This window comes from Cajanus cajan, chromosome 1 (genome assembly GCF_000230855.2).
Source record: "Cajanus cajan strain Asha chromosome 1, NIPB_CcT2T_4, whole genome shotgun sequence".
NCBI lineage: Eukaryota > Viridiplantae > Streptophyta > Magnoliopsida > Fabales > Fabaceae > Cajanus > Cajanus cajan.
Window position 1 is genome coordinate 6,520,436 of NC_138517.1, and position 58,519 is coordinate 6,578,954.

General features: G+C 31.9%; 3 protein-coding genes and 1 long non-coding RNA gene across 5 annotated transcripts; 3 read left to right on the top strand and 1 right to left on the bottom strand.

The window, feature by feature from the left end:
- The first annotated feature begins 12,258 nt into the window (after nucleotides 1–12,258).
- APO1 (APO RNA-binding protein (DUF794)) lies at nucleotides 12,259–15,513 on the top strand. Its single transcript, XM_020371370.3, has 5 exons — nucleotides 12,259–12,385; nucleotides 13,135–13,212; nucleotides 13,322–13,392; nucleotides 13,939–14,306; nucleotides 14,410–15,513. Exons 2-5 carry the CDS (start codon nucleotides 13,164–13,166, stop codon nucleotides 15,242–15,244), a joined length of 1,323 nt encoding a protein of 440 aa, XP_020226959.1. The 5' UTR covers nucleotides 12,259–12,385; nucleotides 13,135–13,163; the 3' UTR covers nucleotides 15,245–15,513.
- Nucleotides 15,514–16,982: 1,469 nt separating this feature from the next.
- LOC109808385 (uncharacterized) lies at nucleotides 16,983–19,638 on the top strand. Its single transcript, XM_020371373.3, has 2 exons — nucleotides 16,983–17,322; nucleotides 19,257–19,638. The coding sequence occupies exons 1-2, from the start codon at nucleotides 17,135–17,137 to the stop codon at nucleotides 19,462–19,464; spliced, it is 396 nt and encodes a 131-aa protein (XP_020226962.1). The 5' UTR covers nucleotides 16,983–17,134; the 3' UTR covers nucleotides 19,465–19,638.
- A 3,133-nt stretch (nucleotides 19,639–22,771) lies between these two features.
- LOC109808380 (CLP protease regulatory subunit CLPX3, mitochondrial) lies at nucleotides 22,772–36,013 on the bottom strand. 2 transcript variants are annotated; one of them, XM_083073716.1, is made up of 15 exons: nucleotides 34,683–36,013; nucleotides 34,322–34,383; nucleotides 34,028–34,134; nucleotides 33,826–33,905; nucleotides 33,461–33,511; nucleotides 32,497–32,571; nucleotides 32,335–32,412; nucleotides 31,839–31,895; nucleotides 31,415–31,485; nucleotides 31,202–31,301; nucleotides 30,853–30,957; nucleotides 24,630–24,692; nucleotides 23,859–23,981; nucleotides 23,593–23,745; nucleotides 22,772–23,137 (listed from the first exon to the last, which is right to left on the bottom strand). In XM_083073716.1, the coding sequence occupies exons 1-15, from the start codon at nucleotides 35,628–35,630 to the stop codon at nucleotides 23,066–23,068; spliced, it is 2,145 nt and encodes a 714-aa protein (XP_082929842.1). In that variant the 5' UTR covers nucleotides 35,631–36,013; the 3' UTR covers nucleotides 22,772–23,065. The 2 variants fall into 2 exon arrangements, with proteins under 2 accessions (XP_082929842.1, XP_082929844.1); XM_083073718.1 differs by lacking the exon at nucleotides 34,683–36,013 and adding an exon at nucleotides 34,559–34,603.
- A 1,949-nt stretch (nucleotides 36,014–37,962) lies between these two features.
- LOC145953866 (uncharacterized) lies at nucleotides 37,963–39,741 on the top strand. The gene is made up of 2 exons (XR_014431098.1): nucleotides 37,963–38,015; nucleotides 39,476–39,741. It is a non-coding gene; the product is annotated as an uncharacterized LOC145953866 (long non-coding RNA).
- The last annotated feature ends 18,778 nt before the right edge of the window (nucleotides 39,742–58,519 follow it).

Consider the following 58,519-nt stretch of genomic DNA (forward strand, 5'->3'; position numbering starts at 1 on the left):
ATTGAAGATTTTTATTACATTAAACAAGTAAATAGTGTGAAATTTTTACTACATTATAACATGAGAATGTTTGTTTCTTCTCTCTACATTAGAACAATTATGTGGAAAATGCAACACATTCAATTTTGTGATGTTTGATTTAACTATATAAATAATTGTATAAATTACATTGTTGTTAGTTGTCATTAAGAACCGTAGAGTTAAAAGATTTTAAGAGTTAAGTCATCTCTAATATAATTATTATAAAATTGGTATATATAATATACATATTGGTTTGTCATTTGATGATATATAAAAATTTTATATAATTTTTTTATTCATAGATATAGTTCACATAGTGTCTTAAAGTTCACAACTAATCACTTTAATATATAGAATAGACATATATTATCATTGATGACATATCAAACTTTTTTATATAGTTAATGCACATCTTACTTTTTTTTATTTTAAAAATGGAATAGATATACTAATTTCGATCTTTAATACAATAAACAATTTAGTACTTGATTTTTTTACTTAAAAAAGAAAATATTTTGAGAAAGGGAAAAATGAATTTCAAAATATTTCCTAATTATAAAAAAAAAATATAAGAGAAATATGAAATATATTAATGGCTAATTTAGTATCCTTTAATAATGTATTTATTGTCTATTAATAATGCAAGTCATACTCATTGGTGATACTTTTGAATTATGTGTAACGTCATTTAATTTTTTGATTAATAAAAAAAAATTGCAATAACGATAACAAATTCAAACCTAGAGTATTGTCTATATAACTTCAACCCCTTATTATTTGTCTATCGTATTAGTTCGATATTTTTCAATACTACCTTCGTTCCTTTCTAATAGTACATTTAAAGTTTTTATACACAAATTAAAAAATAATTTTTTTTGTTTTTTAAAAAATAATTTTGATTTTTTCTATTATACCTTATTCTATGTTTATTTGTAATAAATTGACATTAGTTGTCAATGTATAAATTAATTAAAATTTATGTTTTAATTGACAAAATTAATATAATTAATATTGTTTTAAACTTTAAAGAAAACAAAAAAAAAACAAAATTTACTAAAATTTAACAATTAAGAAGACACAGAGAATTACATGTTGTTAGCTTTAATAGTTTGATACTTTGTATTTCTTAAAGGAATCAGATTCAATCTTCAATTTGAGCATATCATTGTAAAGGAAGGTATCATTTTATTACATAAGAGTATATCTATTGGAAAACAATTATACCTCTTAAAAAAAACGGAAGGAATATGTAATAACATTTTTTGTGTCAAATTTAATTGGTTATACTTCCATACTATTATTTTTTTCAAAATTTTTTAAATTGTTCCTTTCTAATTTTCTCCTAATATAAACTACTTATGTTTTTATTTGAATTAAATATATTGAAATTTCAATATTTTTTTCTTGTTATTTATATTTTAAATTAAAAATGCATGTACAATCCGATTTTTTTTAATAACGTAAAATTATCATAAATATAAGTTATCAAGTTTTTTTTTGTCAAAAAGTTATAATAAGTTATGAAGTAAGTGATGTGCCAGATTGGCATATGAATTGTTTACAAACTATAGGAAATTATTAATGGTAGATTGAATAGACCCAATGTCAAAAAAAATTATTGAATCAACTAGTCAAACTGGTTAACCTAAGAATTGGCCATGCGACAGGCTCAAATGACTTCACTGAAAAAATATAATCAACTTAATCGAAATTTGTTCACATGGGCTGTATTTTATTAATAAGATGGAAGACCATGTTCGTTATTTATTTAGCTGAGTGCAACTTTTCTACATTTTTTAAACATGCTTTTGATGGAAACAAACTGGTCCTTTGAATTGAGAGAAAAATTAATGCTTACTTCGAGAATTCTATCAACAAAAAAGATTAATCAACGAAAAATAATAATGTGTGTTCAATTTAATAAGATACCGATGAAATGACTAACATGAATTTTTTTCAATACTATTACTCCTTTATTTATTTTTTTTACCAAAAATACCATTAGTCCTTTTTTTATAAAAAAATATTACTATATTCAATACTTATTATAAAATATTTTTAATCGAACACAAGTGAATATAATCTATGAATTAAATAAAGAGTCTTAAATTTTTTGTCCTCGCATCAATATCTTAAGACTCACTTTAGATTAATTACATTTAAGATAAAGGTTAAGGATGTGTCCCGTTGTGGTGAATTAATGATGGAAAAGTAAGGAGTACCATTAAATACTTGTGGTTTATTTGCTCAATGGGAGGTTAAATTGTGATCCTTTATTTAAGGGAAGGATTGTTGAAAAGTGAAATTGAGGTCCATATCATTTGGAAAGGAGGGAGAACCATGGGTTTATAAAATACACACATGCTTCATTAGTATGAAGCCTTTTGAGAGAATATCAAAGCAAAATTATGAGGGTTTAAACCTAAAGTTAATAATATCATATCAATGTGGACATGTGTGTAGGGTACCACCTTGGTGCACCCTAATAAGTGGCGTAATCTGTGGGGATGTAAGAATCCTAGTGCACAGTAAAAAAGTGGTATTAGAGGTCGACTAGGTGACTAGTTTGGTGAGTATGATGGTTGGTAAGTGAATTCGGATATAAGATCCTTTGTATTGAAAGTCTTCTGGTTTGGTGAGTATGATGATTTATAAGTGAATTCAGATATAGGATCCCTTGTATCTAGGAATGGCAACAGAGCGGGTCGGGTACGAGTTTCATAATACCCGTCCCTGTCCCCGCAACTCAAACCTACCCATCGGATATATAATTGTCTTCCCCATCCCCATCGGGTATCAGGTATACCCATACCCGTACCCATCAAAAATTATTTTTTTTGCAAAAAAATACACAATATTTTTAAATTATTTTTCCATTATATTACAATTATAATTAGGTTGTTTCTCTATCTCATATTTTAATCAAAAGACTTCTTAATAATTAAACAACTATAAATGTTTCACATTATAATAAATAATTACACATAATAAAATATTAAAATTCTTTAACACAATTAAATCGGGGTTGGGTATTAAATTGAGGATGGGGACGAGGACTAGGACGGGTACGGGACGGGTAAGTATATACTTGTACTCGGTTTAATATATCAAGTTTTACCCGTACCCGTACTCAATCAAATCAAGTGTTTCCCGTCAAAATCGAGACGGGTTCGGGTATTACTTACGGGTCGGAAACTTGTATCGAAAGTTTTCCTAATGGTGAATCCATATAGGAAAGAGAGTCTTCTTGGTAACAAAGAGAGTTAGGAGGCATGTTCTACTATGGTGACTTAACGATGCAAGTATCTAGAACATGACTAAATTCTATGGGTCACCATTGGTAAGAGATCTTTTGAGAGATGATCAAAAATAAAACTTTGAGGACTTAAGTCTAAAGTGGACAAATATCTTACTAATGTAAAAATATGTGTGTGTGGAAACCTCTATGCACAAAAATACTAAATAAACAAAGATTAATAATGTAACGACTCGGCTGGTCACTACACACTACACAGTACACCTGAAAACCGGACAGAAAGGAACAAGCGTATACATATAGTGTCTAGAATATACATATATACATGTCCAAGTCTGACTAGATTCAAAATGTACAAAAATACATCTAAAGCTACTACACCAAGTAGCTGAAACAACAAAACATCAACAAGGATCAGCTCCGCCTGCCAGCTGCAGACTCACCACTAGCCACCAACCTATCCCTGCTCTGCTCCCATACATAGTATGATCATCGCAGTCCAAACCACATGGAAACAACAAAGGGTAAGCTAGTGAAAGGAAACAACATACATATATAAATATGTGAATAGAAAACAACTACAGTTATCAGCACATCAACCAGCTTAACAACATCAACTTAAAATACCACAACATTTAGCAATAACAGCACACATCTCACATCATCAGCATACAATTCATCAGCCATACATCATAACAGCAATAAAACATACAATGCGTCGTCATGCATATAAGTTAGTATTGGTCGCTTATAATCGGTATAGCTCGACCTGGCCCTTATACCGTGGTCGCTTTGTACACGTGTGCCTCGACCTTGCCCACACACGGGACCACTAAGACTTAGAGGAGAACAGCAAGTTACCACTCCAAGGGTCAGCTTTCCAGGGAAGGTTTTCAACAAATTGGGCTCCAAGAGCACCACAGCCACTCAATCCACACAATGGGATGAGGAAGTTTCGAAAAACATTTCCTCTAGCCTTAGTGATCAACAGCTCAGTCTTACGGCCTACAACAACTCAGCCTTACGGCCTACAACAACTCAGCCTTTCGGCCTACGACAATTTAGCCTTTCGGCCTACAACAACTCAGCCTTTCGGCCTACAACAACTCAGCCTTTCGGCCAACAACAACTCATATCAACATACAACACAACACAACTTACAACAATATAAAACTGATACAACTCAACATATCAACTTACAACAGTATACAACTGATACAACTCAACATATCAACTTATAACAGTATACAACTGATACAGCTCAACATATCAACTTACAACAATATACAACTGATACAGCTCAACATATCAACTTACAACAGTATACAACTGATACAGCTCAACATATCAACTTACAACAGCATACAACTGATACAGCTCAACATATCAACTTACAACAGTATACAACTGATACAGCTCAACATATCAACTTACAATAGTATACAACTGATACAGCTCAACATATCAACTTACAACAGTATACAACTGATACACTCAACATATCAACTTACAAAAGTATACAACTGATACAGCTCAACATCAACAAGCAGCGTTAACCACAAGTCATCACATTATATTCATCAACTCAGCTCAACAACATTCATCATTAACAGCTTATACAACATATAACATATTCAACACATAATACGGCTCATCCACCTTATTTATAACTCATCTATCTTATCAAATTACCCACCCAAACAACACCAATCAACCTAAGCACCTAAAACAACTTTCAACTTAACCAAATCACTAAATGTGAAATGGCAACCTTCACAGAAAATAGCACATCAGGAGTTATACTACTCCTACCATACTCATCCTTATCTCATATGAAATATAAGAAGATTTCCTACAATTCTCATGAAGACACCAAGACCTAATTCCTTCATCTACTTTGTTAAAAATGATAAAAACCGCAACAGCTATAAACAAAACTAGCAACTCGACCCCTCTTCACTAAAATAGCCATATCTAGAGTTCTAAAACTCCTTTTTGGGTGATTCCAGTGCCATTGGAAAGCTAACATCCAAGGATACAACTTTCATGAATACTATAAAGTCAAATTCTGAAAATCAAATGCACGCCCGGCGCATTAAAATCTCGCCCGGCGCAATTCTCACCCAGAGACCTACAGAGGTCTATTGCGCCCGGCGCAATCATCCTGCGCCCAGCGCATAGTGCGCCCCGCGTGGTCCTTCCCATGCCCGGCGTGATTCACCCAAGGATTCCCATTTCAACTCACGCCCGCCGCGAAGAACTGCGCCCGGCGCAATTTCAAACAGGAATCCTCACCTACTTCAAAAATTTCACCAAAATCTACGAAAACCACCATAAAACCAACATGTAACCATCCACAAGTTTACATTTCCATCAAACATCAATAAAAGCATCTCATTTCCAACATGTAACCTCAGATCAATGAAAATCCCAAAATTTTCACCCAAACCTCGAAACCCCGGAAAAATCCATTTTTCGTCAATCTCATCCAAAATCATCCATCATCAAACAACAATGAGCTTCTAGAACTCATCTTCAGCCAACAATCTACAAAAACTAGCTTCCCTTACCTCGGTGGAGAAGATTCCGAGCTCCGGGAAGAGAAGAATGGAAAAAAAGAGCAAAAGAAAGCTCCGCGCCCAAAGCTAGCTTCGAACGTCCGTGAGTTGGGAGAGATGGATCCCTTTGGTGCTCAACACCTCAGCCTAAGAGAAAGAATCTGAGCCTTAGGGAACCAAGAGCAAATGCAAGTGAAGAAAAAGGAAAATGAGAAGAATAGGGAAAGATGTGTTACGAGTCTTACAAATAACTATCGATTATTTTGATAATTTGATGGTACTTCTATAATATATTGAACTTGACTAAATATTAAAAGAATATATTAAAATCTCAACCAAGATAAGGCATGAGGTGTTTCACTAATGCTTTATTTTTGTTGTAGAAAATATTCCTAAACCTCCACTTAATCACTCTTAACCAATTAGCTAGGTATCAAGAAAAGTAAAGTAACTAATTACCATTATATTTTTCTTGATTTTTTTATTATCCTAGATTTGAATTGATGTTTTGTAGGCTATTGAAGTGAACAATAACAAATGACATTCTTGAGTTGGTGCCATAATTTGTGCACCTATTGACATGGTTTGTTGGTCTCTGGACAATAATACAATTTTTGGAGGTATTATAAGGAGAAAAAGGCTTTTTTTGCATGCAGTATTACTTTATGCAATGTGGATGCACTGATCCAATATGTTTGAAGACAGATAGCTTTGAAGTTTACATTAGGTAGGGGCACCAAGTACCAACTACTATGCATGCATTTTCCCCAAAACAACATGCCCATTGCAGGCTTGCTTTTGCTGACATGATCTTTTATTGCTTCATTTAGTTGAAGTTGGACCATATTTCCCCATCTTGTAAGACCTTTTTTCATTTTGGGCCTCACATCTTTCTCTTTGAGTAAGCTAATGATACCTACGAGTTATTCTCATAAATTCTATCAGAAACCTAAACAAATATTTTAAATAATAGTACCTAAGTAAAAAATATATAACTTCAAACAATGTTTATTTTATAAGATAAATATAAATATTAATTCTACTTATAGTAATTTCCTGAATTTAATTATATATTAAATTATTTAGTTCATTGTAAAATATGCGACAATAGTGGAATGACTCATACGATTGTACATGTTTTGAATTAATTGTTTGTTAAACGAAACTTTTCTTCATTCATACATTTTTTTAATATAAAGACAAAATTTAAATTTTATAAAATTATAAGAAAAAAAATAATTCAATCATATTTTCTTAGATCATATCATTATGAGGGTGTTTGATAGGAAATTTTTTTATATATTTAAAAATCATGATTAATGAAAATTACAAAATTTGAGAATCATGATTTTTTTAGAATGGTTAAAATTCTTTTGATTATTTATAAAAATTCATGAAAATATCAATATATTTATTCTCACATTTGATTACAATATTACTTTCTAGTTATATAAATGTTTTTTTTATAAAAAAAAATAAATTTCTTTTTCATTGTATCAGGTCATAATTTAACATAAAAATATCATATCAATAATTTAAATATGATTAAATAATATGAAAAATAACAGTAAATTAAAGTATAAAATATAACTTTTATGATAAAAAAAAGTTAAATTAACAATCAAAATAATAATTAAAATTAAAATATAGGTCAAATAAAAGTAATATTATTTTTCTTAAATAATTTGTTAAACTTAGAAGTTAAAAGTTATAATAAGAAATTAGAAAAATAGTTTTATAATTTATAAATTTTAAATAATTATAAAATATCATATCTTATGAATATTATATAATCATTTAATTTTTATTATTAGATTAACAAGAAAAATGATAAAAAAAAAATAAATAGTAATTTTTATCTAATAAAAATTATAATAAGAAATACAATAAACTAATTTATTAAAAATTTATACATGAAATATTGTACTAATTTTCTTTAAAATAATATAATTAAACGTGATAAAAAAAATATAATAAATTATTTAATTTAATTTATATTTTAATTAATCAATAAAATTAATTTATTTTTGTATTTGTTGTTGAAATGATAATCGATAAAAAAATATTTATTAACTTTTTTTAAAAAATGATTTTTTTTATATATATATAAAACTTTCACCTTAATTTAAGAAAGTTGGATTTCTAACTTTATAAGAATGTTTTTATGAAAAATAAGATAAAAATAATTTTTCAAAAAATTATATTTCTTAAAAATTTTAATTTTTTTTAAATAGTTACTAACCATTATAAAATTAAAGTTTTTGATTTAAGATTTACAAAAACGGTGTATGTCGAAAATGACAAAGGCACATAGCATTAAACCACTCTCTGATTATCTAGGAAACCAAAAACTGCCTTTCATGTCCTGGAAAGTGAAAACCATACCCTAAACCAAAAAATCGTCTTTTGCAGTGATCCAACGATAACCTAAGAAGAGAGAATATGAGTATGTCAGCGAGAAATTGGGCATTAAAATCGAGAGGAACCCTCCCGAAGACAAGCTCACTCAACTTGGTGTTAGGCAATGGCCCAAGTATACTTCATTTCTTTACCCTCTTCCTTTTTCTCTTAATTTTACCCTAAACTTTTACATACACATTTATTGCTTGGTCTTCTTGATCATTGGGTACCAAGGGATTGTGGTTAGTTTTATTTCTGATACTTTCTATGTAATACTATTTATGTTTCCGACAACTTAGGCAATCATGGAAAATTCTGTGTTTTCGAAAGGTAAGGAAGACTAACATCGTTAAAGTCTGGAAATATATATATTTTAAAATAATTTGTTTAAGGCATTTCGTTGAAAACGAGACTTTTATTTTAACATGTATTTGAAATTGTGTAACAAATGGTTAATGGTATAATTTGAATGCAAGTATGAATAGAATAGGGATTTATTATTCAAATGCAACAGAATTTAGTAGTTGCTCATCATAGCAAAAAAGAATTATATATGATGGAGAAAGAAAGAAACTACTAAAGTGTAGCGATAATATTTGACTTGACTGCATTGTGATGTGTCCTATAGTTTTTATTTTTGGATTGCACGGACTCCAAGTGATAGTCGACTAAGTGTGTTTGAGGAAACTTTTCTTGAAATACTTATAGGAGAGACAATTAAGGAGGTAAAATGAAATAACTATAATTTTTCATGAGTTAAAATTAGCTTATGTATAAGCTAATTTATAAAAAAATTTCCTATTAGCTTATCCAAAATCTTATTTTCAGTTCATGCATAAGTTTTTGTTTATGAAGGACCTTATTTTGATTTTCCTTCCTAGTTTTTCCTCCTAGAAGTGTTTCGGGATAAGTTTATTCAAACAGACTCTAATACCTTTAGATGCATAGAGATAACCAAAGTGGGTTTTGTTTCTCTCAATAAAGTCTTCTTCATACGTACTGTTAGGGAATCAAACCCCCTGCTAATATGCTTAAGGAACTAAGGTATCTATTTAACTATGTTGGACTTTGTTGTAGATGTGTCCTATAGTGATAATAAGTATTAGGAGACCCAACAAATTATCATATTGCTTCCTCATCAGTTTGACAAAGCTAGGTGATTGTCCCTGAATTTTGCAATGCAATTGATGGTGACAGATTAAATAATGTTGCACCTTTTAACTATATTTCTGATTACCATCCAATTTTCCAGAACGATTTTTCTATGTGCAGGCAAAAGATAAGTCGTTGCTATTTGCTACTTAGTATGATTTCTATTGAACTATTGGCTGTGTTTCATAGGAGGATTTTACTGTTAATAGTGAATTAGTGATATAATGATGGCTGTTGGCAAGTTCTAATTTGAAATAAGTATCAAACATGTTTTAATCATTTTATACTCAAAATGTTCTCTTGGGATATTCAACTGAATCAGGGACCGTTATCTGCTAAACAATGTCAAATACTATTTTCAGATATACGATACCCTTAAGTTAGTCATGTGCTTTGCATTTGTGGTTTGGTAGATCAAAATCCGTTGGTGAATTTCAGTATAAAAATCGACTGCAGAGATGAGGTTCAATAAAAGAGGCCTAATGCGTAGCTGGAATTAATTCATCACCTTGGCATTATCATGGATGGCTTTGTAAAATTGAGATCACTAATCAAGATTGGTGGATAAACTTTTGAACAATGTACATGTTTTGGTTTTAATTTTATAAATTTTATCTTTCTGGTTTGCATGTTGCTCACTTCAGTTGAGGTTGCTTGCACTAAAATGTTATCACTTATTGGACTGTGGCTATTTCATTTTTAATAGGGTCATTTGTTTTAAAGTTGGGCAGATTTGATTTTTATTGATTTTTTTTTTTGAATTATTGAATGTGATTAGGATGTTTGTCCAAATTAATTTCAACTGTAAACTTGCATTGAAACATGTATTTTTCTGTAGACAGTGCATGAATTGATTTTCCAATGCCAGAACAAACTGGGGCTTAAACTTTCAATACAAAAGCTTTTACTCTTAACTAGATTTTCTTCAACTACATGTTTGTTCTTTCTTTTATGAAGTTGTTTCTCTCTGCACGACTCACATTCTGATGTAAAACAGATGGGGTTGCCCTCCAAGCAAATTCCCATGGACATATGAGTCTAAAGAGACATGCTATCTCTTGGAAGGAAAAGTGAAGGTTACCCCAAGTGGGGCAAACGAATCAGTAGAAATTGCTGCTGGTGATTTTGTCGAGTTTCCGAAAGGGATGAGTTGCACTTGGGATGTTTCGGTTGCAGTTGACAAGCACTATAACTTTGAATAAATCCTACAAAGGGATATTCCTAATGAATGAAATATGAGGACTTTCATGAACAATTTGCTGTAATGTTTAATGAAATAAGAACTTTGAAGTAGATTTCAGTGTTTATTGGTAAAGGTGTTACTCTCGTATTATTTTTGCTATCTCTATACTTTTGTTTCATTTTCTTCATTTGCCCATAAAAAAGCTGATACTGGTAAAATGATAGTTGCCATTTGGCCTGATTACTGTTACTCATCAAGTAATTCATTGGGTTATTTTTAATAAAAAAATATATTTTATTATTGAATTAACATTTAATAAATTGATAACAATACCTTTCCCTCATACCCATGTTACAAGTAATTAGAATCATATTACTAAAATTCAATATATATGTGCGTGGTGCTCGAACAATCAAGTACTTGCCACATTGATCAATTTACCACATTTTTAAATCATTCATACAAACACTCTAAAACTTTGCGAACTGAAAGGAATTTCTTTTAGGAGTTATTTCACTGAGCACTGTTCCATCGGATACACAACAAACAGATAAGGAGTCAGATGTGCCACTTCCTATTTCTTGATCAACAAAATACAGTATGGCTAGAAATGGAGAACAGATTCGTCAATTTCTTCCCAATGATTAGTGACACTTTTATGGAATGGTAAATGAAGGGCTAGACAGTGTGATTCTTAGAGCTTTGGCCTTTAAGAAAAGTGAATTGATGGCATGAAATTGGCGAGAAAGAGAGGAAGAATACACTACCAGCAGATCTAGTGCCGATAATCTACAGCCAGTGCTTGTTCCCAGAAGAAAGTAAGTTTGATTAAGGTTCATAGTGCATACTCTTTTTCTTTTGCTGAGGTATGTTTTCGCCTAATTAATTAATTTATTGAAAAGTTAAAAGTTAAAGCTAAACAAAAATCCATGAAAAGTTAAAAGTTAAATTATTAAAGTATCCGATGAAATTAATTATTGTATCAACTGATAAATATAAAATATATTTTCATTTTTTATTTTATATATAAAAATATTTTCAAGTAATTATAACTTTAGATTTTAAATTATTTTAAACTCTTATCATTTTTTTTTTCATTATAAAACTCTAATAATTTTTAAGTTGAACCAGTTATCTGGTCCTTATAATTGTTTTCATTTTAAATTTTAGTCATTATACAATAAGATTATACGCTTTAGTCCTTACATGGTGTTTTGTGGTGATTTATAATTGTGAGTAATTCTTTTTGTGTCTATAAAAATTAAAATTTACAGTTTTTTATATGGATGGCAAAATGGGTTTAATCGAATGTTGTTTTATGTATTTTATTTTGGAAGACTGAGTCAGATTTATATTTTGATCAATCTAAAAGAAACTCCATCATAGGTTGGGCTCTAACTAACTTGTAGTACAAAAATATTTTTTGACTTTTTTTTTTATGAGAGAGGTTTTATATTTAAATTTATTTTTATTTATCCTAATTATTTATGAATTAAATTTAAATATTTTTAAAATAATTATAAATAAATAAAAATAATCTTAGATTACAATATAAATTATTTATTGTAAATCTAAAATATAATTTAATATTTAAGTATAATATTTATTTATATATATAATTTCTTTTAAATTTTAATTATATAAAATAAATATTTAACCCATTTAAATCCATTTGACAAAAATTCTACCAAAAAAAAACAAAATACACAAATAAAATCTATCAGAAAAAAATCATAAATATCACTTGCTACATGTGTTCTCTTTCGCGCTCGGTAGAGATAATGGGAGGAAGAATAACGAGCGACGGGTTCTGAGGTAGGGTTTTAGAACCACCAAGCTTTTCAATTTTGATGATTGCTTCTTAGTTCTTACATTTTCTCTGCTATGTTATGATTTTCGTTTTGTCGTAATCCATAATTGGAACTATCAAACGGTACCGTTTTCAAGTGCACTGTTTGGGGTGAGTAATAGGATTAGAATCGACTATTCCAGAAGCACGAGAATAAATATGCCTATGAGGTGTTTGTAAAATTGCTTCAGTGAGTTAAGTAGTTGGATTTAGGGTTTCCAGCTCCTAGAAGTTATAATCAAAGTTTGTGTTTAACACTGGACAGCCACAATGTTATGGTCAACCACAACTAGTAGCCTACTAAAGTTGGGAAGGATTCCTGCTCTGGACTTTGTACCAGAGTTTGAAAAACCATAAAACTAGGGTGGGCATATAACTAACTTTCTTGCAAATATGACTTATATGTTGTTATTTGATAAATGGATTGTATTTTAGACAAACATAGGCTACACGGACCTAGGAGACTTGTAATACGAAGGGATCAAACACTTGTGTAAATCAATTGTTCAATGTTTAGAAAGGAACAAAGAATTAGCATAGCACTAATTAGTTTCTGTGCTCAGACAAAATTTCGAAACCCTAGCTCTCATCTTCTCTGTTGCCACGAATTGCTGCACTAAATTTATATTCTTTGTTTCTTTTTCCCTATGTTCGTCATGTGTTGATTCAATGTTGTTAAAACAGCTTTGTTTGATTCTGTTGTTCTTGTTTGCAGTGAGCTACAGTAACAGAGAAAAAACATACATGGGGCTGCCACTGCTTTCTTCTGCATTATGGGATGCTTCTCATAACTGTGAGTTACCCTTTTCATTTTTCTCAACAATTTTCTGGAATGCCATTCAATAAGGGGAACAACATCAACAACAACTCTATCTTGTTTTAATATGATTTTTGATTTGCAGGTGCTTCCCCCAGCCTTGAGCTAATCTGGCCGCACCTGTCAGCTTCTAAGTCATATTCTCTTTGTTTGAAGGTTTTATTTGCTTTTCTCCTATTTGTCTTTATTTAATATTGTACATATTTCTAACATCATCTTGGTTCATTCCTCTGATGAAATTTAATATACAAGCATGGGGGAAGCAACTGCTAAAGGAAATAAAAGTATCACTATCGCATTAACTTAATCTCTTGATATTAAGCAACCAACGATTTTATATTGGAGTGCTTTTCTAATGTGTGTTGCTTAGAATGAATCTTGTTCTCAATGTCTTTTGGAGTTCTCTAATCTCAAGACCACATCCTTAAATATAATATGGTTCTCAGAGGTTGGCCAAGTGATTCTCAAATTTTAATGAATTTATTTCTTATCCATTTTTTGCTCTTCCCAATACTCAATAGTTTATTGGGGCTTTCTCCCTTACTGCTACTGATTAATTATAGAAATTGCCGAGGAAGTTTGTTATCCTTTGTCTGTTACTGAAGAAAGTAAACTGCAAGTCTTTTAAATATAATATGGTTCTTTTGTTTATCTTTCAAACGACCTAGTTGGAATTACACTTTAGTTTTGTTTGTTTTGCAGTTTAAGTACCAACAATTTCACAAGAGTGGAGCAACATTGCCTGGAGTTGTAGTTTGTGCCAGTAGAAGGCCCAAAAGCAATGGAACTGTGTGGAGACGGAAAGAATTACCACAAAATGTAGATTTCCCACCAGTTTTACCTAAGAATAAGAAAAAACCATTCTCTATTCCCTTTAAGGAAATCAAACAGGCTGCAAGGGAGGACAGGAAACTTGCACACATGGGAATAGAGAAACCTCTTGAGCCTCCAAAGAATGGATTGCTTGTTCCAGACCTAGTTCCTGTTGCCTATGAAGTATTTGATGCTTGGAAGCTTCTGATAAAAGGTCTTGCCCAGCTCTTGCATGTCATTCCTGTTCATGGCTGTAGGTAGATTATATTATATATTTTCAGTCAATGTCCTAGTTGCTTTGCATTTGTTTCATTTATTTTTAAGGCTGATATTATACTCTTATCAATTGAATTCATGTAGTGAATGCTCAGAAGTTCATGTAGCTAAAACTGGGCACCACATTCGGGATTGTTCTGGTGCTTATAATCGGAGGCGACATAGTTCTCATTCATGGGTGAAGGGTTCCGTCAATGATATACTTGTCCCAATTGAGTCTTATCATCTTTTTGACCCGTTTGGTAGGCGTATTAAACATGATACACGATTTGAATATGACCGGATTCCAGCTGTTGTTGAGCTATGCATTCAAGCTGGTGTGGATATCCCTGAATATCCTTCACGCCGAAGGACCAATCCTGTCCGGATGTTAGGGAGGAGAGTAATCGACAGAGGTGGAAATTTAGAGGAACCTAAACCATGGCGCTTTGCAGACCCCTCTTCACTCAATGATTTTGATACTTACAGAGCTTCTGAGCGATTTCCACGACCATCATTGTCAGATTTACCTAAAATTGCCCAAGAAACGATGGGCGCATATGAAACTGTGAAAAAGGGTGTCAGGAAGTTGATGAGGAAATACAGTGTGAAAGCGTGTGGTTATTGCACCGAGGTTCATGTAGGACCATGGGGTCACAATGCTAAGCTCTGCGGTGCATTTAAGCACCAGTGGAGGGATGGGAAGCATGGTTGGCAGGATGCAACTGTGGATGAAGTTTTTCCTCCAAATTATGTGTGGCATGTTAGAGATCCTAGTGGGCCTCCCTTGGACTCTTCACTGAGGAGATATTATGGAAAGGCTCCGGCTGTGGTTGAAGTGTGCATGCAAGCTGGTGCACAGATTCCAGATGAGTACAAGCCCATGATGAGGCTTGACATTATAATTCCTGACAGCGAGGAGGCAAGAATGATTGTGTGATGAAATCTGACAAAATGCAGGCCATGTTCAAGTGTTATCATGCATGCTTAATTCCTAGCTTGAGAAACGGATTCAATGATACTAGAAAGTGAAAGAAATCGTGAACAGGACATGCCTGATTCATTGATTAGGTGCTAGCTTCTAATGTATCCAACGTTTCTGTACATGTATATAAAGGCCAATAGCATAGCATGTAGTTTATATCACAGAACTTTGGCTCGTCAGTTTGTCTGCATAATGTGTCCAACCAGTAAAAAGTTATGTCGAAAGATCAACACCCCGGAAATTTATTTTGTCACAAATACGATGAAATGAAATGGACTATAAAAGATTAGAAAATAGCCAAATTGAGATAAATAGACCACAAATTGTAACCAAAAGTGACTTTAATAAATTAAATTAACCATTAATTAAACGGAGAACCACGAATAACCCATCCAAACCATTTAAAAGTACTTATGACACTTAACTAAGGTAAGTTTTCAAAATTTACTATAAATAGGACACAAACTTACCTTATGACTTCTCTATTCTTATGCAATATCAAGCTTTCTCAAAACGCTCCTCTCATCTAATTATGAGCGTGTTTGAATTAGAGTCAGATGTAGAAAATCATGTCATGTTTAAGTAGAAGTAAAAAATAACAGTTTTTATGTAAATTAATATATGGACGTGGAAAGAGAAGATAAAATTACGTTTAAAAATGAAAATCAAACACGCATTATAACTTTTTGCATTCTTGACTTTTTGGCCATTGTTCATGTATATAATTCTATTTTTTCTATTGTTTGGCTACGTATAGCTAGGACGACCACGTTATATCTTAGGAGATTCGATATATCTGATATTTGTGCAATCTTGTACATCTTCGGCCCAGTGTGTTCATGACTAGCTGACTATAATTCATGTGAACACAACTTTAACACAAATCTTTAATTGCACTTTAGGGACTTGGACTTCAAAGCCGTCTAAAGATAATGTAAAGGTTATTTTGAATGAGAATGTCATATATTGCCTACTGAAAACACGTTGAAAGTCTTTCAATTTATGAGTAAAGTAAAACTTAGATGAAAACAAAAATTCTATTTTGTGATAAAAAGTTGCAAAGTCCAAATTCATAGATTGGAGTTATGTTGCAAGTATCTTATAGTAAAAAAGTAAGATACATATGAATGAAAATAATTTACTTTATACTTTTAATTAAATATATTTTACGCTCATTAATTATTACGAGGTTAAGTAGGCTAAGTTATAAACGATTAGACTAGGCTTAGTAGTTGGAAGATTCGTTAACATTTTTGTAATATATTTTACTAATAAAAAAAAGAGAGTCTAGTTTCATTCATATTTTTATACTTAAACATCATTTTAATTTTTTTTTAATCTTTTAAAATAAAAGGATGATTAGTTTTTTTTTCCTCTTAAACATGTTAATTTATAACTTTTTTAGGTCTGTAATTTTTATGTGTATATCAGACTAGGTGTAGGTCTAAAGTGAACTTTAAGATGAAATTTTTTAAAATAAAAATTACTAATTAACTTATCATATTTAACATTTTTTTCAATCAATAATAAATCAATTTATTTTAGTTTTTAAGGATATCATTAATCTGGGTACTTTATACTATTTATTTTTAGTTTTCAAATATTATAAATTAAAATTATTAATAAATAAAATACCCTTTAGAGCGAGGACTTAATTCACTTTTCTTTTTGTCTTTAGAAAAAAAAAGGCCCCAAAGTGGCAACAGTATCCAAATATTGCAATGAAAAGGGAAATCTTTTTAGAATTGATTCTGTAATCTAATGTGATTATTACGAACTTAAAGTGGAAGTGTTTCGTTCCCCATTACAGAATTAATTGTTGAAACTTGAAATACAGAAACTTCAATGAAGCCCTCTGTGTCTGTGCTGCGTTTGTCACTGCTTGTTTTTGTTCCTCTGCTTCTCTCTCTCTCCTTTCTAGTGCTTATGCCAAAGGAAACCGCTATGAAAACCTTTGAGGTGTTCGGAGTGAAGATAGAGAAGAACCCACCTCAATCCAAACTCAACCAGCTTGGAGTTGCAACTTGGTCCAAGTAACTTTCTCTTTCTCTTTCTTTTCACTTTTTTTTTTTGTTTTTTTGTTTTTTGTTTTCAAGTATCACCCTATGTTACTCAGTTTTCACTGTTGTCCATGATGTGTCTCATTCAAAGTTTCAAGCTTTTCGCATTACAAATTTTGGGTTTTGGTCATTTTTGTGCTTTCCACTCCTATCTCAAAAGTTATTGTATGGTGGATTTGAAGGTTATAAAGTGAATAAGATTGGAGTAAATGATTCCAGTATGAGAAAATCGGTTGTTAATTTGATTTTCATATCAATGTATGATATTACTTTCCTTCTAGAGTGTGCTACTCGCTTTAGAAGAGCAGGATCCTTGTAAGATTAGGTAATCGGATCCATCTCCTTTCAACAGTAAATAAATCATGGATGTGTTAGAAATTCCAACAGTTGATTTTTTTCATGGAGTGAAATTATGTATTTTACTCTTACTCAGTTTAGAGAGTCAAATCTTTTTCTGGGGTGTTTGTGTGGCTGATCAACAATAATCTACCTATAGCCTATTTGGATAAATTTCTCGATAAGTACTTCGGAAAAAAAATATATGAAGGAAAGATGAAATAACCTTCTCTATAAGCTAAAACTAGCTCATACATAAATTAATTTGTAATTTTTTTTAAGAAGTTACATGAGAAAGCTTCTATAAACTAGTATATGCATAAGCCAAGTCTAGCTTATGAAGAAGCTTATTTTATCTTTCCTTCTCAATTTTTCCCCACTAAAAGTGTTTTTAGAGAAGTTTATCCAAACAGACTCTTGTTGTCATTTGTATGATTGTACCATTTGTTTGTGCTATGTTGCTTGCTCTTAAATCCATCAACCTGCACCATCATTGGCATCTTTCTAGGTTCTTGAGAGGTTTATCTTGTAATTTGACTGGTTAGGCAATTTCTGTCCAACCTTTCACTGGTTTCTCTGTGTATGGTTTCCTGAAAGATAATGCTTCTTTTACCCTCATCATCCTTGTGTTGTGCCTGTGGTTTAGCTCCTAATTTTTGGCTCTGTTGATTTCATGTTCTGATTCCTTATGTTTCTTAGAGAAAGGAAAAAGAGAAACACCTATATAGTTTAAAGATTACATATCTTGACCCATTGTGAAAGTGGTACCTTTTGTAATATTGGCATACTTGTTTAATAAAAGAGTTGAAAAAAGTATAACCATGTCATATTTATAAAGTTTAAGTCTTCAACTGTATGTGTTTAAATCATGTAGAGAGTAACATTGTCTAAGTTATGACAACTTTTTAAAGTCTTCTGTACTATAACATCATATAGACTGTAACATTAATCTAAATTATGACAATTTTTTTAAGTCTTCAGTGCTTTAAAAGGTCTGGATGATTGTTTCTTCTCAAGGGATCTAAAACAAATACATGTGACACAGTAGCAAAAAGAAAGCCATAAATAAAGGGATCTTAGACTTATATCAGAACGATTTTCTATTGTTTCAAATTTTATCTTCTTGGTTATTTATAGGAATTTATGTACAACAGGATCCATATTGATTTCTGTCCTTGAAAACTTTGTACTTAGTTGATGGTGAATGATAATATGGAACTAAATTGCAGCTTTATGCACCAAGCTTAGATGTTAAACAATATTTATAAGTTTCCTTTTTAGTTTTCCTCCTTTAGTCACAAGCAAAGCCATGACATTAGGCTACAGAGATAATGCCCCTTTATTTTGACTTTTGATGCATGCATGTAATTACTCTATGCTACACTAAAATGCATTGTTTAATCAGTTTAAGGGGGCAGCACAAAGAAATGGCTTGCACATTTCAATCATGTAAAACCTGCATTTGTCTGCGCAAGTTTATATCTTTTCTTGGTTTTGCATTTTGCAGTGCTTTGGTTCTTTCCTATCTTTTCATTTTTCATACTATCTTAAGTTTCTTTGAACATCAACAGGTGGGAAGGAGGTCCAACCAAAATTCCATGGTCCTTTAAAGAAGAAGAGACTATGTATCTGCTTGAGGGAAAAGTGAAGGTTACTGTTGAAGGGTCTGTTGGATCTTTTGAAATTGGGGCTGGTGATTTAGTTGTCTTCCCAAAAGGAATGAACATTACTTGGGAAGTGATTGAAGCTGTGAAGAAGCACTACAGCTTGAAAAAATAATGTGTAACTATAAATAAAACTTTCTTCTACAGTTGTGGCCTAATGATATGTCATGTATGAACTTGATCAAGTAATTACTACTCACTATGGCTATAGTTGCTAGATTCTACTGGATTGTACTAAACAAACCCTATTCAAACATGTATCAAGAGATAAACTGCAACTTGTTTAGAAGTTTCTTTACAAGATTGCCAGCGAGAGCAACAAAATATTAGGGTATAGTTTTGGAAGAGGGTAGGGTAACATAAATATATTTTAATGGAGACTCCTCATGCCATTGTTCATCCATAGTTGATATGGAAATCCTAAACCAGAATACGGGCAATGAATTACGACTACCATTCTATTTTTTTTAATGTTATTTTTTTTATTTAGGTTGTAATTATGCTATTGGTTTGAAATATTTATCAATTTACTAATAAATAGTTTATGTCAATAAATCTGCTTAACTATTTAAAGTTTTTTTTAATCATTATTATTAACAAAACTTGAAATTAATTTTTTTTTAAGGGAAGCGGGCTGAATTGCACTCGTAGGGCTTGTTAGTAATATCAGATTTTACATCAACCATACAAAATATGAGAAAGTTGGGTACATGAGGAAATATCTACTTTAGAAACAATGTACATAATTTTTCAGTCGGAGCTGTATTAAATATATTCTATGATGTCGCTTGTTTAAATTCCCAAGTGAAGTTATTAATGAAAGTAAAAACACTTGATTAGGATCTTGCTATGTTGATTATGGGTCAAATGAAAACACCTAACCAAAAAGAACACTAACCTCTGCGATTTCAAGGTTAGAATCCAAGATTTCAAATTTCCTTTTAAGGGTTAAATATATTTTTAATTTATTATATTTAGGGTAAATTTATTTTTGTCCTTTAAATTCAAATTTGTTATTTTTAGTTTCTTTAGTTTTTAAAAATTATTTTAGTCTTTCAAATCACTAATAACATATCTAAAAGTGACAAATTAAAATAATTATGTAGTATCAATTAAATTTAATATGATATTTTACACTTGTATAAAAAGTTATACGACAATATTTGACGAATTTCTTAACAAAATTTGAGTATAAAGACTAGTTTTAAAGTTAAAGGACTAAAAATAAATTTATCTTAAATTTAAGGGACTAAAAACATATTTGACCCAAAAATTAAAAGCGCTAAGCTTTGAAGACCGGTGATTTGGTACTTCTAAACTATGAATATATGTTGTTGTGAATATATGTTGTTGTTATGAGTAGTTTATTAAAAATATCACTAGTTAGGTAATTAATTTGTTAGAAAGCTATTAGACATAATAACTTCTACAAATTACACACTTTATTGGTTTTTTTTATATTAATTAATTAAACAATGAATTTCTATGATATTCCTTATTATTATTTTGAATTTTCTTGTATATGACCATACAAAGTAACTTTATATTTCTAATCCAAGGTTTTAAAAAAAGTCTTCAACTGCAATTTCAATTGCACCATCAAGATTTTTGGAATTTCAATTGTAACATCAAGATTTTTGGAATCACCTTGACTAAAATAATAATTGCATTGATTATATGCAACTACAATTTTGACCGCAACATCAAGATTTTTGAAGTCATTATGATGCAATTGTGGTTGCAACATTCATATTTGTTCACAATTTTTTACATCAATGATTGTGATAAAACTAATTGATTTTTTCTTAGAATATACCATTTAATATATCTTACTTTAAATCCTAAATCCTGAACTGTATCAATTAAATATGATCATAATTTCAATTACAACATCATTATTTTTGAATTAAGTATGATTGTTATTTACAATTACAACTGCATCAACTATGTCTATTCACAATTTCTCACATTAATGATTGTGATAAAGCTAGTTTTTGTTTGGAAGATATCATCTAATACATCTTAAAATAAAGAAAACCACTTATTACATCGAAACATGATAGGAGAAACAACAATACTATAATCAAAAGTACCAAAGTACGTAGCGAAAATAATTCCCCAACTTGCAAAAACCAACTAGAAGCAACAAAACAAATAAATGGTAGAAAATAATCACAAAGAAACACATATATTTAACATAAGAAAACCCTCTCAATCTGTGAAGTAAAAACTCACTGGTACAAACCACTCAATCAAGCTCCATTATGATCAAATAAGGGTACAAGAGAGACTAATTAAATGCATAAACAAATGCTTACAACTAACCAATATATTAAGGTAACAAGGTCTTCTAACTGAAGAATAAAAAAGAAGAAACCTCAAATCAAAGCAATTGTGCGAAATTGATTTCTCCAACCACAAACCTCTAATCCATGATCCCAACAATCAAAACGAAAGATCACCGTGTTAAGAACCTGTCGTCAAATTTCCAGCCTGATCAAACGGTAAATGAAGTGATGATCACAATTTTACTAAAATTGCTTTGTGTATGCAAACCAATTTTTTTGCTCTCTTTCTTTCTTTTTTCTCTCGCTGACTGTTGTGTAATTCATTCTGTCTCTTTCCCTAAGAAATCCCTCTCCACTTGATTTTTAAGTGAGACAAAATTTAGACTTCTCAATCTTGGATTTTTTTCCACATAGGGAAGGAGTCCAATACTCAACAAAACATTACCAAATTAATAAATTATTAATCATTTTTTCTCATATACTTTAGTGTTATGATTGCATTTATCGGTGTCTAACAGCATGCTCCATGAAATCTAGATTTACACATTCCATAAATAAACATTTACTATGTGTTTGAAACAACCAAAATTGGGAGGATGGAAGAAAGGGTGAAGAAAATATGGTAGAATTTGCTCCTCCCACCATTTGATTTGGTTTCAAGAGAGAAAGAACGGTGTAACAGCATATGGGACCACAGATTTTTTAATTAATCCAAAATGGACAAAAAGAAAGAGGGAAAATTGCTTCCGTAGAACAAAATGACTTGCATGAGTTTATCCTTACTTTTCTTTTATTATATATATATATATATATATATATATTTTTTTTTTTTACTCATTATTTTTATTTTCTCTTCTCTTCCTTTTTTCACTTTCATTCCTAATAAAAAAAAATATCATTAGAAAAAGCACTACATTCATGATTGGTCGATAATGGTCGATAGCAAAGTGATGCATATTCACCACTTTCTTTCTTCCGCTTTTTTTCTTGTTGAACCCTTTTGATCGGATTAATTCAACAAGGCACCTTTGCATAGAAAATGAGGTGACCCATTTCATTTATCATTATTATTCCATGGTCAGTTTCATTTACATAAGCATAATCTTCATTTGAAGGGGACCCTTGGCACAATAGTTAAATATAACTAAATCATTAGTTCAAGTGGTGAAATCAGTAGTCCAGTACAAAAGAAAAAATGTCTTCAGTGAGACTTGCTCAACAATGATTGAAATTTTGTATAACGTGCTGCCTAAATTAGCAATGCTACACTACACCTTTCTTTTCTCTTCTATTATTTCTTTCCTATCCAGTGAACTTAGACCAGTAGCTATGCTGTTATACAAAGGATAATTACAGCAATTCCTTTTAATGTGATTTTTACAAATGACAGTGACAAATTATACACTGAATATGGTGAATATAATAATATTACATGCTCATGGCTCTTGATGAAAGCTCTGAATCCCCCTCTTGTAAATCTGATTCAGCTACGTCAACACTCTGCAAAAGTTTAAATTTAGTCGAAACTTGATACAACATCCTCATAGCTCATAATGATGCACATGAAGGAAACCATAGCAGAGAGACTACAACAAGGTAACTTAAAAAAAATTGATAGTTTTTATATAAGAATAAATTACAATGACACTTGGATTTCGTGAAATTGCAAATAACTCTTTTGCTTTTTAAATGTTTAAAACAACCTCCATTATTGGGGAATATATGGTATAATATTTTTTAAAGAATTAAGGAAAGTTTGTGTAATGTCAAAAGGGTGTTAGTGTAATTTTTTCAAACAAATAAGAAGTTAGTGTAGGGTTAGAAGAGGTAGGAGTGTGCATGCAATTTGACGAAATCTAAACAGGTATCAGTGTAATTTACTATTTATAAAATGTTCAATACCCAAACATAAATCTAACACATTAGCCGGCTCATGTTCAAATGTAAGATCATACCGCCGAATCCTTGATCTTAGCTAGGAACTGCTCCAATGCACCATCTCCGCGAAGGATTTTCCCTCCACATCCGGGGGAAGTTAGCGACCCTACTGACTCTTCATCAACAACAACTGCATCTACTCGGTCGCTTCCTGTCTTAATATCAGGAATCTGGTGCACATAAGCATCGCATATATTAGTATAAAAACGTAGAGAATGATGATAGTTTGTGATACTTGAAGATAGTTTATACATATTTTAAGAATAAACAAACCCTTCAATACCTCATACATGGCTTCGGTTAAAATGTTTTCCAGTAAGGCTCTCAATCCTCTGGCACCAGTATTTTTGGCCATTGCTTTCTTTGCTATCAGTCTTAGAGCATTCTCTGTGTAGTGCAACTTAACCTGAAGAGTAGGGGTGATGTTTTAGATAAATAGACTTCCCTTTGTCCACTTTACAAGCTACTCACTTGCACTCTTAATTGCAAAAATAAGATTAAACAAATAGACACGCCGCCCACATGCAGGACAATTTGAATGATTTGCTCAAAAGGCAAAAACATGTTGATCAGGTTGGCGTAGCAAAGACCAACACCAAATGACCCAGAAATCATGGCAAACTAAATCAACCAAGGTTGATTCTGATCAGGCTTCTATGTCATGTTCCAAAATGGTTTTGAGACAGGCTACAGGCAACATCAAATAATAAAAAAAATAAGGAGATTCAGGGATACTTAGATGTCTTTGGAAAAAAAGGGAGGGAGACTACGTGATGAATTATACACGGTATTTGAAACAAAAGATATATCAATTTAGTGAGTAATTATTAGAATAGTCTGCCATGGACAATCATTGAATCAATCACTTTAACAGATTATTAGTTTGAGTGGTTAGCATCTCGGTATACCTAAATTATGTTGGTTTGGAATGAAAAGGATCAAGTGGCCACATCAGTTCAGGTTTTCACACTACATACATACAGGAACACTCACAAGTCTCTCTCACACACACACGCATGCATGGAAGCAGGCAGAGCAAGAGAGAGATGCTTACATTATTCATGCTAAATAATTTCTTGTACTGCTTACCAAGAGCATTTTTTGGTTCTGTGAGAACCTGTAAACCAAACAACAGTTATATGACTATAAGAAATAACTATAAGATGCTGGAAGCCAAAATAAGTAATAACTATTGTTGAAAAATCTCACATTGTCTACCTCAATTATTGAGATGAAACTTATATAATTATTGGGAAACTTCACTGTTAGAATCATAGTTTTAAAAACTGGACCGGTTATCGAACCGGTTAAGGTACTGGGTCAGTGGGTCAAAGGTTGAACTGGTGGGTCATTAGTTGAACCGCATGACTTGGTTTTTATTTATTTTTATTAAAAAAATATTCATATTAAACATATTTTATACTTATAAATTTTAATAAATTCATATCTTATTTTAAATTTCAATTTTTCTATCTTATTTAAAATTATTTTTATTTTTATTTTGTAAAAAAATACATAAAAAATTACATGTTAAACGGTATATTAATACAAATTAAAAATATAAATAATATGTACATATATAATATGCTTGCAATTAATACCACAAGATAATATATGTAATATTTACATAAATATTATATTATTAAATATATAATTTAAAATTAATAATATACTATAAAAGTTATTTAAGTTGTATATATTGCAAACAAATATATTAGAACAAGTAGTCATTGTTATATTTAATAAGACTCCTTGCTTTTCTATTAAGAGATTCAATTTTCATTATTATTTTGTGGTTTATGGTCCCTTAAAAAATTTATAAAAAGAAAAAAAGAAAAAATGGTTGAACCGGTTTGACCCACCGGTTCACCGGTTGAACCGGAAAATTGACCGGTTCAATCCGGTTTGAAACGGGTCGACTGCATAACCGATCCAACTTAAGATTCGGACCGGCTGGACCACCGGTTCCCGGTCCAACCGGTCCGACCGGCCAGTTCGGTCCGGTTTTTAAATCACTGGTTAGAATAGCTTATTAGAGAAGCCTTTGTATTTATTTAATATTTCTTTTATATGTCTGATGTGTGTCTTAGACTCCTAGGGTTCAGTATTTCTATGTACTCAATATGTTATATATAATAAAAATGAAAGAAGTGTGGGCAACGCACACTATTTTTCTCAAATCTTAATATTCAAGTTGGTATCAGAGCGGGTCCGATCCCGCTCTGTCGTCCGCCGCTGTCCGCCGCCGTCCGCCGCCGCCGGCGACCAAATTCTCCAGCGAACTTAGGGTTTGGTGCGCCTCTTTGAGCGCAACCCAACCCTGGTGGTTTTGAGCGCATCGAAGTCTCCACGCGCTCCCACGCGCCGCTCCAACTGTCTGGTCCGTCACGCGCGTGTGTCTCACGCGCCGCCTTCTGGCCGCCGGAAGTCCACCGCGCCGCCATCGTTGTGCTCGCCCAAGCTGTCTGGGTCTGTTTCAGACCTCAGTGTGTTGTTCAAGTTGTTCGTTTGAGTTGCAGTCACTGTTCATCTTCTCTTTGAGTTGCGGTCACTGTTCATCTTCTCCGGTTGTTCCAGTTGTTCCCTCTTCTTCGTATGGCATCTCCAGGTCAGGTTGAAGCTTCTGCAATGGTTTCTAGTCAAGGGAGAAGTGTTTGTCCTCAATGCTCATACTGCAAGAGGATAGGTCATATCCAAGAGAATTGTTATTCTCTTCATGGTTTTGCAAATCTGTCCAAGAAATTAAAAAAAACTGATAGAATGGTCCCTAAAGATGACTATCAGAAATATCTTCAATGGAAATCCATGAATCAAGCTCAATCTTTCTCTACCACTACTGTTTCTACTGCTTGTATTTCTCATTCAACTGCAAATCAAAGTCCATGGATCCTTGATTCAGGAGCCTCTGATCACATAACTGGTAATAAGTCTATGTTTTCTACCATGTCTCCACTTAAATCCCCTCACCTTATTACCTTAGCAGATGGATCCAGAATTGCTCCCAAAGGAATTGGTCAAGTCTCTCTGTCTCCCTCACTACATTTAAACTCTGTGTTGTTTATTCCTAATTGTCCTTTCAACTTAATCTCTTTAAGTCAGTTAACCAAATCTTTAAATTGTTCAGTAACCTTTAATGCTGAATCTTTTGTTATTCAGGAACGTGGTACGGGTCGGAAGATTGGTGCAGGACATAAATCTAGTGGTCTCTACTATTTTGAAACACAACCACTTGTGTCTTGTGTTGCTGTTTTATCACCCAAACTCTTGCATGATCGTTTGGGTCACCCAAGTCTATCCAAGCTGAAACTTTTGGTTCCTAATCTTAAAAATTTAGAAGAGTTAGGTTGTGAATCATGTCAATTAGGCAAACATGTTAGGTCGTCTTTTCCCAAGCGAACCGATAAAAGATGTAACTCAATTTTCACCACCATTCATTCTGATATTTGGGGTCCAAGTCGTGTAACATCTTTTTGGTTTCAGATATTTTATAACATTTATTGATGAATTTTCTCGATGTACTTGGGTATATCTAATGAAAGATCGTTCTGAACTGTTGTCTATTTTCATGTCTTTCTTCAATGAAATCAAAAAACCAATTTGGGAGAATAATTAAAATTTTTAGAAGTGACAATGCAAAAGAGTATTTCTCTTCTGAATTATCCTCTTTCCTATCCTCACAGGGTGTCTTACATCAGTCTACATGTCCACATACACCCCAACAAAATGGAATAGCAGAAAGGAAAAATAGGCACCTTGTGGAGACTGCACGCACCCTAATGCTCAATGCAAATGTTCTGGTACATCATTGGGGTGATGCAATCCTCACTTCTTGTTTTTTAATAAACAGAATGCCCTCTTCTTCCCTTGAAAATAAAATCCCTTACTCCATTATTTATCCTAAGGAACCCTTGTTTCATGTCTCACCTCGTGTCTTTGGGTGTACATGTTTTGTCCATAATGTCTCTCCTGGTTTGGATAAACTATCTGCTAGAGCCATTAAGTGTATTTTCTTACGCTATTCCCGTCTTCAGAAAGGGTATAGGTGTTACTCTCCAGAGACCAGAAAATTCTACATGTCTGCAGATGTCACCTTCTTTGAACAAACTCCTTTTTTCTCATGCACCACTCATGATTCTCTTTCAGTAGAAGAGGTGCTACCAGTTTGTTCTCATGTTTCCATTCCACCTCAAATTTCACTTCATAACCAAGAGGTTACTTAGTCTATTATTCCCGGAACTACTCCTATTCAAGCTACTCCACCTCCTCTTGTCACATATCAACGTCGAGCACGACAAATTGATCCAACATTACCTGAAAAGTCACCGGTTTCATGTCCTTCACCATCAGATGTCCCTGCTACGGATCCTGGTGAGGATAACTCAGGATGGCCCATTGCTCTTCAAAAAGGTATTCGGTCTACTCGAAACCCTCATCCTATTTATAATTTTCTGAGTTATCATCGCTTATCCCCCTTGTATTTCTCCTTTGTCTCTTCTATATCTCCTCTTACCATTCCTAAAAATGTTCATGAGGCTCTTGGTCATCCTGGATGGAGACAAGCAATGATTGTTGAAATGCAAGCTCTTGAGCATAGTGGTACATGGGAGCTAGTTCCACTTCCTCCTGGTAAACAACTAGTTGGTTGTAGATGGGTCTATGCTATTAAAGTTGGGCCTGATGGTACAGTTGATCGACTCAAAGCCGGATTGGTGGCCAAGGGATATACTCAAATTTATGGCCTAGATTATGGTGATACCTTTTCTCCTGTGGCCAAAATCCCTACAGTTCGTCTCTTCCTTGCTATGGCAGCTATTCGGCATTGGCCTCTCCACCAATTAGATATTAAAAATGCATTTCTTCATGGGGAGTTGGAGGAGGAAATTTACATGGAGCAACCTCCTGGGTTTGTTGCTCAGGGGGAGTCTGGTTTGGTTTGCAGATTGCGAAGATCCCTTTATGGTCTCAAACAATCTCCTCAGGCTTGGTTCGGAAAATTTAGTCATGTGGTGCAGAATTTTGAGTTGAAAAGGAGTGAAGCAGATCATTCAGTGTTCTATTGTCACACTTCACCTGGGAGATGTGTTTATTTGATTGTTTATGTTGATGACATAGTGATTACAGGGAATGATGCAACTACAATCTCTCAATTGAAGAAACATTTGTTTAGTCATTTCCAGACCAAAGACCTTGGGCATCTGAGATATTTTTTGGGTATTGAGGTTGCTCAATCAAAGGAAGGCATTGTGATTTCACAAAGAAAATGTGCTATTGATATCTTGAAGGAAACTGGCATGTTGGATTGCAAGCCCATTGATAGTCCTATGGATCCTAACCAAAAGTTGATGGCTGATCAAGGTGAACCGTTCACAGACCCAGAGAGATATAGAAGATTGGTTGGGAAGCTTATTTATCTCACAATCACAAGACCTGATCTTTCTTTTGCAGTAGGGATTGTTAGTCAATTCATGCAGGCCCCTCATATTGATCATTGGAATGCTGTTTTACGTATCCTTAGATATATCAAAAAGGCACCAGGACAAGGATTATTGTATGAGGACAAAGGAGACAGCCAAATTTCTGGCTATTGTGATGCTGATTGGGCTGGTTGTCCTATAGACCGACGCTCTACTACTGGCTACTGTGTGTTCCTAGGTGGAAATCTCATATCTTGGAAGAGTAAGAAGCAAAATGTTGTTGCTCGATCCAGTGCTGAGGCTGAATATCGTGCTATGGCCTTAATTACTTGTGAACTTATGTGGATTAAGCAACTTCTTCAGGAGTTAAAGTTTTGTGAAGGTCATCCAATGAAGTTGTATTGTGATAATCAAGTTGCACTCCACATTGCCTCCAATCCAGTATTTCATGAGAGAACTAAACATATAGAAGTTGACTGTCATTTTGTTAGAGAGAAGTTGCTATCTAAGGAAATTGTTACCAAATTTGTCACATCCAATGAACAACTTGCAGATGTTATGACTAAGTCATTGAGGGGGCCTCGCATTCAGTTTTTATGTTCCAAGCTTGGTGCATACAACCTATATGCTCCAGCTTGAGGGGGAGTGTTAGAATAGCTTATTAGAGAAGCCTTTGTATTTATTTAATATTTCTTTTATATGTCTGATGTGTGTCTTAGACTCCTAGGGTTCAGTATTTCTATGTACTCAATATGTTATATATAATAAAAATGAAAGAAGTGTGGGCAACGCACACTATTTTTCTCAAATCTTAATATTCAAGTTTCACTTAATGTCAATTAATTTTAAGATGGAATCTAACATGGTATTAGAGTTTATAGTTCATCTTGATAAATTGCCTATTATGGTAGGTTCACCTGTTTGATAGGCATATATTGGACAACTTCGCTTAATATCAATTGGTTTTAAGATGAAATTTAACAACTATAACTCTTCCTAAAGCAGCCAAAATTAAGTATTCCACATGACAGCAAGTCTAAAAATCTAAACCAACATATACTCTTTTCAGATGGGAAAATTTTTAGATGATATCAAGTTGCTGCTAAAAGGAATTGATGGCAAAAAAATTATGGGTCCACTGGGGAAAAAAATAACTCAAACTCCTTTTTTACATATGAAGTAATGTATATTAATAGAAACGTGATTCCTCTCTTTAAAAAATGTGCCAATGTTTATTGTCTACTGTAACCGGAAAGAGAGGACACCAAAGTGTCAATATGAACAGAGAACCATCATTTACAACTACCCATCTTTTAAGGAACTTCCGGTTTTCATTACAATTACAAATTAAAACTATTTTACGTAAATTTTTAAGATTTTTATATATGTGTGTGTGTGTGAGAAAAAATTATATGTTAACTTTTCCTTTTACACTTTATATCATGTTATAGGTTCATATTCTAGTCAAAAGAACAATAAAAAATCCAATTCATTTATTCTGATGCTTTCTATACTATTAAATACAAACCATGCACTTGCACAGACCAAATGTGACTATTTTTCTTTTTACCAAGTTTATTATCTTTATAAAAATATTGAAGTTTATTATTTAAAATATAAAAATGATAAATATATAACAAAACCTTGATTTGATACGAGAACAATAAAGATTTAAAGCTTCGAGGTGGCTAAAAACCCATATGGACTCTAGTCTTTAAATGTAGAAAGCATTAGAAATGACAGAACAAAATCATCATTGGCAGCAAAAGGCAACCAGAATCAGTTGTTGGAGCACCAAAATGTTTAGAGAAATAAGGATAAGATATGATATGATTGAAGACAATATAAACTATGTAGGAATACCATCATAAGTTGATCTTCAGTTAAAGCTGACAAGCTGACTAAGATGGGGAATCGTCCAATAAACTCTGGTATGAGGCCATATGCAATAAGATCAGCACTTTCTACCTGAAAAATATTAAATGCAACATTTTAGATTCATTATGATGGTTGCCAGCTACAACAATTCATTATCTCACTACTGTGTCTGTGTCTATCTGGTGTTGGAAGATTTGAAAAAAAAACACAACACCATGGTAGCTTAAATGCATTATTTACAAGATGCAATTGCTTACAGTATCCATCTATCTATCTAGTCTTACAATTATAAGGAAGGAGATTAATATTTCAGATAATAAGAGCCAATACTCACTGATTCCAGTAAAGAGGATGTTACTGCAGAATCTGTTATTCCACCATTTCTCATATTGGAACGAACTGGTGCTCCAAAACCAATAGAAGAATCTTGTCGTCTGATTTATTTGATAAATAAGTTAGTGACTGCTCTGGCAGAAACTGAGACATATGTAAAGAATCTATGATTTGTGAACAAAAAATTTTGCAAGACAAAGGCCAAAACATTTACCTCTCTGAAATGGTTTTTTCAAGATCAATAAATGCTCCACCACATATAAAAAGAATATTTTTTGTGTCGATCTACATAAGATAAAAAATGAATGGAAGATTATTGAAAAAATGTACAAGTGTAGTTATATGCAAACTGTACTAGCCAAGCTGGCCCACATTGACAGGGTGTGGATTATTGTTCACCAACCAATGAGGTAATTGTACCATTATCATTTTTTCATTCTTTTTCCAATTAGAAAGATACAATAATCATAAGATTTGTGATGATAGAAATGTTTTTCTAAAATATAAACAAATATTTCAAGATTCAAGACAAGAGAAAACAAAAACAAGGCAAGAAAATTTGTCTAATCACATGCTACTACACAAATGAATAAAATGAAAAGGAATGGCAAAAGATGTTATTCTTCCAAACAACATACCTGAATGTTATCCCCCCGTGGATGCTTCCTAGCTCCTTTCTCAGGGACATTTACAATCTAGAGAATAAGAAATCATTCCAAGTTTAGGATACTGTAAGAATGGTACTAATCAATTTAGCTCCTCTCTTCAAAACATTCCGCACAAATAATCAATGTTTGCTCTTACTAAACCTTATAACCAACACCAGTGCATAAATTCAAATCATGCCTCATGTTTCAATTTTCGTCTCACTGAAAAAATAAGATCTCACCATGGAAAATAATATATTGTTCTTTCTAAATCTAATTAAAATTACCATTAATGCATCCAATACTGTTTGCTACCAGTCAATCACCAGTTAAATACCCTTGTACATATAATGGAATAGAAGCTCAAGATGTAAACCTACTTGAACAAATTGCTTGTCAAATTTTAAGGTTACAGTTGCAGTGTAAATAAGATACGATAATTCTATAAATCAGTTAGCAACAAATGCATTCTGGATCCTTTACTTACAGTTCCTTCAAGCATTTTCAATAATGCCTGCTGAACACCCTCCCCGGAAACATCCCGGCTGATATTTAAGCTCTCAGCCTGTAAAAATATATACCATAACACTTAAAATTTATAGTGGATAAGAAAGTATATACTTATCCCCAGTTAAATTAGCAAAGAAACCTTCTTAGTTATTTTGTCAACTTCATCAATGTAAATTATTCCTTGTTGAGCTGCCGCAACATTGAAATCTGCTGCCTGTAGGGCAAAAATACCAGTATAGCAATGAGATGGAAGGAAGTGCAACTACAAACAAGATAAAAATAACAATCTTTCCACAGAAGAACAGTAGATGAGAAGATTCAGACTCTAGCTTGCTCCTTGACATGTATCCATGCATATCAGGAACCTTTTCTTTTTGTTTAAATATTTTTTTAACTATAATTGTATTCTTGGGTTTACATGAAAGGGTATTTCTAATGAATGTTATGACTCCAAAAAACAGCACATGCCATGAGGATTTATTTATTAAAATATTAACAAAGTTATTCTTAATTATTTTTTTTATAAAAGATGACTAATTCTTGGTCTCTACACTGACTACATTTCACATCTTCATGATAGCCAGATTTTTTTTTAAATAAAAAAAGAACAAGCTAAACTTATTCATTTTAATGTCTCATTCTTGTCATTGTGGCTCAAAATTGAAGCACAAAATGCTACTCCATCACATAACCAACGAGGGAAGAAATCCAGCATAAATTGAGAATGTTTTAATAATTTAGAAAATTTCTAACTTGACAACACAAGTAAATAGTTATTGATTATTATATGGGCAGAATGATATTGACAAAATAATGGGAGCAAGCTAATTTTTTCTTGTCTACAGCTAATATAAATTGTTAAGGAATTTGGCTGACCTTTATCATTTTCAATTAAGTTTCTAAAGCAAGGAAGCTTCCCTGAATGTAACAAACTCTATTATAAGAAATTTGATTCATCATCAACTGTATAATATAAGCGAGCATCAAAGGGAAAAAAACTAAGAATAGCTAGGATACTGAAAATCGATAAACAAGGTCATTCCTAGAAAAGAAAAATTGATAATTTAATCAAACATCATAATGGTACAGAACAGTACACATACCGCAAGTAGTTTATACAGTATTGATTCAACGTCTTCTCCAACATAACCGGCCTACAAATTAGAATCCTATTTTAGGTCAATAACAAAAACAAAAAATTGTCCAAGGACAAGAGAGCCAACTATGAAACAAAATTAGAAATAGTAACTACTGTTGAATACCAAAAGTTTCAGTTGAAAGTAAAAATTGATTGCATCAATGCATCCAGAACAACATACCAAATACATTCTTATCTCTATAATAAGAAGAAAAGAAAATCAGATCTTTGGCACCGGAAAATGGATAAATCTGCATCATTTAACTTGTTTATGCCGTACTCTTTGTTTTACAAATTCTAACATTACCTCACAAATGAATTCATACTTGCCTGTGTTAAGGTTGTTGCATCAGCAATGACAAACGGAACATTCACAAATCGAGCCAGTGTTTTAGCAAGTAATGTCTTCCCTATTTGATAAAATTTAGATTAGCATTGCAGGCATGCTGTAATTACAGATACTGATATGAACAGAGCAAGCAATGTATTATATAAGTAAAAGGAAATAAAACAGTGTTAATGAATGTCACACCTGACCCTGTTGGACCCATCAGGAGAACATTACTCTTTTCTAGCTCCACATTATCGTCATCATCTAACACTTCTGAAGCTCCTGAATCTGCGCCTGACGGCACTGGCCTAGTATTGAAACCCACCAATTCAAGCAGAGCAAATAGGTAATGTGAAAGAACAAACTGAGTTTGACATTTTGTAAATTCCCCATATATTTATCATGGCATGCATTAGTTTATACGTGAAGATGAGTAAGAAAAAGGGGGAAATGAGGAATCAGTTGTAATTCCACTAAGGTAGTATAAGAACTAACCCTTTCTGTAAAGTGGCATGGTATATCCTTTTATAATGGTTATAAACAGCTACAGAAAGCACCTTCAACAGAAACATAAACCATTAATGAGGTAAAGTCAAAACAATGCATTTGCAGCAACTTGTAAGATATCATCAAGTCTATTTGTTTTGGATATACAAAGAGTGAGTGAAAGAAAACCAGAGGAATCAACTTCAAAACTACGACAATGAATCTAGAAAAGATATCTACACTTACACTAATTTTCTTTCTATCCTCATTTTGCATCGTAAACAAACCACAAAGAGTGCATTGACACATAATTGCACATCAGCAAGCCAACTAAAAGCACAGCAAAACAAAATTCAGGCAAACAAGATACCTTCTTGGCTCTCTCTTGACCAATGACAAACTTGTCAAGACCCTTACAGATCTCTTTTGGTGAGGGCAAATCCTTCCCCAAATTAGACCCTCCCCAGGCGGTCTTCTCACCATCGCCCCCCCCTCCACCACCTGAACCACCATTCCGTGGCCCCGTAGCCCGGAAAACATTAATCCCAGGTGCAAAAGGTGGGCCTGGAGGAGTATGCACAGCCAAACCATTCCCATTCCCATTACTACCACCCGGCGGCCACGACTCAGGTGGCTCGCCATGATCACCATTACCATTACCACCACCACCATTGTAGGACATCAAAGTCTCCCACAATGACACTTCAAGCCATTTACTTGCATTACTATTACTCTTAGGCCCAAATTCCTCTCCCCCTTGACCACTCTTACTACTACTACTACCACCCTCTTTGCCCTTCCCATGTGTGATCCTCCTAGGAGATTGCCCCTTACCACTCACATTATTAACACCATTATTGTTAGTACTACTGACCCTACCAATCTCCACAAAGGTACCTTGCAGAGGTGCAGTGTCAAACGGGCGAAAGTAATAAGCAGTTTTGCAAGTTGGGCAACGATTCACTGCTTGGTAACCCTTTTCTTTTTCTCCCCCACCACCCAATTCAGAACTAGACTCACTTGGTGGGATGGTAAAGTGGCGATTGGAGAAAATAAGGTTCATGTCTTTGGTGCAACGTGGGCAATTAGCCTCGGCCAGGATCTTCCGGGTCGGGTTGTCGTCCGACCCGCCGCGATCCCACTTGTACCGCTCCTGCAGCCCCACCGGAGCGTCGCGCCGGCGGTGGCCGGCGACCATGCTCCGGTGGGTCGTGACCGGACACGAATTGAACCCGGTTGAGCGGTGCCCACGTGGCAGACACCTCGGAAGCGCCGCCATTTCCTTCGCCTTCGTCCATCTACCAAAGATTCGCGACATGGGTCGGGGATTCTGATCCGGAAAACACGATAAAAAAAAAAAAAAAAATTGGGAAAATTGGGATTGAAAACAGGGACTTAGGGTTGGCTTAAACAGCACAGTAATGTTGAGAATTCGGATGACCCGGTTGGGGAATTCGCGAGGAACGGCGAAAAAGTTAAGAACTTTGGATCTGCGTGCGCGGATTGTGAAGTGGGTGGGCGTGAATTTATGCGAGGGAGAAGAAAAAGGGTAAGAGAGAGAAAATGGATTGGAGGGGAGAGGATTGAGCAAGAAGATAGAGTTAGAGAGTGTTTATCGGAGAAGGAAAGAAAACTGCCAACACGAAGAACATGACATACGTTTGTCTCTCTCTATATCTGTGATTTGAGGAAGTGTATCATGTAGTGGGTGATGTTTTCTTTTTTTTTTTTTTGCTTTTTTTTTTAATCCTATTTTTTTGACAGTTTGACCATGTGATGTGTAATCCATTTTGTTAATATTAATTAGCTCTCACCACCTTCTGCTGTGCATTGTTTGCAGCCATTAGCTACAATTTTGGTTTGGTTTGGTTTCTAAAAATAATGAAAAGCATAGGCATAGCAGCAAAACACCACCCATGGTCAACGGTTGCAAAGAAATTTGTCAATGTTTTGTCTTGGACGTTCATTTTTTGATGGCTATTTATTGTTTGATGTGTGTGTATGTAGTAGATGCAAGGCTATCCCATAGATTTAATCAATTGCATGAGCATGACAGCCATTAATGAAATTCGTCACGCCATTTTAATTTTTTAAAGAACAATTATTTTTTTCTATTATTTTATATACAAAATGCTGATTTATTTTAGGTAATAATTTTTATTTTTAAATAAATGTTTTGATAAAAGTTTAACTTAATAACTTATTACTTATGTTAATTAAATATTATTTAATTTCACCAATCGTATTTGTAAAATAACATTTTTTTTAAATACTTTTCATTAAGATTCGATCTCATTATAAATATAATTTTAATGAAAAGCTTTTTTTTAAAAATAATATCATTAAATAAAGTGAAATTAATTAAAAGATATTCATATTTAAGATTATTTTTCTTTCTTATATTTGATTAGAAGTACTTTTTTACTTTTTTAGAGAAGACTATCAACATATTATTTTAAATATATTATTTTGTATTAGTTAAAATTTATTAAAAATTATAAAATCTTATGACTCTTGAATTTTATTTAATAAGTTTTTATCATGATTGTGTAATTTTTAATAAATTTCAATTGTGTGGTTAATATTTTTTTTACTTTTTATTATCTCATCAGTCATCATGGATAATTTTTTGATTAATTTATTTTAATTAAAACAATATGTACTTTTCTCTCCTAAGAACTTGTAATTATTATATCATTTTTTTTAAGAGATGTTTAATATACAAAATAATTTTACTTTTCTAGAAATTTAAAGTTAGGAATGTTAGTTTTTCATGTTAAGTTTATTATGTAAAATATAATATTATTGAGAAACATTATTTCCATATATATTTTTTACATCAATTTCTCATAATGGAGGTGGAAAACCAATGTTCTCAAGTTAAAAAAAAAAGTTTTAATGGGGGTAAAAATATCACATTACTTGTATTTGCTTATTTAATGCAGTAAATTTTTTTTATTTTTATATAAAATTATAAATATTTTAAAACAATATTTGTGGACAACCAAACAAATTGTAATTATTCATAGGAATGATCATTCACGAGATTTATGATTCTTATGAATTATGATTCCTAATATGAAAATATTTTTTGTGTATTAAATGTCCTCTTAAAAAGAATTAGACAAACTCTCCTTAAAATGTCACCCAATAATAATTTTTTTTTTGTCTTTTCAATAACTCCTTCATGTACACAATGTTATATAATTGTAACACTTAGTATTAAAAAAACTAAATTACTCTTTTGTTTTTGTGAGAACCCAACACTACTTTTTTTACTTTAACATGCTAAATTCTCTTTAATGAATAGAGTTGGTAAAATATGTAACACCATGTTTTTATAAAATATATTATAGTATTTTATTAATAATTTTGATATTGTATTTTATTAATAAGAGCTGGTTAATAATTATTTTATTATTATTATTTATCACATTTGTGATAATTAAATATTTTACTATTGGCAATTATTTTATATGAATATATATTGTGAGGTTTTATAATTAAAGGTTATATTATTTAATTAATTATAATAAGGGAAGGGGAATTATTTTGATAACCATGGTTCACATTTTTACTAAAGGGTTAAAGGGAGGTTAGGTTTTAAAAAGAAAAAAAAAAGAGAAGGTTGATAAGTTTTACATTTTACATTTTCCTCGCGTAAACGTTTACGCTTCAGAGCTCGGAGAACCATAAGAAGGAGGTAACCACCCTAGATTTAACCATTTATCTTTTTCTGCTCAACAAAGTAAGGGGAAAGTGAGAAACCTCGCTCTGGGTGTGGGAATGTATGTTGGGTAATGGGATTGGCCTCCAATCCTATGTTTGTTGTATGCTTATGTATGAGGGGTTTTCCCTAATTGTGTCTGTTTCATTTATTGTTCTTCTTGTATGTAATTAATTGTATGAATTGCTTGAATAAATGATTAATTTCAGTTTTAGAATTGTAATTGTATGATTTGAGATCTATGGGCTCCTATGAAAAACCCTAAGAGAATGCATCGGTAGTTATAAGAGAAGATTGTTTGAAGATATAATTGTATAAGTAAATTGTATTGTTTTAAATATTTATCGTATGATTTATAACGTTTTTACTGATTGTATAAAGAGATCAATGATTTGGATACAAAATACGAAAAATCGCAGATCTATAGAGTTCTGATCCCAAAAACCACGCTAAGCATCATTTCTGGCGCTAAGCATCAAGGTGACAAAAAGTTGATAATGTTGTTTGTGACCCTCAGGCTAAGCGTGAGCTTGAGGCTTAGCGTGCCCACGCTAAGCGTGAGATTCCACGCTTAGCGTGGCTTAACCAGAGAGTTAAAATTACTCTCTAGAATCCTTGTGCTGAGCGCCCAATCTGGGGTTGAGCGCCAATTGTCTTGTTATGCTTCTTTCCTTTTTTGTTTGATGAATTCTATTGGTATAATATGAATCATGTGTTACTTCCCTCTTGTGATCTATGATATGCAATGATGTGAATCTCTTGTGTTATTCAATGTTATCCTCTAATGAATATAATTGATGAGTATGTGATGTGAGAAAATTTGATACGACGGAATTACATGAAAATGTTATATGATAATGAGACATGATAATGTGATATGAGAATTCATAGAGTCTTGATTTACATGCATCATTTGCATAAATGTTTTTAAGGGTACGATATGGAATACAACGCCAGGGAAGACCCCCTTGTGTAAAAGCTTGGGGATTAGTTATTGGGGATAGCTTGGTTTGTAAGTCTCAGTCTCACCCATTGTGTGCATGGGATGTATCTTGCGCGGCTTAGCTATCCTGACTAGACCCTAGTAGTATGTCCTTCTAATAAGAGTGTGCAGAAGGTGTGACCTAGCATGTACTCCTAGACTACTCTACGCGTGTTACTAGCGGGAATGCATCACGTGATGTGTTACTGGCGCCACATGCACGATAATAAGTAGTTTGTGTCCATTACATGTGCATTTTAATGTTATATTCTAAAGTGATTTTTATGTCTTGGATGAGTGGGATGTGATATTGTTGTTAATCTATCAATGTTATGTACATATACATGTCTTGTTTGTGTTTGACTATTCATTGTGTATTCCTACATCATGAGCTAGATTGAGATGTTTCTCACTCCCTTTCCTTTTGTGTTGTTTTCCTTTGGTTGTTATACAGGTGATCATCAGCATGAGGCTGAGGATGTTGGTGATGAAACTTAGGCTTCAATGTTGGTTTTTGCTCTGATAGGACATGTGACATCGGGCGTAGATAGGATTAGATTAGGATGTTATTTCTATTAAATTATTTTAAAAACCTTAGCCTTATTTATTTTGTAATTTTCGTTGATTATGTTATTTGTTTAAGTCATGAATGTGGTGCTCTCTATCTGAACACGTTTGGTATTTTAATAATGAAAGATTGAGTTATTCGAATTTCATTAATTATGTGTTTATGGTATACGGGGTAGGGGGTGTCACAAAATAGGTTGGACTAGTTGAACTAGCTCAAATTTACTCAATAAATTATAGGATTTGCTCTAAGTTTAAAATTGGAATTAAATACAATTTTTTTAGCTTGATTCAATAAAGCTCGAGTCATAAACAGGTTCAGGTTGAACTTGTCCGGTCAAACTATGGACTGTTCACTTTCTTATTAAATTTTGCTAAGTGGTTGAGAAAAACTTAATAATTAAGAGACAAGGACTAAATAAAATTATAGTTTTACAAACTTTTTCCCAAATGGTTGAATATTATATATTTGTAGGTATTTTTCACTACATTTTTTTTATAAAATGATAGATAAAATTAACATATTATATACAAGTGTTTTTCACATTAAAAATAATTATAAAAATTCTCACATTATCAATTTTTAATATATTTTTTTAAAATTTAATAATATAATAAAATAATTAATTATACTTTATTTATTACATTAATTACATAAATATGTCAATAAAAATAAATAATTATCTAACTTGTTTTGGGAAAAAAAACTAAGAAGAAATTTAAATGTCATGCCAGTTTGAAGAACACATGGTTGAATAGGACTAGGCTTGTGAGTTAAGTTTAGACATCAATTTAGAAGATTAAATTTAATCTGAGCCATTCTGACCTAGCTTGTTAATTATAACTCATGGCACGTATCAAACTGACTTGTAGTGGATTGAGTAGCCCATTTTGTCAACTTTAATGAAGTTAATAAAGATACATAATTAATATAAAGGTTAGGATTAATTGAAAAAAAGAGAAAATTTAGTGTGTTACAATCGTTATCAAAGAAAAGGCCATTAAAAGACTAAACGAGAAAAGGTAGCATGTTTTGGAGGTGATGAGTGGTGAAGTAGTGATTAGAGAAAGGTGTGATTGTTGACAAATATTGTGAATGTTTTTTAGTTGAGTGATTGTCACCAAGGAAAGTGTGTCAAAGCACGACAATTGTTGTTTTCAAAAGTAATAGACAAGGTTTGTTGAGTATTTTAGTTTTTAATTATTTGTAATTTTAGGTAATTTAAGTAGGCACATTAATTTTTTTTAACTATTTTCATTAATGGACTATTCATTTTTTAAACTTGTGTAGTTGGATCATAGGCCACACTACACTTGTATGTTGGATGACTAACAATCCATACTTGGGTCCTAAATTAGGTAGCATTTATATTTTAGTCTACTTTATCAAGAATACTGGTCAATCTAAACAAAATATACAAGATGGCTCTTGATCTATTTTAAGTGTTTAGTAACGTAATCAATATTTTATCTAAGGACAAGGGTTTGTCATGTTTGTCATTATGTCACCTTTCATACTTTCATTTTTGTGTGGAGGAATTGGTAAATTTCACTTATTGAGACTGACATTGATGTCCTAAAAATATTTTAAAAAAATATTCACATGTATGAGAGTATAAGTAAAATTGAATTTTCGCATTTGATACTACTACAAATGTTGATGTCCTAAATTAACATATTTTAAGCATCTTCAAGTTGTCTTTTATTCTGAAAGTTTATGTACGTCTTTTAGTTGTCATAAGTGGAGAATCACATGAAGTTATAGTTTCATTGGATACATTAGGAATAATTATGTTGAATTATTATATTCTTCAAGTTCTAGTAAACAAAGTTTTATCATTATTTTTAGCAAAACTCGAATTATAATATTATGATTTTTTTTTATCGTGAATCTCTTTCAAATAGATCAAAGATTGAATCATAACACTGTTAAACAGTAAAGTGTAGAATTTGTTGCTACCTTCTTCAAAATTTTCACTTGTTGGTACTTTATCTTTTTCCTTCTTGGAATTAATGATTCAATATAGAATATATTTATAAATAAATAATGTGCGGAGGGAAAAATTAATTTTTTTATGAATATTGTTAATACATTTTTATAATAAATACTTAAAAATTTAAACATATGACAAATATAATTTGGTTTCTTTGAATTAACACAAAAAGTTGCATGATAGGTTGACTTATTTTTGAATTTTGATGAATGTTATATATGGACACTTTGGTGAAAAATTCAAAATTTTCATAATAAATTTTTAATAGACAACCATTTTATCTTAAAATATCCTAAACATGTTTTTTTTTATAAATTTTTGAAGAATTTTCTTTAATTGGGTACAAAATTCTCAAAGTGATGCATTTTTTCTTGTTATAATGCTAATCAAGATCTTTTTCATATTTTTTTTCTTCATAAATTTGCACACTAGAGTACTTTAGTTCATTAAATCCATAAAAAAAAGTCACACTTTTATTTTTTTGGGTGATGGACATTTTAGTCATTTACTATCTTGTAACTTATATTTATCTATTATTCAATCTCAATCAAATTCAAATTCTCCAATAATGAGAAATTCATGAAACACTTGTAAAATTGATTTTTTAAATTTACTATATCAATGATAAATATAGTTCAAGTACTTTAAGATTTTTTTCCCAATGCACCTCATACAATAATGATAATTAACATGAGTAAACACCCTTCCTACTATATTAGTGATAACGACTTTTTAGTTTGTGATAATAATTTTAAGATGAATTCTTAAATATTTCTTCTAACCAAATATTTAGTAACCAAACAAAGATTTCTTTCGTTTCATCCCATAATGGAGAAAAACAAAAAATAATGGATTGTTATGATGATTGACTCCGATATATAAGATGAAAAACAACTTGTATCTATTTATTAAGTATGTTAGATGAAGATTTACAACATCACCAAAATATTTGTAACCTATAATAGACCTTGAATCAACCAGAAAAATAATTTGCTCATAGTTTTATTGCATCCATTTGAAATGCATAAAAAAACTCAATACTTTTTAATTCACAATTCTTGAAATATGTTAATATCATCTCCCTTTTCTAATTGTTTTTATCTTTATTCACTTAGGTACGTAATCAAAAACATATTGTTGACTAAATTCAATATCATCAATTAATCATACTTATTTGAGTACATAAGAAAAATGTTGCTAGGGTGTAAACCTAAATCATTCAACACATTAATAAATTATTTTACACTTCACTTTTCTTTTCATGTACTAAAAAAACTACAAACTTTTTTTTGAAGGGGGAGATTCATGGTTTTTGATCTTTTACAAATTTAAAAATAATCCACATATCTTCACTTTTCTTTATATATAACATTATCTTACACTAGGCCCTTGTATTATGTTGTGTTGTAATTCATGAGGTCCATGCTAAGTCATTGACCGATTTGATTATGATAACACTGATTGTAAGACTAATTTTTGTTTTGTTGTATGTATAAGCCCCCCTCTTGTTTTTACAAAATATCTCTTAGCCAATTATTATACCAATGATTCTTAATTTAGTAACATGCCCCATAAAAAACTTAAACCTTTTTTTTATTTCCATACTTTGTGTTATAATTCTTTGCATCTTCAATTGATGCAAACTTGTTCATTTGTATGTATCTGGGGAAAACTTTAATGGTAGTTTAATATTGGAACAATCCACAAAAGCACTTTTAAATCTATTCAAAATTAACCGTGATAGAATCTTCAAGCATACCTATCATCATAAACCAATTTAAGAAATATAAACATAATAATAAGCATTTTTACACATACAATATTTCAAAGAATCAATTTTGGAATAAAATTAATAATGTGCAAGTCTTTGGCATGTGAGACAAAGAATAGTGAAAATGTTTTTCATAATATACAAGTGTTTAAGTATAATAAATAGATTTACCAATAATAAAATACTAAGATTTTATTATTTGATGTGTTTGTGAGCCATGATAAACAGAAGAAATAAGTTTTTGAATCATAAAAAAAAAAAAACTTTCATAACAATGACACAAATTGAGTCCCAACAAAACACATATGCATACTCATTCAATTTCCTCCTCCAACAACATTTAGGGAAACCTTGTCAAATCAACCTAATATAATAAATAGTTTCACCAACAATAAAATGCTAAAATTTTATTATTTGATATGTTTGAGAGCCATGAAAAATTAAAGAAATAAGTTGTTGAATCATAGTAAAATAAAACTTTCGTATCAATGACATAAATTAAGTCCCAACAAAGCACATATGCATATTCACTCAAGTTCTCCCTCCAACAAAACTTATGGAAATCTTGTAAAATCAACCTAGTATAAAAGATATAGAGAAACAACATAAATAATGCACAATAAAAAAATGCAAGCAATAAAGGGAAAAAAAGAAAGAAAAAGAAATGGGTTATAGTTTTTGAATCCTAGTCTAAAATAGACATATACTACTCAATAGGTTGCTTCTTCAACACTCACAAAAATGTTTTCTAACAAACCTATATAAAAAAAATGTGGAGCAACAAAAGAAATAACAACATAATGGATTAAGTGGTCAAACAAAAGAAAGTATTTAGGTGAGTTTAAGTTTTTTAAGTTAAACAACATAATAAAGTTTTAAGTTTTGTTTATTTTTAATTTAATTAAAATAAAATTATCTAATTGACATAATAAAAGACATTCTTCTGTGTACCAAAATTATCTCAATTGATAGTTGAAAACTATTTTTTTAAATGAGTCATGCTTCTCTAAAAAAAAAATTCCTTCTATATACTCAATGAAGAAGTCAAATTGTAGTTGTAGTGTTTTGAACCTTATTGGTAAAATAAAAGGATTTACTTGAATGTCAATGTAAAATAATTTCAAACTCACGATACATAACTTTTAACATCATTCATTTAGATAACAACTAAAATTAAATTGTAGCTAATTATTTTTATTTTTTATAAGTAACTGATTTTTACTTTGACAAGCTATTTTTTTTTAATAAACATAGAAAATCATAAAGTTCGTAGCATGGTACACATAATTTCTTTCCCTAGTTGCTAAGATATATTAATTGCTTGTCAAAGTAAATTGTGATCGACCTGAATCATTAATTCTTAAATTAAGTTTTTAACTTTTAGAATATTGATGCTTGAATGACAAATATTTATATTATTTGTGATTTTGATTTTATGAAATTTAGAACAACTTTTAGATTGAGACTTAGCTATTTGCAACATAAAAATAAATATACAATCCCAAATTGATCTCAAAATAATTTAAAAAAAACCTCATTGAGAAAGTGTATTTAATTTTATTTATGAATATATCAAAATTTTACAATATGCATACAAAATAAATCATTAAATAGTTCAATAAAAAAATATAAGGAGATACATTATCAATAACTTTAAAATTTTATTGATTGTTCAACAAGTACCCTAACCTTATATTAATCCTAAAACTTTATAGTTCACCTAATTAATTTGTTAAATTAAAAGATGATCTTAAATCTTTTAAGCTTTTAGTTTTAATGATAACAAATATAGATATTTTTTTTAAAAGAATAATTTTTTTTAAATCAAGCTTTAAGATAAATAAAAATAAGATGATTAATTATTAGGACTTTAAGTCTCATAGATGAAACACTTCAACTATAAGACAAATATGTTGTATGTATATCATTTATGATGTTTGATAACGAAATCATCTTTGTCTACATGATTCCTTAACAGATTGAAAGGAAAAATTTATTCAATACACTAAAGGAACTAAAGGTATGTTTTGCATCAAAAAAATGACTAGCAAATCTCATAAAGCACAAAAAATTGCAAGAAAAGCAAAGTTACTTCAAATTGACACACATATGATTCCTCTATTTTAGTAGCTAAAAGATGACAAGTAGCTTATTTGATTAGATAAGACGTGACAATTTGATAAAATACATTTAATGCACCAATAGACATTTTTTTCTATATTGAACAAAAATGAAGACAAATGAAGCAAGTATGTGATAGATGCTTAAAAATTTGCAGCAATTATATTCGTGAAACTCTTATATAAATAAACTTGAAAATTCAAAAAGAATGACGATGACGAAGATAAATATTTACATGATCTTTGTACATTTCATTTTTTTTGTTCTAAAAAACTTAATAATTAATTGGATATATCACATATTGATAGTAAGACAAAATAACATTGTTAGCTTACCTAATTTTAATTTTATGTTATTGCTTTGAGTCTAAAGATGCTTGATTGTAAAATAATACTTGATTATTTTGAACTTAAAGAGACTTGATTGTAAAAGAATACTTAGTTGCTTTGAGTTTGAAGAGACTTTACTGTAAAAGAATACTTGGTTGTTTTGAACCTAGAGAGACTTGACTATAAAAGAATATTTTGTTGATTGAAGCTTGGAGAGACTGTGTTTAAAGAACACTTGGGTAGTTGCTTGTGAAATAATACTTGTATCATTGTAAAAATTAGTGAAACTTGATCAGGTCGATAGTTGAGACGAACCAATATAAAAATTATGTGTGTTTTTCTTACCTTACTTTTCATCTGCTCTCTTACAATCTCACTACTACTTTACTGTTTCGAGAAAATGAATTTTTTATGACACTATTCACTTCCTTTCTAATGTGTCTCTTTTCTCCACATAATTCTATATCTAAAATTTCACAAAATATGAACAAAAAAAATTATAAAAAAAAAAAATACAAGAAGAGGAATGTTTTAAGATAACATGAGATTGAAAAATTACAATTTCATAACTTGTCCAATTAATCACTTATGTATACTTTTAAAATTTCACCACATATATCTAAAATTAAATGTTTAAAAATTAAATTTTAAATATAGCACGTCTTTTATATTTTTTTAATATATTACTTTTAAGATGTTTTTATAAATTATATATATTTAACAAAATAAATATTTTGTTTTAGTTTTAAGATTCAACTTTCAAACACACTCTTAATGAAATATCTATTTTATGTTTTTTACTATATTACGTTTAAAAAAGTTAAATAATAATAAATTTATTAAAATAAATGTTTGTTAATTTTTAAATTTGACTTTCAAATATACTCTTAATGACATATCTCATATGTGACACTCTTTTATTCCAAAAGATTTATTAAATATTATGTTAGGGAGATGTGTCCTTAATAAAAGATAAAATAAAGCTCTTCAATTAAATGTGTAAAAGGTTTCACACATTTTATTTATCAAATAAAAACTCTTAAATACAAAAGGAAAATGAAATAAGACATAAGTTAGTAGATAGAGACACAAATTGACATTTACAAATCCTCAACGAAAGCAAAACATAATAAAGCAAACTCTAAGTCTAAAATAAATATCCTCAAAATAATACTAAGGCTAAAAACATGGTTGTTGAAAAATATATAAAGTAAAAATTAACATCCTTTAGACTCGATGTTCCACTAATCAGAATAAGACCAAAAAAGAAAAAAACTAAAGCCTCAAGCTTTGTCCCTTTCATGTTCAACCTCATCTACATGATAAACTCTTGCATGTCTTTAACCTAAACAAGAAAGCAACAACAAAACAAGAGGAGTGAGACTATGTCTCACACATGTATAAAAACATATAAAAGATAAAGATAGTATCTAAGAACAATGTCATTCACACCAAGTTAAACATCTATAAATTATTCTCATTCAACACACCAACATCAACCACCTATTAATATTCCTTAAGAACTTATGCAGACTTATTCTCTTATTCATCAATATGCATGTGGCACCATTCTCCAATATCATTAAAGGTGTTCCAAATACGAGGTAGCATAGAAGCACATGAACTAAATTATCACACTACATGACCCTCTCAATCCATTCTCAACTATTAGGAGCCAGTCAGAGTATCACAACTATGAATGAATACATGGACTCTCATACATCTTCATCAAACAAAATCAATAATGTAACTGCAAAACACCATTATCGTTGTGTTGCCAAACCTCTATGTCTGAACTTCTCCAATAGACCAAGCTTTGTCTGGATTTTCTCATAATATGTTAAACGTCTTAAATGTTGCACTCAAGGTTCTCAAGTTATACATCAACATTTCATATCACACCACACATAACCATTTCATATCACATTACGAATAATCATCTTGTATAACATATAAAGTTCTCATGCCTCTCATATCATGCTCATCATTCATAAACATCTCATATCCCATACATGCACAAGGTCTTAAGCATAAGGTCTTACAAATATAATTTCACATTTTCATCATAACCCACTCATAAGTTATTTTCAAATATTCCCTTTTATACTTTCTCTTTCTTAACTATTAATATAAGTATCTCAAACCATTCCAAAAATTAAGCACTTAAAGGATAAAATAACTCACCATTATAGCTCACAAACTGTCTCTTCTTATCTTAAGTTTCTATGATATTGTGTGGTCTAAGTGCAATATCTAGAGTTATATCAAGTTGATCTCAATTTTATTCAAATGGTAAGAAAATTATCTATAGCTTTTATGTTGACCTTGAGGGTTTATTTTACCATATACTATTTTTAATAATTACAAAACCACAACGTACATTCAAGCCTAAACCTGACAACTTAACTTTTCCTCACTAATTTGATCATATCTTGAGTTCTATACCTTCTTTTTGGGTGATCCTATTGCATTGAAAAGCTAACATCCAAGGCTACCAACTTTTATGAATACCACTAAACTTAATTCAATCATTTTAGTCTCCTCACAAGGCTTACAAGGTACAAAGGTTACTTTTCATGCACTGAATGTGAGGCACATCTTCTAACTCACATAACTTGATCATTTCTTAACATTCTAATGTGATTTTAGAGTTTAAACTATATCCCTTAATGTTTACTTTCCAACACAATAAACATAACTCTTTGGTTAATTACACAAAGAGAAATAACCAAAATACTAAGATACGTTCATACAAGTATTTTCAAATAGTAAAGCACTACTTTCACTATTAAACAAATTACTAACAACTATTAATGAAATATGTGTTTAATCAACTCTTAAGACATTTTAAACAGAAGAAGAAGAAAAGATATGTAACATTGGGAATTTTCCACTTTTTGCAAAACTAACTCTATTATTATTCTTCTTCTTTTAGACCCATCGAGTTGTAGAAAAGGGATTGATAGTGGTGGAGGGTTTGTAGAGCTTGGAAATAAGGAGCAGAAAGAGTTGTGGTGCAACTACAGGAGTTTTGGGGTTCTTCTCTTCTCTTCCTCTTTTCTTCCCCTTTAGAGAGCTCAGAATCAAGGTAAAGGGAGCTAGGACTTGATCTTGGTGGATGATTGTGTGGATTTTTTATGTTGAATGTGTGGTATGAATGCTCATTGATGCATAATTGTTTGAATGTTAAACTGATTTGCAAGGAGACTTGATGTTCTTAGTTTCTTGGGCATTTTTGTGGTATTGGGATTTTTGAGGGAACCTTGATTTTGCATCCAATTTTTGTTAAGAGTTATTTTGTTGTTGGAAATTGAGGCATTCTAGTGGTTTAGATGAGTTTTTATGGTTTAAAATTGAGATTGGAGTTTGTAGAAAGCTTGAGATGGGATGAAGAGGTTTGGAAACCCCCAAATCATGAAAAATAGATATGGTCTCTGTTATGAAATGACTAAGCAAAATAAAAATGAGAAATAAGAGTGTCTCTGGAAGGAAACGATTAAGTCATTTTAAAATGGCTGAGTGGAATTGAAAATGAGAAATGAGGGTGTCTCTAGAAGGAAACAACTAAGTTGTTATGAAACAGTTAAGCTGAATTGTAGATCAGAATTAGGTGTGTTTCTAGAAAGAATTTGTTGAGTGGTGTTGAAATAGCTAAGTAGTTTAGTGATTTCCAAATTAGACTTTGTTGTCTTAATAAAAGTTGTAGCCATAGATGTTAGCTTTCCAATGGATTTATAATCACCTAAAAAGGAGGTTTAAAACTCTAGTTATGACCTTTTTAGTGAGCAAAGGTCAAGTTGTTAATATTTAGGCAAATTGTTGTGGTTTTTGTGGTTTTCACTATAGTAGATAATGGAGTTAGAACTTGAGGGTTTCATAAGAGTTGTAGATAATCTTCTTATCTTTCACATGAGATAAATATAAGTTTAATTGGATTAGTGAAACTCTAATTGTGCTAAGTTATGTGAAGGTTGTCTTTGTACTATAATTGATTTTGGTAAGTTGCATCTTGATACATAATTATGATGTATGATAATGATGACAAGCATTAATGTGCTATTTGGATTAAGTTGTCTAGCATTGATATGCTATGTATGATTAATATGCTATAAATTGCATGGTTGAAATGTTGAATAAGTATTGATATGCTATTATTGAATGAATTATTGAGCATTGATATGTTATACTTGGATGAATTGTTAGGCATTGGTATGCTATTATTGGTTGAGGTATTAAGTATTGATATGTTATACATGATTGGTGTGATTTGATCTTTATATGCATTGACCTAGGTTGATGTATATAGAAGATGTATGTTGATGTGTTGAAGTTAAGAATGCCCTAAGCATTAAAGTATGTTGATTGACTTAGGACTAGAAGAGATAATGTTGTTTAGAAAGTGAAGATCCCATTTAAGGAATCTTGTTTTGGTGCTTTGGGAGGTCAATTGTTGAAAACCCTCATTGAATAAGGGTGAAACTCTTGAAGTGGATTTTATTGAGTCTCCTGTAGGTCCTTAATTAATGTGGAGTAAAGTATGAAGTTGATGACTATAATTCTTAACTGATTATTGGAAGGGTTACGTGATTCCTTGCAGATAATTAATGGACTAACTCCACATGTGACTTGGTAATGCATGTCAAGGTTGTGGTACACCTATACCCAACTATATTAATCCTAACAGTGGGACTAAAATTTCCTAGTGTAAGTGGTGACACCCAAGAAATCAGAAGTTAGGGATTGTTATCCCATTTTAGTTATGATTAAGCAAGCATATTTTGGCATGAAAACGATTGGATTGGTTTGATAGGATCAAGCCACTTAGACTACTCTAGTGTGTTAGGAGATCTTTGTAGGTGAATGCATGGCAACGCATTAATTGAGGTGTATGTACATGATGTGTTGTTGATTGGTATGTTCATTGTTAAGTCTCAATTTTACCTCTTTTTGGATGAGGCTTATTGAACAAATTCCACTCATCCTTTGAACCATTGCAATATAATTGTTCTCTTTTTGGTTCATTTTGTGTGCAGATATAACTAACCCAAATTCATCTAACAATACCTTAATCCACCTCATTTTTTGTGCAGGTATTGAGGAAGAGTGGAAAGTTGAAGACTCTTAGGATTGGAAACCTAAGAAGCTAAGGAGCAGAGAAGAAGTTCTGCGCCGGGCTCAATATAACCTGCGCTGGGCGTGACAAAAACAGAGTATTTCATCTCTGCCAGTTATATTAAGCCGGGCGCAAAAGGAATTAAGCCGGGCGCAAAAAGAATTAAGCCGGGCGCAAAAGGAATTGCGCCGGGCTTGTGTTGAGACAGAGAGTGCTTGACTTCTCTGGAAGAACTTGCGCCGGGCGCGAAGAATTGTGCGCCGGGCGCGGAACCCTAATCTGATCTCCCAGGCTCGTATTTGAAGCCATTTTCGGGGATCTTTCTCCCCATTCACACATTGGGCGCCTCCAGGAGCTGCGGAAGGGATTCCCAGGGCTTGGGATCGTCCGTGTGCGGATCTTTCCTTCGGTTCTTCACTTCCTCTTCCATCTCTATTTTGTATTTGCCCTCTTTGTTGAGTGGTTTCACCCATTTTGTGGGGTTAGATGTAACCAACGTACTCTATTGTAATCTTTACGGTTTTAATGATATATATACATGTTGTTTTATTCGTTGTTGTGTTTGTTTCTATTCTTAATGCTTGCTTTGGATTTAATCTCATTGCATGATATAGGTTCCATTGGGTATTGGAAAATAACCCTTGAAACTAGCTCTGAAACAAATGCCTAGTGGGAAATGTATCTAGGAATGGAGCTTAGCCCATTAGTAGTCTTAAACCCTAGCCCGTAATGCGGATGTAGATATTGGGTACTCAAGGGATTGATATTCAATATCCACATCTAGGCTCTTGCTCTAAGGGATTAGGTTTGAGTAAACTTATGGGTTGACTAAGCAATAAATTCAACAAGAGATTAAGGATACATTAGTGTTACGTTTGGTGAAATCTGACCCCCACAACCTCACAATACCACAATACCATTCCTTACCTTTTCCACTCACAAAACAATATTTATTTACAGCTTTCATTCCAATAGTCACAACTTTGCATTCACTGCACAAACTATGAAATTGGAATTATTCTTTAGTCACGAATAGTCAATAAATGCTTATATTACCTTCTAATCCCTGTGGATACGATATTTTTACTACTTGAACGGCCGGTATACTTGCCGTGTTTGAGACCGTTGATAGAATTAAACAAATTTACAAATATTAACAAAAGTGTTTCAACGGAATTCTCAACAAGTTTTTGGCGCCGTTGCCGGGGATTAGAATGGCGATTTAGTATTTGTAGCTATTTGTGACTTATTCTTTGTTTTTATTGTTATTTTTATTTGTGTGTTGGTAATGAATTGTTGAAGCTAACCTGTGCGCTCTAGTCCTCTGCTTTCTCTTGTATGCAAGGAACTGTGAAGTAGATTGACCAATTCCTCTGAGCAGTTGCTGAGCAATCCTCAGATTGAGCACAAAGCAAGGAGGAACAAGAGCAACAGGAGGAGAAGGAGAGTAGAGCACTTCAAGTTGGTCACTGTCAGGCTCGGGACAGTAAACAAGCGCTTCCTGGGAGGCAACCCAGAGATCTGACTTTGTTTATGTGTTTGTCCTTTCATTCTGTTGTAGATTTTAGTGTTAATGTTTGTTATGCATGATTGTTTTGTGTACACGTTGTTTGTGTTATATGTTGGTTTGTGGTATGTATTATTTTGTGTTAGATGTTGATTGTTAGAATCATGCTTGAGTGGGTAAATATAGGGTACATCTTGTTGGGAGTGTGAGGAAGAGGTAACTCTGTATCTAGGTGGAAATCAGGCCTTATCTCAAAGTAAATTTAGGCAAAACTGACCATATCAGGGTTATGCGCCCGGCGCGCTTCACCTCGCGCCCAGCGCAAGACTCGAATTGTGGTCTCTGGAACCCACCACGCCGGGCGCGTTTAACGCACGCCCGGCGCGATATCAGATTTTGAAACCTCATTGATTTTTACTGATATTAAGCCCGGCGCATCTGTGTTAAGCCCGGCGCACCACATTCCTGACAGCCCATATTTATCTGTTTTCAATCATGTTTCTTTATGTTCTGTTGTATGTTGTATGTTTGTGTGCTTTATGTTGCATTGTTATAGTTCATTTCCGTGTGCATGCATGTTGTGCTTAATTTTGGTCTAAGGATATTCTCCATTTTTGCTATATTTGCTTGGTCATCACTGTGTATAAATTTTGTGCTCACCATGTTCTTTCATGAGTACACTCTGCAATCACTTCTGGTTACCAGGACTTTCAGGCGTATACTGGTTGGCCTGGGGACCAGGCTCCTAAGTTTGGGGGAGTGGAGCTGCTGAGGTTGATGGAGTTGATGATGGTGGAGCAGCTCTTGGAGATGATGATGACCAGACCCCATAGATGGAAGCAGATGGAGCCTACCTTAGTTTACCTTTGTCTATTGCAATTTATTCTTCTGTCTTTTATTTTCAGTATTTAACTATTTTTATATATAGTCTTTTTGATGATTACTTTGTTGGTTCTTTTGTGAATAGTCTGTCTTAGCATGGTTTTTAATCTTGTTGATACTTGTTCTGCTTGTGATCGATTCTGGATTATAGTTTGCTTGATGTTTATGGTGTGTGTACCTTAGACATTTTCAAGTCACATTAGATCTTTAGTTCATGACTAGTTGCATACGGGTTTCAATGTTGATCATAGAACTGAGCTGAGTTTGATAATTTGTGGATGCATAGCCGGGTGAGGTTTGAGCCTAAAACACTTATGAGTGAACTACGCTTAGGTTGCATGATAGACTTTGCTTGAGTTTCCCTGGTGGTTTGCTTATGTTGTGCACTTATATGATCAAGGCATTTACATTTCCATATTTTGTTAATCATCTAAGCCAAAAAGCCATATCCACTTTCCACTTGACCCATACCTTCCTAGGCCTAAACACCACACCTTCCACTTGTCCCAAACCATGGAAAATTAACCATAACCTTTGCCTTGGTTAAGAGAGCAAAATGATGACATCAAATAAGTTTGGGAGAGTTGAAGAATGAGGAAATTTGGGAAGAAGAAAGTATGTGGTCAGCCATTAAAAAAAAAAAAAAAAAACAAAAAAAAACAAAAAAAAAAAAAAAACAAAAACAAAAACAAAAACAAAAAACAAAAAGCAAAACAAAAACAATAAGGCTAATGGCTTGGATCCGGTTAGGGGCATGTGCTTAATTGTTGTAATGGGGTATGGAGAGGGACATCATTGTAAAATCTTATTTGCTCTCTTAAGCTATAGCACCTTCAATCTTTGAAAAACCATAAAACTGCTACCGCTTGACCCTGCTTGACCCAGATTGCCCTAATAAAGACCTTGTGATAAGTGTCTGCATTTGTTTTACCACTGGTTTCATTTGGAAACGAAGAGCAAAGTTGAATTATGTGGCGTGAGTAGTAGACTAGAGAGAAACACTCACCCTGATACACTAGTGTGCATAGAGAGAAACATTTTCCTAGTGAGGATGCATACACAGATAGTCATTACTCTTCTCAGCTCTTTGATCTCTTTTGAAACCTTTGTTTGCACCTTGTCATGTTCTATTGCAATAATTGTGATTGGAAATTCATCTGAGGTTCATGCTTGCGAAAAGAAGATACAAGTGAACTAGGATGTAGAAATTGACTCACTTGCATTGTTTGTTATCTGCTAGATTAATTACCTTTTGCTTGAGGACAAGCAAGGTTCTAAGTTTGGGGGAGTTGTTAAGTCTCAATTTTACCTCTTTTTGGATGAGGCTTATTGAACAAATTCCACTCATCCTTTGAACCATTGCAATATAATTGTTCTCTTTTTGGTTCATTTTGTGTGCAGATATAACTAACCCAAATTCATCTAACAATACCTTAATCCACCTCATTTTTTGTGCAGGTATTGAGGAAGAGTGGAAAGTTGAAGGCTCTTAGGATTGGAAACCTAAGAAGCTAAGGAGCAGAGAAGAAGTTCTGCGCCGGGCTCAATATAACCTGCGCTGGGCGTGACAAAAACAGAGTATTTCATCTCTGCCAGTTATATTAAGCCGGGCGCAAAAGGAATTAAGCCGGGCGCAAAAAGAATTAAGCCGGGCGCAAAAGGAATTGCGCCGGGCTTGTGTTGAGACAGAGAGTGCTTGACTTCTCTGGAAGAACTTGCGCCGGGCGCGAAGAATTGTGCGCCGGGCGCGGAACCCTAATCTGATCTCCCAGGCTCGTATTTGAAGCCATTTTCGGGGATCTTTCTCCCCATTCACACATTGGGCGCCTCCAGGAGCTGCGGAAGGGATTCCCAGGGCTTGGGATCGTCCGTGTGCGGATCTTTCCTTCGGTTCTTCACTTCCTCTTCCATCTCTATTTTGTATTTGCCCTCTTTGTTGAGTGGTTTCACCCATTTTGTGGGGTTAGATGTAACCAACGTACTCTATTGTAATCTTTACGGTTTTAATGATATATATACATGTTGTTTTATTCGTTGTTGTGTTTGTTTCTATTCTTAATGCTTGCTTTGGATTTAATCTCATTGCATGATATAGGTTCCATTGGGTATTGGAAAATAACCCTTGAAACTAGCTCTGAAACAAATGCCTAGTGGGAAATGTATCTAGGAATGGAGCTTAGCCCATTAGTAGTCTTAAACCCTAGCCCGTAATGCGGATGTAGATATTGGGTACTCAAGGGATTGATATTCAATATCCACATCTAGGCTCTTGCTCTAAGGGATTAGGTTTGAGTAAACTTATGGGTTGACTAAGCAATAAATTCAACAAGAGATTAAGGATACATTAGTGTTACGTTTGGTGAAATCTGACCCCCACAACCTCACAATACCACAATACCATTCCTTACCTTTTCCACTCACAAAACAATATTTATTTACAGCTTTCATTCCAATAGTCACAACTTTGCATTCACTGCACAAACTATGAAATTGGAATTATTCTTTAGTCACGAATAGTCAATAAATGCTTATATTACCTTCTAATCCCTGTGGATACGATATTTTTACTACTTGAACGGCCGGTATACTTGCCGTGTTTGAGACCGTTGATAGAATTAAACAAATTTACAAATATTAACAAAAGTGTTTCAACGGAATTCTCAACATTCATATACATTGGATGAGTATATTATTGTTTGATATGTCTTGGTGGATAACTTTCAAACATATTGATATTGTGTTGTTTGGTGAATGTTGTAAATCATGAGGTGTTTTGGTTGGTTTACATGTTGGTGAGTAGTATAGATATTCTTTCATGTACTAATATGTTTTTAAAATCTAACTTACCCTTGTGTGTTTTTCATATGGTTTGGATTGCGATGATCATGATTTTTCATGGGAGTAGGACATGATTAGTCAAAGTAGACTTCATAGAGATGTTACAAGGCCATTTTGGCAGTATATTCTTGTCTTAGACAGTTTTTGATGATATGTATAATAGTATTTGACCAGTACTTAGGATTCTATATTGCTTTATGTCGGATGATTGTACATATACTGTATATATTTATTGAGCTATTCTTAGTTGCACTTATACTTATATACAAATCATAATGTCTATATCCATGTACAATGAGTACGAAATCTTAAACATGTGAGTAGTTCCACTGCTAGTTGGTGATTATACGAATTGTAGCGACTATGGTGGGTCACTACAAGATAAACTTCCATTACATATTCAAATGCATAACATTTAATTCATACAAAGCATCCAATTCACAAACAAAAGCCTAAACCTTTAAAGAACCAAATATATGACATATGGTAAATCCATATCATAATTCATAAAATTCATTCATCACCATAGGTATACAATAGAAACAATCTCATATTTACAATCATTTCATCAAATGCAACAAATATCAAATATAAGTTCTAAGGAAGCTCAAGAATCACCTCACTACCTAAACCCTTTATACTTGCCACAAAGATGAGACAATCTCACTTCCCTTTCTTACCTTAAATGATGATCTTCAAGATAATGACCACAATCTCCCCAATCCAAAATTATTCCACACATTCCATAGGATTTTTCTCTAGGGTTTCCTCTATGACGTGTCCTCTAATGTGTCACCGATATCCATTAATTCCATATTGGATTATTATGTTCCATCTACATTGTTGTCTCCCTAGTGACGTGTCCCTTGCAAGCACTTTTAGAGCTTTAGAAGATTTGATGCGTATGACCTAAACCCTTTCTCCTCTCTTATTAATAAGGCTTTGACTTAGGCTAAAGAATCTAAACTCAATGAGTTCCTTCAAACTCATAGTCTATTTTTATTTTATTTAATAAAAACATCCACCACTTATACTATAAGCTTTATTAATAAATTAATTTAGCCTATAATATAATATATTATTAAAATAATTTATTTATTTTTAAAAAATAGGATATTACATCTTATATTTTTTACTAGATTACTTCGATATGCAATGTGTTTTTTTTAATAATATAAAAAACATAAAACTCATAACGTGACTCAAATGATTTCTTACCCTAGACATTAAGATAGATTAATTGCTTATTATAATAAAAGATTATTAATGTGAAAAAGAAGAGTATGAAACCCTTATTATAAATTTCATTACAATCATCTTTATAATTTTTTCTTTCTTTATTTAAAGAGAATAAAATTTTTAACTTCGAGGAAATGCTTGAAAAATATAAACATTTATACTATTTGTGGTTTTGATTTATTAGAATCTATAACAATCTTTAGATCGAGGCTTTGTTATTTTTGCGACATGAAAATAAGTTTACAACTCTAAATATCAAAATGATTAAAAAATAATTTGGACAAGTGTATTTAATGTTTTTTATTTTTATTTTTATGAATGAATCTCATATATAAATGTGACATTCAAACAAATAGATAATGACACATCTCTTATATATTTTCTATTATATTAAATAAAAAAATATATGTAATCCAGTAAAAACATATAAGAAATGTGTCGTTAAGAATATATTTAAAAGTCAAATTTTAAAATTGAAAAACATTTATTTTAATAAATATGTAAGTTATTATAAACATATAAAACTGGCGTCATTAAGAGCACGTTAAAAAGTCAAATTTTAAAATAAAAAAGATACATTTGTTTTAATAAATATGTAATCTAGTCAAAAACATAAAAGAGATGTGTCATTAAGAGTATGTTTAAAAGTCAAATTTTAAAACTAAGAAAAGAATTTATTTTAATAAATATATATTCTAGTTTATTTTTTAAGAACAAAATTAAATTATATAAATGAATAATTAATATTATCTATTTATATATTTTTAAATAAAAAATTATATATCGATATAAATTCAATATCTCAATTAGTCAATCTTTTATTTATTATTTTCTATAAATATTAGATATTTTCTTAATTTAAAAATAAAATCATTACTCACATCTTAATTCCTAAAATTTCATATCTTATACATTTTTTTTACTAGATTCCATTTAAAATAGTTCAATATAGTTTAGCAAAAAATATATGAGATTATATATTTTTTTATTAATAAGAAAATATAACTCATTCTCATTGAATTAATTCTTATAATAACAAAGTGATAGCTTTGATCACAAATTTATGCTTTAATTAGAGACTTAATCTTGATATTTGATTGAGGAGAACATAAATATCGAATATCTTGAACTAAATGC

Coding starts and splice junctions, on each gene's coding strand:
- LOC109808380 (XM_083073716.1), bottom strand. CDS start 35,630: ATGTCGCGAATCTTTGGTAGATGGACGAAGGCGAAGGAAATGGCGGCG. Junction 34,135..34,321: donor CATGCCACTTTACAGAAAGG/GTTAGTTCTTAT, acceptor TTTCAATACTAG/GCCAGTGCCGTCAGGCGCAG. Junction 33,906..34,027: donor GATGGGTCCAACAGGGTCAG/GTGTGACATTCA, acceptor TTTATCAAATAG/GGAAGACATTACTTGCTAAA.
- LOC109808385 (XM_020371373.3), top strand. CDS start 17,135: ATGAAGCCCTCTGTGTCTGTGCTGCGTTTGTCACTGCTTGTTTTTGTT. Junction 17,323..19,256: donor GGAGTTGCAACTTGGTCCAA/GTAACTTTCTCT, acceptor GAACATCAACAG/GTGGGAAGGAGGTCCAACCA.
- APO1 (XM_020371370.3), top strand. CDS start 13,164: ATGGGGCTGCCACTGCTTTCTTCTGCATTATGGGATGCTTCTCATAAC. Junction 13,393..13,938: donor CATATTCTCTTTGTTTGAAG/GTTTTATTTGCT, acceptor TTTGTTTTGCAG/TTTAAGTACCAACAATTTCA. Junction 14,307..14,409: donor ATTCCTGTTCATGGCTGTAG/GTAGATTATATT, acceptor GAATTCATGTAG/TGAATGCTCAGAAGTTCATG.